Genomic DNA, 72089 nt, shown 5'->3' on the forward strand with positions numbered 1-72089 from the left:
TTTATGCCATTTTATCCATGTTTTTCATTGTTTCTTACCTGATGATAAGTGAGTGCACAGTGCTAGAAGCAGTACTAGAAAAGTCTTCATTGTCACACAGATTCTAGAAGAGAGAGGTGTTTTAGTAATGCATATTTTATCATTATTATTATTATTATTATTATTATTATTACTATTATTATTATTATTATTATTATTATTATTATTATTTTTAATAACTTATTCATTTATAAGGCACCACAGATTCCGTAGCATCAGATACAGAAGCAGGCGGAAGAGCGGAAAAGGTTTTGCAGGAGAGGAAAATGAGCCTAGCCACAGCATTCTGTATGGATTGAAGGCCAGAAAAGTGAGAGACAGGAAGGCCAGTGAGAAGGACGTTACAATAGTGGAGACCAGCAATGATGAATGAATGGGCCAGGAGTTTGGTTGCTACCTGAGAGAGGAAGGGATGGATTTTTGTAATGTTACGGAGGAAGTGGCAGGATTTGGTGAGGGACTAGATATGAAGGGGAAAGCTGAGGGCTGAGTCAAGGGTGACTCCAAGGCAGCAGGCTTGCGTGACAGTAGAAAGAGTTATGTTGTCAACCAATAGGGAGATATTGGAAGGGATAGTAATATTTTCAGAAGGAAAGATGATGAGCTCAGATTTGGAGATGTTGAGTTTCAGGGAGTGCTGTGACATCTAGGTAGTTACAACAGAGAGTCAGCTAGATACCTGGCTTAGGAAGGCGAGAGAGAGGGCAGGGGAGGAAATATAGATTTGCCTGTCAGCATAGAGCATCTATTGGAGGTTAACTATTGAATAAGTTCACTGAGAGAGGTGGTATAGAGGGAGAAGAGTAGAGGGCCATGGGCAGAGTCTTGGGGAACTCCAATAGAAAGAGGAAGAGTCTGAAGCAGACACGCTAAAAGAGCGGCCAGAGAGGTTAGAGGCAAACCAGGAGAGAGCTGTTTTGCAAAAACCTAGGGAGTGAAGGGTTGTTGAGCAGAAGAGGATGATCGATCATATCAAAATCAGCAGAGAGGTCGAGGAGTAAAAGAAGGGAGAAGTGACTTTTGAATTTAGCTGAGAATAATTTGTTACTTTATTGAATGAAGTTTCAATTGAGTGAAGGCGACGGAAGCCAAACTGGAGAGGGTCAAGAAGAGAGTGGGAAGAGAGTAAGTGAGTCAGATGATTGAAGACAAGTCATTTGAGAATTTTAGAAGCAAAGGGAAGCAGAGATAGGAGCGATAGTTGGAGAGAGAGGATGGGTCAAGCTTTTTTAAGAATAGGAGAGATAAGTGCATGCTCGGAGGCAGAAGGGAAGATACCAGTGGAGAGAGATGTGAGCAAGGTGATTACAGGCTTTGGGAGAAAGGTAGTGGAGGAGCTAAGAGGGGACAGGGTCGAGAGGACAGGTTGTAGAAATAGAGGAGATAAGAGAGAGGATCTCAGGCACAATTACAGGAAGGTAAGAATCAAGGGTGGCAGAGTGAGTGATAGAGAGGACAGGTGGGGGGAGGCAAGTCTGATGAGAACATATATCATTGTGGATAGATTCAATTTTGGCTAAGAGGGTAAAGTCAAGAGCGGTGCTGGACGAGGGGTGGAGGAGGTGGTGAGGACACAGTACAGAATCAATGGTAGCAAAGAGGCGTCAGGGTTTGTTGGAAAGGGAGGAGATAAAGGATGTTAAATAAGGTTGTTTGACAAAAGAATGGGCAGTATAGTAGGAGGAAGGGATGAATTTAAAGTGGATGAAGTCAGCAACTGAGCAGGATTTCCTCCATTTGCATTCAGAGGAGCGTGAGCATTAATGGAGGAGAGGAGTAAGAGGAGAGTGCCAGGGTTGGGGGTTTAGATTGGCAGAGCCGAAAGTGGATGACTGGGGCCGCAGTATCAAGGGCAACAGTGAGTATGGAGTTATAAAGAGAGACAGCAGCATTGGGGCAGAAATAGGAAAGAAAAAGGAGCTTGTAAGAGTTTGAGGGAGGGCGTAAGATGCTGTGGATGGGGCGCAGCATGAAACCGACTTTGGGTGGGAGATGGGGGGCAAGGGGTAAAAAGAGGGTAAAGGACAGGAGATTGTGGTCAGAGAGGGGGAAAACAGAATTGGAAAAGCTGGAGATGTCACAGAGATGGGAGAACACTAGCTCCAGTGTGTGACCATCACGGTGGGTGGCGGAAGTTGTCCGTAGGAGGAAGTGAGAGTTAGGAATTTAGAAGCAGTGGTAGTATTAGGAGAGTTAGTAGAGATGTTAAAATCCCCAATAATAATAATGGGACGATAAATGACAACAACACAAAGGTGGATGGAGTGAACTTCAAAGGGGGAGAAACAGAGGGAGGGTACATGGGGGAATAACACAAATGGTATAACCAGAAGAGAGTATGAACACCTACACCGCCCCTATGGCAGTCCCCAGGACAGGGAGTGTGGGCAAAGTAGTTACCTCCACGGAAGAGAGCAGTGGGGAAAGCAGTATCAGAGGGGGAGATCCATGTTTCTGTAAGGGCCAGAAGACCAAAGGAAGGGAGTGGAAAAGGTAATGAATAGGAGTGAGCTTGTTGCAGACAGATCTTGCATTTCAGAGAACGCAAGACAAAGAAAGGTAAGTAAGGTTGTAGGAACAATGGGAATAAGGTTGGGGGGATTGGATGTTCAGGGGGACAAGGTGAAATGTGTTGGATGGGGCAGCGACAGCGGATAGAGGTGATAGGCTTGGGCCTGTAGTATGGAGTAATGATATGGAGAGCCATAAATTATCATTTAAGGATTACAGTGTATTTCCATGTTTAAATATATTTATTACAAGTTTCTCTAACTGTGAGAACAATCTGTTCCACTTCTAGAAACCCAGTTGTTGAGCTTATTTTGCAGATATACTTCATTTGCACTATATTAGATGATTATGTACTTCCGTTTTCAGTATTCAGCATATGAATTTCAGAGGTCTGTGAGTGTGGACACCCACAATTATGCTAAGAGTAGGACCTGTAAGTTTAATCCATTACAGCAGGATGCTATACATTCCATTTGAAATGCAGTTACTGTATACAGAAATAAGCACTAATGTGGCTAAAAGAGTACAATAACCTATATTCAAACAACAAATGACATCACACAGAAGTTATATATAATTTTATATTGGGCTAAAATTTACTGTAAGTTTAGTGGACCTCTCACAAATAAGCTCTTCAGATCCTTGTAGGTCTTATATAGAAATTTGTTTTTCTCTGGTAATGGATACAGTTTTTCCAATCCACTGAATATATTGTGAGCTGAAAGTGCTCAGCGAAAAAATGGTTTGCAGTAACAATTAAAATATGAATTAGACGTATTGGCAATTACACCAAAAAACACATACTCTTACAATCGCCCCTAAAATATATCCAGTTATCTGTCTAATATCTGTATTCATCACATTTCTCATATTGTCCAGAATATGTATAGTTCATAATATGCTGTCTTACATAATTTAAATTACCAAATCAATACCGTTCTTTATTTTAGTGATCAGCCAGTAGCATCAAAGACTGCTATAAGAAATACCACACTGCTCTTGAGCGTAAAATAAGCTTCTTAGATACATTATACATATGTCAATTGTCAGGTATAATTACCGTGATGTGCAGATCAGGTGATGCTCTCAGCTGTGTAGAGACTCTATGAAGGAGACTGCTTATATAAGTTTGCTATTGTACATCTAGTTTAGCCATAGGTTATAAGGTGATGAGGTGTGGTACATATGACGTGTGCCATTCCCTTATGTAAGGTATTTGGCCTCAAGGTGACATGAAAGGTGTTATTAAGACGTCAAAAATGTTTTGTGCGTCCAGAATTAATAATTCCAGTGTTTGCTGTTATATATCTCTATGTACTCGTTTACAATGAATGCCTTGGTTTGGCACTGTTTAGCTCTCTGCTCTTAGGTGATGCCTCCACAAACCAAGCTACAAATATGCCTATATGTATTGAGAGGGGGGAAAAAGAGACACACTGCAAAGATGTATACATCATATGAAAAGTCCAACTTACCACTTTAGAACCAGACCTTTCATTAAATTAAACTTTTTTTTCCTGTTATGATATAAATTAATCAAGAAACTGATGGACATCCAAACCTTATTATATGTACCACTTTTGTGTGTTTGAAGCTTTTTCATATTGGGCAAAGTCCGCTTTGCACTTGGGAGGAGAGATTAACATCTCCAGCAGCACAGGATAGCTTTACCCTTTCCTCACACTGGGTGGGCTTCATAATGACCTGTAGACCAAATAAAAAAGTATTCTATCAATAGGAAAGAGTGTAAGATGAGGTCTCACTCTGTGCTACCCTCTGTCCATGTAAATAGTGTTTATATTGTCTTAGTGATGAGCGGTTCAGATACTGAGAAATCTGACAGATTTGAATTTTGGGATGTCGAGTCAAGCCTAGTTATAACTCAGTTTCTCGCACCAAATTCGCATCTAATATTGAGGCAAAACTTTATTTGCAGTAATATGTCGGATCTTGCAAGTTTTAGATCGATATCTTCTATTTATAACCCTCCCCACTGTAGTCAGCTATTATGTTAGAAGAGATACCATGTAGGTAGGACGTTTACTGCAATTCTGTGCTCAGAAATTCACTTGTAGAGGGTTGAACAGGGTGAAAGAGGTAATTTATAGCTGTGACTTTACTTCACAAATCTTTAGTTTATTTACAGATTAGACTACTGGAATTATGTGATGATCAATTGGGTGTGAGAGAGTGAAGAGTAGGCAAGCAGTGGCTTCTGATTATAATAGTATACTAGACTATCATAAACTATAGTAAACTAATTAGGAGCTGACAAAATATATTTCAAAATCAAAGTGTTTCAATATGAAGGCAGAAGTGCAAGGGTCAGTATCAGTAACAACTGTACTATTTAGTGGAGAAAAAGCAGGGTGCTAAATGACTGTGAACAGCACACCTCCAAAAATATTTCCTGCTTTTAAAATCTATGTGTTTCAATCTGAAGGCAGTAATATAGTAGTGTAAGGGTCAGTATGAGTGACATCTAAACTATTCAGTGCAGAAAAAAACAGGATACTCTTGGACTGTGAGCTGCACACCCCAGTATCTATCTATCTATCTATCTATCTATCTATCTATCTATCTATCTATCTATCTATCTATCTATTTTGTGTTTGAAACCCCAAGTGTTTCAATCTGAAAGCAATTGTGTGAGGGGCAGTATTAGTGAGATATGAACTATATAGTGGACAAAAAACAGGATGCTATTTGACTGTCAGTAGCACCCCGCTCCCCAATTTGTTTTTTAATATGTATATAATTCCCCAAAAGAAATATATGTCCTTACACACATATATATATATATATATATATATATATAGATATGTATATATATATGTATATATATATATATATATATATATATATATATATTTGCTTTGAAAATCCCAAGTGTTTCCTGCACTAAGTGCTAGCAGGGATGCTCAGGCACGATTTTCAAAAAACCGAGTCCCCCCCGAACATCCCAAATTCGAGTACCGAGTACTTTCCCGGATACTTAGAACTGATATCGAGGCAAATGTCATTGTCACATTGTTGGATCTCGCTGTTTTTAGATTCCATAAGTACCTCCCTCCGATGGAGATCTGGCGCCATTGCTCAGACAGACACAGGAGGGGTAGCAGCATTCTTGTCAGTCTCCAATGCCGTTGCTCAGGGCCATTGCTCTCACAGAAACAGGAAGGGTAGCAGTGTTCTTGTCACTCTCCAGTCTCCAGTGCCATTGCTCACACAGAAACAGAAGAGGTAGAAGTGTTCTTGTCACTCTCAGGTCTCCAGTGTCATTGTTCACACAGAAATAGGAGGGGTAGCAGTGTTCTTGTCATTCTCCAGTCTACCAGTGCTATTGTTCACACAGAAACAGTATTATTAGGTCGCCATTTCACATGGTGGACAGTGTGCTTAGGTAGACTATTCAAATATGGAGAGTGTTATTATAGGGCTAGGTCTGTTTGTGTCATTGCACTGTTGCTTACTAACCAGCCAGCTCGCTGCTGTCTTTGGTCTAAACTGGATGAAAATAATATTGTGACCTGTGTAGTGGTCAAAATTTACTGGAAATCACTGGAAATTAATGTTAATAATAACGTAGGAACAAAAAAGAGCTAAATTATGTGATTTTAGAAATTTTATTTGCAATTTTTGAAAAAAAATACAGATCCAAAGCCAAAGCCAAAACGTGAGGCGGCTTTGGCAAAACCAAAACCAAAATCATGAAATTAATACAGATTAAAAAAACAGAACCAAAACCAATACATGGGAATCAGTGAACATCCCTAGTTGCTAGCTCTATTATGCTGAAAAGATGAGGATGATGATGCAATAGTTGGTTTAATAAAATATAACATTGAAAGTACAAAAGCACTCAATACATATTACCAGTGATATAGACTGCTTATGTTTTAAAAATATCTGTATAGGTTGATATGTCCCACCTGAATGTATTTTTAAGATTGAGATAAAAGTTTTAATAATATTCTGCGTAAACACAATGATTTTGGAAGAGCACTATTACATATTTGCACTCATTGCTTCATCTATGATCTGCTGCAGGCATGTGACACATTTTTGTTTTCTATTTATTACTTAGAAGCATGACTTCAGTGCAGCTCTGTCTGGAGGCTTTGCATATATATATATATATATATATATATATATATATATACTTGTAACAAGACAACACCCAATGCCCACACCTTTTTTAGCTGTACTTAATGTCCCATAGCTTGTAAGCTTGCAAGCAGGGCCCTCCTACCTCTACGTATGTATGTATTACCTAGTATTGTTTTATTACTGTTTGTTCCCAATTGTAAAGTGCTACGGAATCTGCTGGTGCTATATATATATATAAATGTTGATTATGATGATGAATGTGTATTATATACTGTATATACCTCAATATATCATGCAGTAAAGTAAATCATTTTGAAAAAACATTTGACCCATCCATAACTGCATGTATGCTTTTTGCTAAAATGTAATATTACAAAACTTTGTAAACTAAGGCTCGGTTTCCGCTAAAGTTACTTCTATTGATTGTTATGCTTTTTGTGTTCTTATCCTCTAACAGCTGGACCTCTGTGGGACAAGGCATACTAGCTTCTTTGTCATGCGATTGTCAGTTAAAATAGCAGAACAGAACAACTCATGCCAGCAGGGGACCAGTAGTTACAGAAAGATGCTACAAAGTCACCATCACCATCACTATTGCTGGTGTAGCCTATCCCTAAAAGGGAATTAAATAAATACCCAGATTTCATACGGATTTTTTTTTTTAAACGGTTCACAATTCTATGTGTGTAAAGACTAATTAGTGTTTTGACAGCATTGGGTATTGAGAGATTTGAAGAGAGAGGTGGGACATTTCCTGGAAAGGAATCACAACAGTAGAACCATTCACGTACCGGTGGAAGTCATTTATTCGGCTGCCAGAATGTCAACACACCTTAGAGCAACATAAGAATAGCAATTACTATTTGCCCCATGCTTAATTACCGTCACATGTAAAATGCAACTTTGAGAAATGTGCCCATCAAGAAATGATGTCAGTTCTAATGGGCAGAGTGAAATTGCCGAACCCCCTCCTGGATTATACAGGTGGTGAGTCCTTATAGTACTCTGTATTTTTACGTCGCTCTAAGGTGTGTCAGCATTCTGGCAGCCGAATAAACCTACCACAGTCTGACGTACTTCTCTCAGACATCAGCCATACCAATCGCAAACCTCCAATGACTTGCCAAAAATAGCGATCTGCTTTTATCCCAGGAGAATGAGACACCTTTTAATGTAAATAAGTAAACTACAATTATGATTTTCAATCCCTTAATGAGTGAATGGTTTTTTTTAACAACCCTCATCAGTTTTCATATAAAGCAGTTAAACTATGATTAATATATTTATTTATATTCAGTAAAATGTATTTAAGTGCTTTTCATTACAGAGATACCTGCTGTGTACTACATTAAATCAGGACGGCTTAGACTAAGACTTACTAATTTCTTTGATATGTACATTATGGAATTTATGGGATCCTATGCCATTTTCTTTATTATGTAGTGCTACTGCAGCTCTCTCACAGATGAAAATCAGGATGGTTCCATAAGTAAAGTAACATACAGAACAATCCTAAACAAGCAAGAAATGATTCATATAATCTGAAATCAAATTTATATCCAGTTGAGAGAATCTGAGCTCAGAGGCTAAAGTTTCATAAAATCATATATTGCATCATAGTGTTGATGTCCCTCCATTCATGCACTCAACCTCCTTCGAATGTTTATATTAATATTACTGTATTTATATCATAAATAACCACATGGACACAAGATTCAATTTTGCAGCAGGTCACTGTTTCATTGGAAATATATATATATATATATATATATATATATATATATATATATATATATATATACATATATATATATATATATATATATATATATAAAACAGTGACCTTCTGCCAAATTCAATCTTGTGTCCATGTGGTTATTTATGATATTAATACAGCAATATATATTTATACAGTTTGCAAAACCAAACAGTGTTCGGCCATCCGGCACTAACCACTGGTCCTAGGATGTAATCCTTTACGATTGGCCGGTGCTAAAATCTGATGTCAGAGTGACTACACCCCCTCTGGACTCAACAATGATGTGCCCATACAAAGCAGGTCAAGGGGACCAATGCTCTCCTGCCTACTGTGCCTCCTCTGTACCAGGGAAAGAAGATGTTAGTGACAACTTTATGTAGATATATTGATAAGGAGAACCCTTAGCACCAGGACATGTGAAAACGGTGTAATCCAGGAATTGTAAATGTTTGAATTATCACAAAATGCAAATAATCTCAAGATAATATATTCATAACAAAACATTACAACATCAATAATAATATTATTAACAATAATATTGAACAGTCTCAGTTCACCAATCCCTTTTTGGACATAAAGGTGAACTGAGACTTTTCAATATTATTTGTGATGTCACCTTACTTTCACCCAATATACAGACTGAACATAATTTTTTCGTTTCTTGGTCCATCAGGATTCCATGTCTGCAATGGGTTTTTTTTTGTGTAAACTTGGAATGTCCACTACTGATTAGGAACATCTGTTCTTTGAATTAACTCTTCCACTGCTGCTCAAATCCCTCGCAGCTCACTTGCAGGGATCCAATTAACATAAAAAATACTACATCAAACAGACAAAACGGTATATAAATATATTTCTTACTAATATGTTGGCTTCATCCAAAAATGACTTTGACCTTGTATTATGTGAATTATTGTTTCATGTTTTTATGTACATTTTGCCCTTGCTATTACCTACAATATTGTATATATCAGAAATAAAAAGACTGTTGCCATATTGTGTGAAAATAGCAGGACAGCAGAAGCATGACAGGATGGAAATTCGAATTAGCTAAGAAATTACCATTTGTCTAAATGTCCATTGTCATGTGATGTGGCACAGATCTGGGCTGTTTGTAATCAGAACAATGTCTGAGTGACTGTTAAAATAGTCAAAACATAAGGACAATCTAGGCACTATATATATCTATACCAGATTTTGTAAATAAACATAAATAATACTTATATTTTGTCTGTGTTGTTATAGATCTTTGAATTCTTCCACCCAGTGTTTTTGGAAATACAAATAAAAAGTGAAAACAACATTTAATGTAATACTTCTTAAAACAACAAAAATAGTATAGTGTTGTCTAAACTGTAAGCCCGAATGGGACAAGGACTGATGTGAGTGAGTTCTCCTTGCAGCGCTGCGGAACAGTGGCGCTATATAAATAAATGGTAATAATAATAATAGTGCACTCTTAATGTGACAAATAAGAGTTTCTTCAAAAGTGACTGTCTTTTTAATATATTTCTTCCACACGTGCTGCTCCTAGTGCCAAAATGCTTACTAGCAGGGTCGGTGCTAGGATCCATGGCGCCCTAGGCATTTTTAAAAAATCATTGCAGACATAGCATAGCAAACATCGCAGCCCTCCTCCCTCCTCCCCCCTCACCCCGTCTTTCCTTACCTTGTCTCACCACCGCCGCCTCTCTGCTCCGTCTCCTCCCCTCCACTCACTGACACTAGTAAGTGGAGGGGAGGAGACGGAGCAGAGAGGCGGCGGTGGTGACAAAATAGCCTCTTTCCCCCTCCCCGTGCATCTGAATGCTGTGCGGCGGCTGTGACAGGTATGGTCAGCGGTCGCCGCACAGTTTTAAAGTCATTTAGTATTCCGTGGCGCCCTCCAGGCGCCCTCCAGAGCCCGGCACCCTAGGCAAGTGCCTAACCTTGCCTAATGGGAGCGCCGGGCCTGCTTACTAGAAGCTTTCTTTGAGTCGTTACTTCTATTGAGGGCTTTGTTTTTTCTAGATCTGTAATGTTTTGTATAAATACAATCTAATATTAATATGTTCTATGAACAGCTGTTTCCTGGACAGTCAGGCACTGCCAATGTAATAATTAATGTGTGACACTAGCACCTCCAGGATGACGCTCACAATGTAATTCTGATGTAACAACGTTCTGTTTTATTGTCAGGATGGCATAAACAATACATCCAGTTTTCACTTGTCATTACCTTGCACTAATCTAACATGGTCCACCTCTATTAGTTTAACCAGCTTTTCCAGCATCTATTGTCATTCAAACAGGAGCCACAAGCCTTTTAAACCCTAAGCTCCTCCCCAGCTTTATCCTGATTGACAAGTGTTACCCCATTTTTTCCTCCCCCTGAGTCTGACACCACTCACCGCCCCTATATACAGCTGATTAGAACAGGTGCTCTGTTTTGCCTGTCGGTAAGGCATCATCACACCCTGGAGTCTACAGCCGCTAAACACACATGGCAAGTTACTCACTTTGCTATAATGAATAGGAATAAAAGGAAGTGCTTCAGTCTATTCATACTCCACTTATTATTAGAATACAGTATTTGTTATCTAGACCATAGTAGAGGAATGTACTCTTTACATGAACTGCAATATTACTGTAAATTTTTTTGATCATTTGTACTTTGCTGTATAATGTAAACTATTACTTCATTTTAAAAACGTGGATCATTTTATATAACAAAGTTAAGCGCTCAATGACTAGTGTAATGTCTTATCAATGTGATACTCAAGCTAGTATTCTGCAATACTCTAATGCTAGGTACACACTACACGGTTTTCGTCCGATAATCAGCTCAATCAGCCAACATACGACCGCTCATTCAAAAGTAGGGATGAGCGCACTCGGATTTATGAAATCCGAGCCCACCCGAACGTTGCGGATCCGAGTCGGATCCGAGACAGATCCGGGTATTGGCGCCAAATTCAAAAGTGAAACTGAGGCTCTGACTCATAATCCCGTTGTCGGATCTCGCGATACTCGGATCCTATAAATTCCCCGCTAGTCGCCGCCATCTTCACTCGGGCATTGATCAGGGTAGAGGGAGGGTGTGTTAGGTGGTCCTCTGTGCTGTTTAGTTTTGTGCTGTTTAGTTCTGTGCTGTTTAGTGCTGTGCTGTGCTGTGCTGTGCTGTGCTGTGCTGTGTTCTGCAGTATCAGTCCAGTGGTGCTGTGTGCTGTGCTCTGTCCTTCTGAGGTCAGTGGTGCTGCTGGGTCCTGTGCTGTGTCCTGTTCAGTCCAGTGGTGCTGTGTCCTGTGCTCTGTGCTTCTAAGGGCATAGTTATTTCCCCAATATTCCCCTGTGTTTAAAAAAATAAAAAAAAGTTTTTTAAAAAAATACCAAAAACTACTTTAATTTTTTTTAATTACCACAAAATTTGCACAACCAATCCTGCAGTATAAGCCCATTGGTACTGCAATATTACCAAGTTCACACATTCAGCAGTAAAAGTCCAGTGGTACTGCAATATTACAAAGTTTACACATTCTGCAGTATCAGTCCAGTGGTGCTGTGTCCTGTGCTCTGTCCTGCTGAGTTCCGTAGTGCTGCTGGGTCCTGTGCCATGTCCTGTTCAGTCCAGTGGTGCTGTGTCCTGTGCTCTGTGCTTCTAAGGGCATAGTTATTTCCCCATTATTCCCAAGTTTTTAAAAAATAAAAAAAAAGTAAAAAAAAATAAAAAATTTAAAAAAAAAAAAATATATATAATAATTATAACCAAATTTGCAAAACCAATCCAGCAGTATAAGTCCATTGGTACTGCAATATTACCAAGTTCACACATTCTGCAGTATCAGTCCAGTGGTGCTGTGTCCTGTGCTCTGTCCTGCTGAGTTCCGTAGTGCTGCTGGGTCCTGTGCCGTGTCCTGTTCAGTCCAGTGGTGCTGTGTCCTCTGCTCTGTGCTTCTAAGGGCATAGTTATTTCCCCACTATTCCCAAGTTTTTTAAAAATAAAAAAAAAGTAAAAAAAAATAAAAAATTTAAAAAAATAAATAAATATAATAATTATAACCAAATTTGCAAAACCAATCCAGCAGTATAAGTCCATTGGTACTGCAATATTACCAAGTTCACACATTCTGCAGTATCTTGTGCTACATATAATGGAGACCAAAAATTTGGAGGATAAAGTAGGGAAAGATCAAGACCCACTTCCTCCTAATGCTGAAGCTGCTGCCACTAGTCATGACATAGACGATGAAATGCCATCAACGTCGTCTTCCAAGCCCGATGCCCAATCTCGTAGTACCGGGCATGTAAAATCCAAAAAGCCCAAGTTAAGAAAAAGTAGCAAAAAGAGAAACTTTAAATCATCTGAGGAGAAACGTAAAGTTGCCAATATGCCATTTACGACACGGAGTGGCAAGGAACGGCTTAGGCCCTGGCCCGTGTTCATGACTAGTGGTTCAGCTTCACCCACGGATCTTAGCCCTCCTCCTCCTCCCCCCCCCTACAAAAAATTGAAGAGAGTTATGCTGTCAGCAACAAAACAGCAAACAACTCTGCCTTCTAAAGAGAAATTATCACAAATCCCCAAGGCGAGTCCAAGGGTGTTGGTGGTTGTCAAGCCTGACCTTCCCATCACTGTACGGGAAGAGGTGGCTCGGGAGGAGGCTATTGATGATGTAGCTGGCGCTGTGGAGGAACTTGATGATGAGGATGGTGATGTGGTTATTGTAAATGAGGCACCAGGGGGGGAAACAGCTGATGTCCATGGGATGAAAAAGCCCATCGTCATGCCTGGTCAGAAGACCAAAAAATGCACCTCTTCGGTCTGGAGTTATTTTTATCCAAATCCAGACAACCAATGTATGGCCATATGTAGCTTATGTAAAGCTCAAATAAGCAGGGGTAAGGATCTTGCCCACCTAGGAACATCCTCCCTTATACGTCACCTGAATAACCTTCATAGTTCAGTGGTTAGTTCAGGAACTGGGGCTAGGACCCTCATCGGTACAGGGACACCTAAATCCCGTGGTCCAGTTGGATACACACCAGCAACACCCTCCTCGTCAACTTCCTCCACAATCTCCATCAGATTCAGTCCTGCAGCCCAAGTCAGCAGCCAGACTGAGTCCTCCTCAATACGGGATTCATCCGAGGAATCCTGCAGCGGTACGCCTACTACTGCCACTGCTGCTGTTGCTGCTGTTAGTCGGTCATCTTCCCAGAGGGGAAGTCGTAAGACCGCTAAGTCTTTCACAAAACAATTGACCGTCCAACAGTCGTTTGCCATGACCACAAAATACGATAGTAGTCACCCTATTGCAAAGCGTATAACTGCGGCTGTAACTGCAATGTTGGTGTTAGACGTGCGCCCGGTGTCCGCCATCAGTGGAGTGGGATTTAGAGGGTTGATGGAGGTATTGTGTCCCCGGTACCAAATCCCCTCGAGATTCCACTTCACTAGGCAGGCGATACCAAAAATGTACAGAGAAGTACGATCAAGTGTCCTCAGTGCTCTTAAAAATGCGGTTGTACCCACTGTCCACTTAACCACGGACATGTGGACAAGTGGTTCTGGGCAAACGAAGGACTATATGACTGTGACAGCCCACTGGGTAGATGCATCCCCTTCCGCAGCAACAGCAACAGCTGCATCAGTAGCAGCATCTACAAAATGGCTGCTCATGCAAAGGCAGGCAACATTGTGCATTACAGGCTTTAATAAGAGGCACAACGCTGACAACATATTAGAGAAAATGAGGGAAATTATCTCCCAGTGGCTTACCCCACTTAGACTCTCATGGGGATTTGTGGTGTCAGACAATGCCAGTAACATTGTGCGGGCATTAAATATGGGCAATTTCCAGCACGTCCCATGTTTTGCCCACACCATTAATTTGGTGGTGCAGCATTACCTCAAGAGTGACAGGGGTGTGCAGGAGATGCTTGCGGTGGCGCGCAAAATTGCTGGACACTTTCGGCATTCAGCCAGTGCCTACCGCAGACTAGAGGCACATCAAAAAAGCATGAACCTGCCCTGCCATCACCTCAAACAAGAGGTTGTGACGCGCTGGAACTCCACCCTCTATATGCTGCAGAGGATGGAGGAGCAGCAAAAGGCCATTCAGGCCTACACAGCCACCTACGACATAGGCAAAGGAGTGGGGATGCGCCTCAGTCAAGCGCAGTGGAGACTGATTTCCGTGTTGTGCAAGGTTCTGCAGCCATTTGAACTTGCCACACGAGAAGTCAGTTCCGACACTGCCAGCTTGAGTCAGGTCATTCCCCTGATCAGGCTGTTGCAGAAGCAGCTGGAGAAAGTGAGGGAGGAGCTGGTAAGCCATTGCGATTACACCAAGCATGTAGCTCTTGTGGATGTAGCCCTTCGTACGCTTTGCCAGGATCCGAGGGTGGTCACTCTTTTAAAGTCAGAGGAATACATTCTGGCCACCGTGCTCGATCCTCGGTTTAAAGCGTATGTTGTGTCTCTGTTTCCGGCGGACACAAGTCTACAGCGGTGCAAAGACCTGCTGGTCAGGAGATTGTCCTCTGAAGAGGACCGTGACATGCCAACAGCTCCACCCTCATTTTCTTCCACATCTATGGCTGCGAGGAAAAAGCTCAGTTTTCCCAAAAGAGGCACTGGCGGGGATGCTGATAACATCTGGTCCGGACTGAAGGACCTGCCAACCATTGCAGACATGTCTACTCTCGCTGCATTGGATGCTGTCACAATAGAAAAAATTGTGGATGATTACTTTGCTGACACCATCCAAGTAGACATGTCAGACAGTCCATATTGTTACTGGCAGGAAAAAAAGGCAGTTTGGAAGCCCCTGTACAAACTGGCTCTATTTTACCTGAGTTGTCCTCCAGTGTGTACTCGGAAAGAGTTTTTAGTGCAGCGGGGAACCTGGTCAGTGAGCGGCGAAGGAGGTTGCTTCCTCACAACGTTGAAAAAATGATGTTTATAAAAATGAATAATCAACTCCTCAATGAAGTATAGCACTGCCCTCCAGATACTACAGAGGGACCTGTGGTTGTGGAGTCCAGCGGGGACGAATTGATAATGTGTGATGAGGAGGAAGTACACACTGTAGGGGGAGAGGAATCAGAGGTTGAGGATGAGGACGACATCTTGCCTCAGTAGAGCCTGTTTAGTCTGTACAGGGAGAGATGAATAGCTTTTTTGGTGTGGGGGCCCAAACAAACCAATCATTTCAGCCAAAGTTGTTTGGTAGGCCCTGTCGCTGAAATGATTGGTTTGTTAAAGTGTGCATGTCCTATTTAAACAACATAAGGGTGGGTGTGAGGGCCCAAGGACAATTCCATCTTGGACCTTTTTTTTTTGCATTATATGACCAATCAACAGTCGTTTGCCATGTTCAAAAAGTAAAACCAAATGTAAAAAAATACAAGAAATTAAACCAAAAGTAAAATGCCGTGTCATAATTTAAAACAAGAGGTATTGACGTGCTCTAAAACTACTGTATTGTTGTTTATATTTTATAAACACTACACTTGACAGCTTGAGTCTTTCAATAAAAAAGTAACTGTCCATTGCACGAATATTTGCAACAGGGACAATTTTAGGGTTAAGAAAGTCAACTAATAACACTTCGACGCTGTCTGTCTTTATAAACACTACACTTGGAAGTTGGAGGAGGTATTGTGGCCCCGGCACCAAATTTACTACCGGGGCCACTCCACTGTGCAGTCCATATTTAGGTGTATCAGATATTAAACAACGGTGACAGTTGATGCCCAATTTTTTAATTATATTGTGGCCTCGGTACCAAATTGTGTACCGGGGCCACCCCACTACGCAGTCCAGATACTTGTTTGGTGGAATTCAGACCAGTTGAGGGTTTTATTATTATATTGTGTGGACCACTCTATCTATACCACACTACAACTCTATACCACTCTATTTCCTACTTTAATTCTATTTCATACTTTAATTCTATTTCCTACTTTAATTCTATTACTAATTAATTACCATAAAGAGGAACAAAATAAACCAATTTTACCAAAAGTATAATATGACTTAGACTTACAAACACTACACTTTAAAGATCGTGCCTTTAAATGAAAAAGTCAGTCTTCATTGCACGACTATGTGCAACAGGGACATTTTTTTGGGTTTACAAAGTCAAACAATAACACTTCGACCCTGTCTGTCTGGGGTCTCTCAATGACGAATTGTCTGTACCATGTTTGGAGGAGGTATTGTGGCCCCGGTATCAAATTGGGTACCGGGGCCACCCCACTATGCAGTCCAGATACTTGTTTGGTGGAATTCAGACACGTGGAGGGTTTTTTAATTATATTGTGGCCTCGGTACCAAATTGTGTACCGGGGCCACCACACTACGCAGTCAAGATAGATAGATGCGTATTGCGTATCATAGATAAAGTACATTTAGTGGTGTGGGGCAAATTGAAAAATATTCAAAATGCACTGACATTATCAAAAACAAGAGGTTGTCACACGCTAAAACTCCAACATGTATATGATGGAGAGGATGGAGGAGCAGCCGTATGTGTAGTGTAATGCAGATCTGTTGAAGGTTTTTTATATATTTTATTGTGGTGCCCAGTGCCCACTCCTCTACGCAGTCCAGGTACAATTATTGGTGCGAATCATAAAAGTTCAGGGTTTTTAAGATATTGTGGTGACCCACTCCTCTACGCAGTCCAGGTACAATTATTGGTGCGAATCATAAACGTTCAGGGTTTTTAATATATTGTGGTGACCCACTTCTCTACGCAGTCCAGGTACAATTATTGGTGCGAATCATAAAAGTTCAGGGTTTTTAAGATATTGTGGTGAACCACTCCTCTACGCAGTCCAGGTACAATTATTGGTGCGAATCATAAAAGTTCAGGGTTTTTAAGATATTGTGGTGACCCACTCCTCTACGCAGTCCAGGTACAATTATTGGTGCGAATCATAAAAGTTCAGGGTTTTTAAGATATTGTGGTGACCCACTCCTCTACGCAGTCCAGGTACAATTATTGGTGCGAATCATAAAAGTTCAGGGTTTTTAAGATATTGTGGTGACCCACTCCTCTACGCAGTCCAGGTACAATTATTGGTGCGAATCATAAAAGTTCAGGGTTTTTAAGATATTGTGGTGACCCACTCCTCTACGCAGTCCAGGTACAATTATTGGTGCGAATCATACAAGTTCAGGGTTTTTAATATATTGTGGTGACCCACTCCTCTACGCAGTCCAGGTACATTTATTGGTGCGATTCATAAAAGTTTAGTGTTTTTAATATATATTGTGGTGACCCACTCCTCTACGCAGTCCAGGTACATTTATTGGTGCGAATCATACAAGTTGATGGTTTTCTTATTATATATATTGTGGTGACCCACTCCTCTACGCAGTCCAGGTACATTTATTGGTGCGAATCATAAAAGTTCAGGGTTTTTAAGATATTGTGGTGACCCACTCCTCTACGCAGTCCAGGTACAATTATTGGTGCGAATCATAAAAGTTCAGGGTTTTTAAGATATTGTGGTGACCCACTCCTCTACGCAGTCCAGGTACAATTATTGGTGCGAATCATAAAAGTTCAGGGTTTTTAAGATATTGTGGTGACCCACTCCTCTACGCAGTCCAGGTACAATTATTGGTGCGAATCATAAAAGTTCAGGGTTTTTAAGATATTGTGGTGACCCACTCCTCTACGCAGTCCAGGTACAATTATTGGTGCGAATCATACAAGTTCAGGGTTTTTAAGATATTGTGGTGACCCACTCCTCTACGCAGTCCAGGTACAATTATTGGTGCGAATCATAAAAGTTCAGGGTTTTTAAGATATTGTGGTGACCCACTCCTCTACGCAGTCCAGGTACAATTATTGGTGCGAATCATAAAAGTTCAGGGTTTTTAAGATATTGTGGTGACCCACTCCTCTACGCAGTCCAGGTACAATTATTGGTGCGAATCATAAAAGTTCAGGGTTTTTAAGATATTGTGGTGACCCACTCCTCTACGCAGTCCAGGTACAATTATTGGTGCGAATCATAAAAGTTCAGGGTTTTTAAGATATTGTGGTGACCCACTCCTCTACGCAGTCCAGGTACAATTATTGGTGCGAATCATAAAAGTTCAGGGTTTTTAAGATATTGTGGTGACCCACTCCTCTACGCAGTCCAGGTACAATTATTGGTGCGAATCATACAAGTTCAGGGTTTTTAATATATTGTGGTGACCCACTCCTCTACGCAGTCCAGGTACATTTATTGGTGCGATTCATAAAAGTTTAGTGTTTTTAATATATATTGTGGTGACCCACTCCTCTACGCAGTCCAGGTACATTTATTGGTGCGAATCATACAAGTTGATGGTTTTCTTATTATATATATTGTGGTGACCCACTCCTCTACGCAGTCCAGGTACATTTATTGGTGCGAATCATAAAAGTTCAGGGTTTTTAAGATATTGTGGTGACCCACTCCTCTACGCAGTCCAGGTACAATTATTGGTGCGAATCATAAAAGTTCAGGGTTTTTAAGATATTGTGGTGACCCACTCCTCTACGCAGTCCAGGTACAATTATTGGTGCGAATCATAAAAGTTCAGGGTTTTTAAGATATTGTGGTGACCCACTCCTCTACGCAGTCCAGGTACAATTATTGGTGCGAATCATACAAGTTCAGGGTTTTTAATATATTGTGGTGACCCACTCCTCTACGCAGTCCAGGTACATTTATTGGTGCGATTCATAAAAGTTCAGTGTTTTTAATATATATTGTGGTGACCCACTCCTCTACGCAGTCCAGGTACATTTATTGGTGCGAATCATACAAGTTGATGGTTTTCTTATTATATATATTGTGGTGACCCACTCCTCTACGCAGTCCAGGTACATTTATTGGTGCGAATCATAAAAGTTCAGGGTTTTTAAGATATTGTGGTGACCCACTCCTCTACGCAGTCCAGGTACAATTATTGGTGCGAATCATAAAAGTTCAGGGTTTTTAATATATTGTGGTGACCCACTCCTCTACGCAGTCCAGGTACAATTATTGGTGCGAATCATAAAAGTTCAGGGTTTTTAAGATATTGTGGTGACCCACTCCTCTACGCAGTCCAGGTACAATTATTGGTGCGAATCATAAAAGTTCAGGGTTTTTAATATATATTGTGGTGACCCACTCCTCTACGCAGTCCAGGTACAATTATTGGTGCGAATCATAAAAGTTCAGGGTTTATAATATATTGTGGTGACCCACTCCTCTACGCAGTCCAGAAAGATACCTTGTTGCAACGTTTTGGACTAATAACTATATTGTGAGGTGTTCAGAATACACTGTAAATTAGTGGAAATGCTTGTTATTGAATGTTATTGAGGTTAATAATAGCCTAGGAGTGAAAATAAGCCCAAGAACTTGATTTTTAAACTTTTTATGTTTTTTTCAAAAAAAATCCGAATCCAATACCTTAAATCCGAACCGAGACCTTTCGTCAAGTGTTTTGCGAGACAAATCCGAACCTCAAAAATAACGAAAATCCGGATACAAAACACAAAACACGAGACCTCAAAAGTCGCCGGTGCACATCCCTACGTTCAATACTCTCAAATACCTTCATAATAGTAGATTGAGTCCTGCTATCCAGAGCTTCAACATTTTTGCCCCATTTGACATAAAAAGTCTTAACAGCTTACTCCAAGTCAGAAAAAGCCAAGCGCTATCAAAATATAAATGATCCAGCAACTATTTAATTTCAGTAATAGTCCATGGAATAGATGATATCTTTAGTAAACAGAGAGGAATTACAGTTATAAGGATTAACCAATAACATAATTGTGGGGAATAAGGCCTAATCATAACTGCAGTGTAAATATGTTATATCAAATGAATCCATTGATAAATTGAGCTACTAAGGTGTAAAATGTGAAGTCAGAGGGCATTTGAGCTGCTTCAAATGTCCCTGGGGTGAACTGCATCCTGACATAGGAGAGTTTTTTGACACCTAACGAGACTTTGGACAGACGGGAGGGAGCCATTCGCAGCTTGTGATCTTACACAAGGAAACCACGTGATGACTTGCTGTATCTTAGACAAAGGCAACACATGAAGGCTCTCTATGCCAGTATATATAAATAAGAGCTTCAAAGAAAATGCCTTCATATTTTATATTTTGGGAAATCTGTGTGGCACTCCACACTGAGGGGCATAAACCACACCAGGGTTGTGAATTACAGATACTAGCGATACCAGAGAACAGTTATAGTCACATGTCTTTGGGAAAGGTGTGTCATATGGTTACAATTCAATCATGTTTGGTATTTAAATGTGCGAGAGATTATGACTGGTTTATTGATGGGGGAGTTATGCTTCTGGGATATATCTGATAAAAGTTAAGACATGTCAAAATTTAGGAATAGTTTTGAACAAACCCTAGGTGACACGTAAGGGTCAATTCCACCCCCACATTAGCATCCACACTGCCCCTGTGAAAACCGTCCCAGTTGATATTGCTTAAAAACCTGCGTTGTGAAGGGAGAAAATGTCAGTCTTTTGGGAAATCAATCATCATTGATAAACTCAATTTTCTTTGGCACATAATATACCACTTATCTGTAAGTTATACTCTGAATTTAATCCCTTTATTTTAAACTGTTTTGCTTGTGTATGTATGTCAATTGTTTATTAATTGTCTTTATAACCTGTAAGCATTGTACTTTTTGAATATTAAATCTAAAAATGTAATAGTGATATCCTTATTGCTCTAAACAAATTCACTGCCTGTCTAGAAGAGATAGATTGCTTGACCATGTTAAATCTTTAAATGCTGAGCGGTGAATTGTGAATACATCTGTATTCCAAGCTGAGTGGGTGCCTGCATTTACATTTGTGTTATAGAGCCTTGAGGGGTTAAGTGTTAACCCTTTGATTGCTGGTGTGTGCCTTGCAAACTGTGTGTAACAAGGAGTGCTCATTGTGTTCCAGTGTGAGGCGGTATATTAGGGTCCTATTGCCCTTATTCAATAGGTGGTGTCAAACCAAAGTGGGTGTGGTTGTGTGAGCAATGTCCGGGGGCGATTCAGCAAATCTGTAACCTCTGCGATAGGTTAGAGAAAAATTGAGTGTGGGAATTGTGTGTAACCCCATACAGTAAACACTTTCAAGTCACAAGTGCGCAAAGTGCAGGTTGTGACTGGTAAATGCAATTAGGAGAGGTTTTCTGACAAAATAGAGGTGATATATTGTTTGACTGTGTGAATATGTGATAAGATATTAAATCAGGGAGTAACTAGAGGGGGCTATTTGTGACAATATCCATTTACCCAATGTGGCTTTTCTAGTCAATGTGACAATAACCATAAATATAGGATAAACCTGAAGAGCTGCCATCTCTTCCTTCCAACAAACAAGGCATGCAAAAAGTAGTGCTGCATATTGTGGTCTTAAGTATAAATGAAAAGTATAATTAAGAAAATATATTAGTTTAATTCCAAAACTTAATTATTTCCGGGCCCAACCATAAATTATGTATCAAAGACGCTTCCTGTATTTTACAGTTAGGGAAAAGTATTGATTCTGATATCATTGAATATTTTCTCGGTGCTTGGGAAATATAAGCCCTATTTATAATTATCAAATGATTTTTCTGTAACTTTACCAAACTCAATGCCTTCATAACAAACTCAGCAGGAGCTACCCCTATGAGTCCATACAGGCAGTCCTGTTTGCATTTTCAGTCTGTTTTCCAAAAATAAGCAAATTGTAATGAATCAGGCTCATAATATCTATATTTCTCTCTTCCTTTTTCTCTCCACCTCTAGTAGTATAAAAATAGAGATGTGAGCTGACCTACAGGCTTTGATTTTTGATGTGGTTTTGGTTCTAATAATCATTCATGTTTTGGTTATGTGGCAGGTTTTGCCAAAAAATCGTGAAAGGTTAAGGTTATGGTTTTGGATCTGGATTTAATTAAAAATTTTGAAAAATAGGTAAAATAATGTAGTTTTGAGCTGTTTTGCTCCAGTACTACTATATATAGCATTAACATTAAATTCCAGTCTATTTTCTAATGATCCCTTCACAGCTGTCCCAACTTTCCCCAATTTTGGCCAAAGTCTGCAGCAAACTGTCTTAATGAAGGGTTTTGTAAGTTTGCCATCATTGAATTTGCTTTCTCTGATTCAATTCAAAGAAAAATTAAACTGCATATTGTTGATATCTCCCTTTCATTGCACCTAATCCTTTACAATGTTAGAGCTTCCTAGTAACTGTCATAAATTTTTAGAACTAGCGGGAGAGGTCTACACCTATCATCATCATCATCATTTATTTATATAGCACCACTAATTCCGCAGCGCTGTACAGAGAACTCATTCACATTAGTCCCTGCCCCATTGGAGCTTACAGTCTAAATTCCCTAATATAGACACACACTCACACACAGACACAGATAGACAGACAAACAGAGACTAGGGTCAATTTTGAAAGCAGCCAATTAACCTACCAGTATGTTTTTGGAGTGTGGGAGGAAACCGGAGCACCCGGAGGAAACCCACGCAAACACAGGGAGAACATACAAACTCCACACAGATAAGGCCATGGTCGGGAATCAAACTCATGACCCCAGTGCTGTAAAGCAGAAGTGCTAGCCACTAGGCCACCGTGCTGCTATACACCTATAGCAGCCACCTTTTCAGTAGAGTTGGACGCACTCATATGTACTCAAATGCCCCCAGGACTTAACTCAATGTAGTAAAAGCTTGTGAGCGGGAAAAGGTAGCACGGAGATAGGAGGCAGAGAGTCAGGTGACTCAGAACACAGATAACCAGGGTCAGGCCAGTGGTCAGCAGCGAGCAGGGAGCATCAAACAGGCTAATAGGTTGGGGCTGGCAGCAAACAAGGATAATCCAGATGAATGAGCCAAGAGGTCAAGGGCAAACAGCAATCTAGAAAATAAGTCAAAATCACAACAGGAATTAATTAGAAATATTCAGAGGTTTCACAGCACAGAGAGCAGGTTAGCTATTGCAGGGCAAAAGCACTATAACCGACACGGAGACTAAGCCCTCCCTGCCTTTTAAACTGATAGGGACCAATCAGAAATGAGAAAAAGAACACGACCCCTTGTTTACTAAGGAAGCAGCAATAATTTAATTACAGCCAAGCACCCCGGCTGCCTCTTACTAGCTGGGATGCAGAGGCAGTGTGAGAGGTGACCTGTTGTCCTGGCAATGGCCAGGACATGAAGATCCGAAGGTGACAACCCGTTTGCCAGGGAAATGGCCGGGATGCAGCCGCAATCTGGATACAGTCGAGCTGTCTGGATACACTGGATGCAATTGAGCCTGTGTGGCGGCTCATGACATACAATTGGTGGGTGCAAAATCTGGGATCAGAGTGTCTATAACCCTTCTTAGGGACCACCTCTGCTGCAAGTCTCAGGTATTCCCATTTATCCAGGGGTTGGACGAAGCTTCCAAAGGGGGAATGATTCTTCAGCCCTCCCTCCCTAGAAATATATGCAAGTCCTCTGTTTGATTCAGAAGGGCTGCATTATGGCACAGAGCATATAAGTAAAATAAGGTATGAATGCTCTGCTCTTGGGATACCTATAAATGCTCTGCCCATCTAGATGTGTATTGTGTATGTAGTCTTTGAATTTTTGTAGCATGGGTGCAGGCCACATTCAACTATCATCATCAATATTTATTTATATAGCAGCAAGGTAAGGTAAGCCCTGCTCTTGGCTACCGATGAATGCTCTGGCAATGTATTGTGTGCATAGTCTTTGTAGTTTTTTAGTTTGGGTGCTGGCCAACTTCGTCTATCGACATCATCATTTATTTATATAGTGACAACAAATTACGTAGCTCTTTACAATTTAAAATGTTCTACATGTGGTCGCTTAATGTTGAAAATGCCCAGAAATACCCCTCACATGCAAACACACTTTTTTAAAATATAGATGTCACTGACTGACCCTTTAAAAATTGACAAGTATTGAAAAATCGAAAAAGATTAGAATATATATATATATATATATATATATATATATACAGTATTTTTTGTGGTGTGCAGCTGCATTGACCTTCACACGCAAACACCCTTTTTTAAATATTGATGTCACTGACTGACCCTTGGTGATCTGGAGCCTGAGAAAAAGAAAGAGACCCGAAAGTCCCAATCTTGGTCACAAACCATAGCATTAGTGACTCCTGTTAGTGTCCAGCAGCACAGAGTAGCTTATGTGATGAGAAATACATTTTTACAAAACACTGTCTAACAGGTACTACTCATATGTATTTGCTATATTAGCACTCAGAATGGGACAGACAAGGATCAGGTGAGATAGAGATAGCAATTCAGGACTGTATTGATGGGAGGCTGGTAACGGAGCACAGAATTTATTTATTGAATGGGTAGTGATTTCATTACAGGTGCCGGGCACATATCTGCGGCTATAAAGCTCTGGCATTGCGGGTGTGCAAGTCTTTCTGAGTAAGTTCTCTGTACAGTGCTGCTAAATTAGTGGTGCTATATAAAATAGCTGATGAGGATGATGAAGGACGGCATATTCCCTCATATAGTCCAAAGATCCATACTACAGGATCTTACGGCTTTTAATGCTGTGGTTATTACAAAGGTTTGCCCATCACTGGTTCTCACAATTCTCGATGAAACTGATTTTCCTGTGTCCATCTCGGATTATAAGGTCCTTTCAGAAAAGGACAAGAATAAAAAAAGGAGAAAATAAGAGCCTGAATTTGGAGTCTTGTGGAGCATCTTTAATCCTCTTCTTAAAGGGTGTGGCTATGCCAGGACTCTGTGTTGTATTGTCACTGCAGTGCCTCTTTTTTTACCAGAGATGCTGTTCTGGTGTACCTTTGGACTATTTGCACCTGACCTGCAGGAGTTAACCTCCTTCCCTAGATTAATCACCTGCACCTGCCTCACTGACGTTATATGCCAACCCCAAACCTTGAACCTTGCTAGTATTTGATTGTTGTATTCCATATCCTGTGCTTGGACATTCTGAATACCAGTGTTTGTTCCTGCATATCCTTGGCTCTACCAGCTGCCACCACTCCAAATTTACAGTTTGCCTGCATTCTTCCAGCATCTAGTTCTCAGCATTTGGCCGGTTCTAGAAATCCTCTGCATTGTAAGTGTCTTTCTTTTCCTGCATTTACCGGCTATTCAATGTACTTTTCAGAGACTGTTTGTATCTATCCAGTCAAATCCGGATTGTGTTTTCTTTATATCCTGCAATACCTGGACTGTGTTTTGGCTATATCCCTCTATTCCTGGATTAAATTTTTTTGGCGCCATGCTCCCTCTTCAGCCTCAAGGCTAATACATTTTTGCAACTGAGTGTTTGTGCTACAATGAAACAGATATATCCTTCAGCTACTCCTGACTCCTTTGCTAGTTTTGCAAGCACCCAGTTATTCATAAGAGTGAACATCTAAAAATTAAATATCCACATTTACAAACTCAGTCACATAAGTGTTTAACTTTTCAAGAGTATTTATTCCTACAAATAAATACAAAGACAGATGATTCTTCAGCATCACAATTCTCGAGTGGCAGGTCATTCCAGAAAATCCAAGACTTTTAGTCTTGCTGATAGACATTATTGATGGCCTCAAACGCGCAACCATATTTTTCATTGTGTGGAGGATTGTCCAGTTAGTGCTTGAATCAAATCTTCATGTCAACAGCCAATGGACCTCTTACAACTGCTACCTATACCTTGGAGAGAAATATCTATGGAATTTATTGTAGAACTTTATCTCTCACAGGAGTATTATACAATCTATGTAGTGTTTGACCATTTTATGACCATTTTATGAAGGTGGCACACTTAATCTCTTGGAAAATAAATGCCTTCATCATCATAAACTGCACAATTATTCTTGGCACATATGTTTCATCTACATGTGTGCTCAAGGTCTATTATACCAAAGAGAGAATTTCAGTTAATGGCACACTTTAGAAGATCATTCTGTAAGGCCTTGCACAGTTAACTAGACTTTTTTTCAACATACCATCCTCAGTCTAATGAACAGACAATCAATGTTTAGATTAATACGTCAGAATCAGGATGATTGGACAGATTTGATTCCTATGGCTGAATATGCTTTTAATAATATTAATATTAATACAATACTATTCATTAATCTACTACATACAGTCCATTTTTTAAAAAATCTGAAATTCATCCTCAACCTGTCACTGGTGCAAGTCTTTCTTAAGAAAATTACACAATATTTGGAGAAACTTAATACTCAATTATTTGGGTCTTGTTATTTAATCTTTTTTACTAGAAAGTTATTTAGCATAGATAACCTTATTTAATAGTAAAAAAATATATATAATCATGAGAAAAAAATGTTATTAGCTTCAATGTTAAATTTATCGCATAAAAAAATAACAATTAAATGTAATTTTTGTGTATGCACTTTGTAATTATGCTTTTTTTTGTATATTTTTGCTTTTGGTGTGCTGCGGAATTCTGGGAAAGGCTTAGGTGTACTGAGGGTGAGAAAAGGTTGAGGTGCTCTGCTCTACTGTACATAAAATGCATTTTTACAGTTGTTTTAGATTGCAATCACATGGTCTAGCATGCATACGCCATCGTCATCACTAGTAATTGGCACTTACACACAAACTGTAATCGGTGCAAGTGATACGACATAAAAAAAAGGTACCTTTGAGATGCCCAAAGCTTGAATCGTACATTGCTGCATGCGCTCGAGTTTTGCACACCCTTTCAGTGCTATATCTATACCATGTTGCATGCATCTGTTAAACATTTCCAGAATATGGACATATCTCACACAAGACACTGCAAAAAGTTTAATTAATGCACTCATCATCTCCCATATTAACTATTGAAATATCATCCTTACTGGTCTTCCCCAAATCAAACTTTCACCCACACAATTTATTTTGCATGCAGCAGCTAGACTATTTTCCTTACAAATCATTCTTTCACTGCTAATCCACTTTGTCAATCTCTACATTGGTTGTCTGTTTTTCGCTGAATTCAATATAGCATACTTCTACCAACATACAAGGCCATCAACATAACTGCATCAACATACATCTCCTCACTTGCCTCAAAATATCTCAACACCTCTATTCTGCACAGGATCTGTGTCTCTCATCCACACACATTACCTGCTCCCATTTCCAGTTACAGGACTTTATTTGGGGCTGGACCCACTTATGAAATTTCCCTCCCTAGCACAATAAGACTTTCCACTAGTCTTCATACCTTGAAGCGTCCTCTGAAAACCCACCTCTTCAGGCAAGCTTATAAAATTCCTCAACCACTCACCTTACCTTCGATGGGTACTGTTACCACTGTTTACACAGTTCACACAAGACAACAACCCTTTGACCACCATTGCTGTGTTCTCATATAGACCACTAATCATCATCATCATCATCATTTATTTATATAGCGCCAGCAAATTCTGTAGCGCTTTACAATTGGGAACAAACATTAATAAAACAATACTGGGTAATACATACAGACAGAGAGGTAAGAGAACCCTGCTTGCAAGCTTACAATCTATGGACTTTTACCTTTGCATTCTGTCTTGACCAATATACAATATGTAGCACTTAACCTCATGTATCAAATGCCAATTGTCCCATAGATTGTAAAGTTGCAATGAAGACCTCTCTGTCTGTCTGTATTACACAGTAATGTTTTATTACTGTGTGTGTTCTCAGATGTAAAAAGCTACAGAATTTGCCGGCGCTCTATCAATAAACGTTTATGAAGATGATGGAAGTTTAGTAGGTGTAGATAATTGGATACAGCAGATACAAACATGGAGTCCACTTAGTAGTACATTGCTGCATAGCAGCAGGTGGAACTGGACACAGCTAGTGCAGGAATGGAGCCACCAGCAATTCTGTGCGAGACTGAGGGTGTTCAACAGGACACAGCCAATGCAGGAAAGGAGCACAGCAATAGTTTAGTGCCGGATAACAGCAAAAGAAACCAGACATAGCTAATCAGGAACAGGACACAGCAATAGTTCAGTAAGTATATCCTTTAGCATAGGTAGTACACAGAGATACAATGCTGGCACAGTGGTGTATGGTACCAAAATATCCAAGTGCATAAAGACTACAGATGAAGAAATAAATTGGAGACAATCAATGTATGATCACATGGGCAGGTAGTTAGCAGCAGCAGTGAGTACAGAGTAGAATAAAGATACAGGTAACAGGATTGCTGAACATTGGTCTGAGAGACTCAATCATTTGGCAATGGATCCTTGCATTAACTGACTGACTGTATCTTATAAGCACAGGTATTCCCTCCAGCACCTGTACAGCATCAATGTTTATCAAGACATCATCAGAATAACCCTTGCCATGTTTATTTAAGCCCAAACCAGCTGCCAATCTGGAAAAAGTCTGTGAATCATAGTTCGTAGCAAGTCTCTTTTATTGCAAATATTACTTTAGGTATCCGGGCTTCAGATGACACCAAGACAGACATTAATAACTTATCAAAAATTATTGGAATATGATGTAGCGTAGATTAGGCCAAGCTAGAATATCATGTACATTAGTGTTTTACAACCCGTGAAACATGTACCTCCAAGGGTGGCTCATACAGATTAGAGGTATCTCAGTCTAGTAAATTAATATCATAATAAGAGTTTACTATATTAGTAAGAAATACAATGTATAGATAGCTAATTAAATGGGTATATATATTTGAGGATATTTTAGATAAAAGGACACAAATTTGAGGTACTTGTTAAGCATTTGCTCTTATAAGGGGGCACAAGATAAAAAAGGTTAAGAAATCATGGTGTGAAATGTACTTTTAAAAAGTGATGCTTTCAATTTAAAATTCATTTTTTCTATTAATATAAGCTGCTTGCCCTCATCTGTGTATTTTGGGGTTCCAAAAAGAATCCTTCCCAGTTAGCAGAGAACGGTACCCAATCATGTTTGTGATCAGCTCCTTTTGACTGCAGCTAAGGGCTCAGTATTACAAATGATCTGATTATCTTTTATGGATTTCAGTTGAAGAGGCATGGGTGTACCACCAATGTCACTAGTTGTGGTGCGAGCCAACTCTCGACTCCAAGTAATGATGGTTCCTGGTGGCGATCCCCCTATTTACTACATGAACGGCAGGTTATACAGAGCATGTTTAGTTTAAACATGTGTCTGCATTGACATCCTCAGAAGAGCTAAATATGAGCCTGGTACATCACATTCCTCTTCCTGCCATAAAAGGTAACTGTACATGTTACTTTATTTAACAAGGACAGCATAGTGAGATCTAAGGCAAACAGTGTGGTAAATATGTTATGTGACAACCTCTATAGCACCATTTTCAAAAAAGAAATATGCTTCCTCTGCTCTGTCTACTATTGGACAACCCATTTAACAAAAATATGTGAATTGCATTGGAAAATTTCCAAACATTTTTAATAAGCATTGTTTTATTTGGAGTAGTTATATTATAATAAATGAGTTGGTCTTCTATACATTTGGAGCTTTGGATATCTTACAGTAAAATCTGCTCAAAAGAATAGTAATACAGCCAAATGGTCTAATCTCTACAAGGCCACTTATGTGACACAATTAACAAAATATGAAGAAAAAAGCAAAGCAAGTAATTTAGGAGGCAGGATGAGTGATTAGATCACAATTTATGCCTGATATCTCTGTGCTGCTCTATTGGTCTATAGGTCATGATAATCAGATGTGTACATAATATGCAGTTGTCTAGCTTTCAGATTTTAAAGAGTAATTCTGACTTGCTTACAAGTAGGGATGAATGTTATTTTTTTTATATTTATGCAATAAAGCGAAAACTTTGCTATCATTTATAGACTGTACAGAAGAAACCATGCGCCCAGTGGTCATTGATTGGAAATACTTGAATCTTAGTTTGGATTTACCTAACAATATCTTTATTTACCAAGCAGGGTAGCTCCTTGCCATGGAATTACCATTTATTTATATGGCAATAAATAATCCAAAACCATATTTGTTTCTAATGCTCACTAACTTTCAGTAAAATATCAACTAGGCGATTAAATGAAACTTGAGGAGACCTTCTTGCGGGATTTACAATTGAACTTTATTTGTGAATACAAATGGAATACAACTTGAAAGATCATGTGCATGAAAGTAGTACATGTATATATATATATATATCCACATGTTAAGCTTTACACAGTGCTTTTACAGGAGAAAATAGTGCATAGTATAGTGTGGACTGGGAAAGTTCAAAGCATCAATCAAACACTACAGAGGAGGTCCCTGCCCCATAGCTTACAGTGTGAACATTTCCATGAGCCATAAATACACAGAGCAGGCAGTAAGTACTAGAGCTTTGACTACACACCCACATGCTGTGAGAATAATGTTTTTTCTCAATTCAGTCTGCCTTGGCTGAAGTTGAGGACTTCCATATTACCACTGTCGGGAAATGGTAATACATTTATATTAACTTCACAAAAAGCAGAGACAAGATGAGTGAAAACAATGTCCACGACATAGAGAAACCTACAATAAAATACAAACATTGGTTTTTATTCTGTCGTATTCCATTAATAAATATACATATGCATTTCCCAGACATAGAAAAAATTGTCATCTGTCACGCTGTTAGGTAAAATGTAGTGGTTATTTAGTGCAGGCAATTTACGTGAATAATTTGTAAAATCTATTGTGCAAATAATATCCTGAAAAAGATTTATGTGTATTTTAGTGCAGCAGTGCTGGTACTGGTCTGTTTGAAACTGATACATTTAAAATGTCTCATTGTGGTATTGCATCTGCCACATGTGCAAAAAGTTCCAGCAGATAGTGTAGATTGTAGAAGAGTGTATAAAAATGCTTTATGGGGTCTATACATGAAAGGTTGATGAGTCTTATTACCGATGAAAACTCTGACTATAGAACTCGATATTGCATTGCCCTAGATGGTAAAGGGCTTACCGTCAGACTATGTAACAATTTTCAGAACAAAATCAATTAAAACAATTTTTAAAATAAATCATATATATGCAGTAGTATAAAAATAACATTATTCTAATTATTACAATTAATGAATTCTTAGAAATGTAGTAAAATTATATTATATTTTCCATTATATAATGATGTTTATGTGTGTTTACGTGTGACACAATTATCACATAGATAATGTTCCAGGATACAGGGGGCCTGATTCATTATGGAAAGGAAAGCAAAAAAAAATAGTTAATTTGCACCTTGTAAATACCATTTTGAATTGGAGGGGGAGGTAAAGTTAAAATGTGGGGACAGATTTATAATTGGGGTAGGAAATGTCCTAGATCAACTTTAAATGTCAGTGTAAAAATAAAGCTATCAAGTATTTGTGTCATACATGAAAAAACAGCCAGTATTTTCCTTGTGCGCAGAATTATAAACTAATTTGCACCACTTGCATTGCATTGGTTTTGCCAAGGTTCAAAGTTACTAATTTTTTTGCTTTACTTTCCTTAATGAATCAGTCCCTGGATGTCCCCATATCAGGATCTTTGAATTTTTTTTATCACCATTCTGTTATTTGGGTTTAAAAGTTATTTGGGATTATTGTCGATTCTTGTACATTGCGTACGTATTTAATTTCCTAGAAATGATTAGATGTTATATTCAATTGTTAGCGGTTTCCACTGCGGAAAAAGTATTACCGTTATTACGGTAATACTAGCCGGATTTCAGCTCGCAGCTCCCTGAGCTGAAATCCAGCATGAAAAGTACCGTAATAACGGTATTTATGCTCACTATTACCATAATGACAATAATAGTGCGAGGGGCGCGTTACTTTTGGCTGTAATGCCAACAACTGAATATGCCCCTATGAGTGATATTGACATAGTTTGCACATGTGAAATATGTGTAAATATCCAGGTTTCATTAAATAAAATATTAGCCAAATTCGTGCAGGAAAATCCACAATTACAAGTACTTACGGTCAATGGCTCCAGAAAACGAAGTATCTGCTGTAAAAAAGTAAGCAAATGTAAGGTCAGTGATGTACTAAGCATAGATTGAATGCTACATTTGTAACCAGGTGAAGTCAGAGAAATAACAATAAAAATTGTTACAATCAGCATGAGCAGAACCGCTTGAACTGGAATGATTATCACTTTTGTATTTATTAACAGTTACTAATACAGTGCCTGAATATTACAAAGTGCTTTACAGAGAATATTATTCATTCACACCAGTGCCTACCCTGGTAGAGCTTACCACCTATATTCCCTACGACAGACACAAGGATTAATTTTGTCAGAAGTCAATTAACCTACCACTATATAATGAATTTTGGGAGGAAACCAGAGCGCACAGGGGAAACCCACTCAAACCTCACATAGATAGTTCCCTTGCTGGAATCAAACCCATAACCCCAGTGTGTGTCAAGATGAGGGTTTCAGGATATTGAAAGTGGGGGTTTAGCCTGCTGGACACCCTTTCTCATCCAAAATTCTACATTGCTTGGATTGCATTGTGTTAACCACATATGTATGTGCTTTATGTCCATTGTACATTTGTTAAATGTTGGCAGGTTGGATTAAAACACTGCTACTATTATATAAACATGGCTTTTATTTGTGTACTGGTAGTTATGTAATATACCTCCTGGCCATTGTGTCTATATGTCCCATTGAGTTGCATTCTGCATTAGCAGACATGCTGGAGCCACACACAGGGTGCCTGCAAGTGAGCTGAGGACTGGGCACAGCACCTGTTAAGTGGAAAATCAATCCCAGGTTGGGGCCAAGGGAATGCCCATCTGAAGATACTCCATCATGGAAAAGAGTGAAAAAGAAAGTAAAGTTAAAAAGAAGGGAGATGAGGTTCCCTGTTCAGGACTATTAGACTGAATGAGAATTGGACTATGTTGGCATCAAAGCAACCACAGACTATGCTATGGAGTGAAGAGCGTGACTTTGCTTCAGTCACTTTGATGTGCAATTTTAGCTGCTAAAACAAATGAGAGGTATAAAAGTGGGTAATATATATATATATATATATATATATAATAAAAAGGTGTGTCTCTCACCCACTATTTACCTAGGTGAACTATTTGATGCACGTAAGGTACAGGGAAGACCAGTGGCGACACACAGTGCTGATATATGGGCAGACCAGTAGACTGGCAGGGTGGCAGGGTGAACAAAGTTAAACATTACTCTGGAAGTCTCACAAACTGCAGTTCAATAGCAATGCTAACCCCTGTGCCACAGTGATGCTTATTTTATGATATAGGGAACTCCCTCATCTAGTAGACCAGTTGATAATAATAAGTTAAAATGTAGCTGCAGGTGTAGATGGATTCACCTGACTGGATAAGGAAAGTCACCTGTGGCCCACTGTGTGTAAATAAGAATCTGTTTAATTAAAAATATTTTAAAGTTCAATTGTTTGTAAAGACAGATCCATAACTTTATGAGCTGAAATATAAACAACGATGTATTTATATATATATATATATATATATATATATATATATATATATATATATATATATATATATATATATACACCCAACACATACACATACACAACATGCAAATCTATTACTTTATTTGATTGTACACTGTTTGTAGTGCTATATAAAAATAGTGTGTTTTAAAACTTACTGTCACTATTGACATATGAATGCTATATAGTTATGATAGGAAGTTGATTTGTTACAGTGGTCACTTACCAGCAAATAGTTCCACACCGATTCTTGCAACATTCCCATATGTGAAACTATCATCTGATCTGACGCTACAGGACTGTACCATGGAGAAAAGACAAACATTTAAATGTTAGCTTTTTATAGAAAGAGCCTTTTAAAATATCACCATTTGTGTTACTGTGAAATCACAATATAACAAAGAGTAAATAATGAGGCAGCAGACACAACCCCACAAACCCCTTTCATAACTTGTATTGAAGGACAGCATAAAACTATGTCTACAATTTAGTTCACTGAGCAAGGTACACATTTTTGTTTGATGTTTAACAGCTACTTAGGTCCTATATACAGTGACCATTCATTTCTGAGCTGACTATGCAGCACCGAATGAAACCTCTTAGTCCTGGCCAGTGATGGAACAACGGCAGTTGCAGGAGATGCAGCTGCTATGTGTGGAGAGGAGGCCATAGCAGCCAAACTCTGTTCAACAGCAGTAATTCCCTTAGCCTTCACTCACTATCATATCAGCGTAAGCAGAGTTTATCAGAATCAAGGCTGCACTGCACAGACACAGACTGTGCAGTGCAGAAAGAGTGGGGACCATGAGACGATGGACTGCATCACCAAGCTGCCCTTCCAAATTTTGCTATTGAGCCCCAGATATCCAATTGCTTGCAAGGAGTCTATGCTTGTAATTTTTATTTAAAGTTTAACTTCTGCATAAGTTAAATGTCACCTGTGATAACAATTAAGTAGTAAATGAAAGCCAAAATTGGCAATTTATTCAATTCCATGACTCATTTCTTCTCATTGGAAGGTCATGGTTATTAGGGTAATACATGGATAACGTAGTAAAGTGAATGGCTCTACGGTGGACCGACCAACAAATTTGCATTTCTTAGGATGCTGCCTAAACATTAATATTTATATAGAGTCATGTAGTGCAATGCCCAATGCTGCTGTGCAGGTCACAAAATACTACTCAATAGATAACTATGAAAACATCAATATCAGTATTCACTATAATGCATACTTGCCAACTCTCCCGGAATGTCCGGGAGACTCCCGCATGTTGGGGGAGTCTCCCGGACTCCCGGAGGAGTATGGCAAAATCCCGCATTTACAGAAATAGGGCCACAATACCGCGATTCTCCGGGAATCGCGGCATTTGGCCCCGCCCCTGACTGTAAAATGACGCGTTTGCGTCATTGCGTCACGGGGGGCGGGTCCAAAATGACGCGATTTTGGAGCCCCGCCCCCCGCACGCCCACCTCCTCCACTGAATCTCCCGGAAAGCAATGGGAGAAAGTCGGCAAGTATGCTATAATGTTGCACCATGCTGCATTTTTTCATCAGCATACAAAGCCAGTTCTTTGAGACATTACTTATCGCTATTTATTTAACACTATTTTGAGGACCACACTGTCATCACCTACTGGTGATTGCAGTATAGGGCGAAAGCAAAATGGGTGATCATAGAACCACCTTTAAAGATGCACCTTTAGAAAATATTTTCTAGTCACCAGCCTGGCAGGCAAATACAAGAGTGGGATCAAAGTCTAAACAGTGAGTAACACGTAGCTCTCATTCACTCACACATATTTTTGAAGAATTTGCCTTTGGCTGTCATAGGAGTGATTGATCCCTAATACAAATTCTAGTGCATGTTAACACTGAACTGTAGCTAAAACTCTAACGCAAATGCGGCCAATTTAAGTTCTTGGTTTCTCATAGCTATGCTTGGTTTCAGACATATCATTTGCACAAGATACAAGGCAGGTTTAAGTACCGACTGATAGCTATAAAGCTGCACATAGCTAGTATAGAACATGTGTATGCAAGTAAGATGGACTATAAAAATGCATTGTATATAAAGTACATATTAATTACATATTGATTTGTGTATTTAGTAAAGAAAAAGAAAAATGTGCTATCCATATTAAAGATTTTAGTGTTAAGAGTTGTTCATTTATTTTATAATTTTTCTGATGTGACCTTAAATATCGTATACTGCAGTCTGTTCTGTCTACATTCAGAAAGTAACGTTTAGGCAGAGCGTACTAACACCCAGACGAAAACCAAAACACAACAGAAGATATGCTTCAAATTGATTATGGTCGCAGCTACGCTCAAGTTCTGTGCTCTATTACTTGCGTGCAAGCTGCATTCGGACTTGATTTAGGCCCATTGTGTCCATTATATTCTTCTAACCAGATTTTCACCCCTACAATCTATTTTTAATTCAGTGACTCGACTGATGTTCCTTGCAAAACTTTATTGTACTGCTGCTTCGCTCTCTCAGTCTCTATATTGTTTTTTTAATATATTACTTATTAAATGCATCATTAGCAATACAAATAATGGTTACAGTGGCATGATAGAAATATCAAGACATGAATTAACAATAATAATCAATCCAGTTTGTAGACAATATCTAAAGATATAAACAGAAATGGTTGATGAAGGTATATATAGATAGATAGATAGAGAGAGAGAGAGATAGAAACAAATGGAAAATCGGTCCTGTTTCGGATGAGATTCGCCAGATGAAAAATGCCTCCAGTAAAATCAGAACAATCAACATTAAACACATGACAAAGAAAACAATCACAATGCAACAACCTTTATCACATGGTGATAGAGGATGTTGCACATATTCCTGGTTTTATGAAAATTTTATGCAAACAGCCTCTCTCAGGGGCCTATTTACATCATGGAAACCCTATGCCATTTTGCCTATTGGTATTATCTTTCAATGTTATCTGTACTTTTGCTAGCAACATTTTCTTTAAGCATACATCAGAACAATCTACATATGCTATAAGGACATACTTTACTTTATCATGTGTAATAATATATACAGTAAAGTTAAATTCATTTTAAATTATAATAAAATTGTTATAGAAAAGGGGACACGCAATAGTGGAAACCTTTTATTATATAGATCTGCTCCTTCTCCAATTCCTCTCTGCTGTCACAGGGGCAAGTGATGTGGAGGAGGCAAGTGATGGGGGAGTCGCTGCTAAGCTCCCTCTGATGTATAAGGGGAGTGGGCTGGAGGTAAAAACACAGCTACTTGTTCCCTGTTACATACAGGGGGAAAAGGGAGCATGATAGATGCATTAGACCTCAACCTAAGCAATTACAGTAAATAGCATTGTGCCGATAGATTCACAATCATATAAGAAGGAACTATGTTCTTAATAAAGCAGATAAAATACCACTTGCATGACATAAATATATATATATCAACATTTCATGCCTCTTTTTAAAATACATCTAACCAGATATATAGATATATAAGGAAATTAATGCAGACAGTTCAAAGATCCGAATCATGAAACTTCTGAAAATGTCTAAGAGCACTATGATCTTATTCTTTATATTCTGGAAGCAGGGCCGGTGGAACGTGGTAAGCAGGACAGGGGGACGCCATGCCTGAGAGGCGCTCCATCTGCCTTCCCCGCTTGTCCACTGACCAGGTCCAATAAATAAATTACTTACTGCTACACCCGCATAGGCACCCTCCTCCCTGCTCACTGACTGTCGGTGTGACATCATCACGTGCCGACCATGTCAGTGAGGAACGGTGCAGAGAGGAGCCAGCTTGCTGAAGAAAAAACAGAAGAAGAAGAGAGGACAGAAGAAAAGAAAGTCAAATAAAGGTTAGTAAAGAACGGAGGGGGAGCACTGTGATGAAAGCGTCAATGTGAATGTGATAAAGGTGGCACAGTGTAATAAAGGGTAATGGAGGGCACAAAGTGATGATGAAGAGGCACAAAGTGTGATGGAGGGCACATAGTGATGATGAAGGGGCACAAAGTGGGATGGAGGGTAGAGAGTGATAATGTAGTGGACACAGTGTGATGAAGGGGGGGCACAGTGTGATGATGAAGCAGTAACAGTGTGATGAAGGAGGGGGCACAGACTGATGAATGGGCAACAGTGTGATAAAGGAGGGCACAGTGTGATGTAGGAGGGCACAGTGTGATTAAGGAGGAGGGCATAGTGTGATGATGGGGAAATAGTTTGATGAACGAGGGCACAGTGTAATGATGGGGAAATAGTTTGATGAAGGAGGGCACAGTGTGATGTAGGAGGGCACAGTGTGATGAAGGGAGGGGCACAGTGTGATGATGAAGCAGTAACAGTGTGATGAATTGGCAAAAGTGTGATAAGGAGGGCACAGTGTGATGAAGGAGTAGGGCACATTGTGATGATGGGGAAATAGTTTGATGAGGGAGGGCACAGTGTGATGAAGGAAGGGGCATTTTTTCCCCTTCAATTCTTCTCACCAAACTAATTGGCCTAAAATAAAATTTTATTACAAAGAATACCTATTCTTCATTTATATAATTCATAGAGCAATAAATGTTTACTGTTTAATGTATTTATTTGTATTACTCTCTTTTTTAAAGTTTATTATATGATTTGTATTAAAAGAAGAAAAGCATTATTGAATGAACTAATGTTATATATATTAAAGAAGAAGTTTGTTTGTTTCTTTGTTTGTTGGCGAATATCTTCCACAGCTCACAAGGTAAAGCTGCCAAATCTTACATAGTTATTTAGTAAAAGTAAGCTATTAGACCACATAGCAACAGCGTGACAATGCGACAAAGCGACAAATATTAGAAACATTATTTTTTGATTGCAAACAATTATTTGACTGCTGGAAGGAAACCCTGCGACAAGAAAACATAACAACAACACAACAAAGCAACTTGCTATTATATAAAAATTGCTACACATTACAATTCAGACCCACATAACGCAGAGTGACCCTGCTTGTAATCTATAAAAGAGGAGGGCACAAATGTATGTTTTGCAGGGGGATGCCAGACATGCTAGCCCCAGCCCTCTCTGTAAGTGTTCTTTGAAAACAAATTGACAGAAATCTTTTAGTATTGGCAATATTTTTGAAGCCAGGTCCACATTGGAGTAGATACATTGCAAATGATGTATCTCAATGATCAAACTTACTATTTTTCTTATTTTAGTGTTATTAGAATTGAAAAATGTATGGTTCTCCATATGGCAGTATCTACACATTTTGCAGTGGTTGCCAGGATAGCTGCCTTGTGCTTTATGTAACAAATTACTTCACAGTGGAGCCCTATTTAATTCTAGAAAACTAGGGGAACATTTTATTTTGTGGTTTAGCTCTTTTAAAGATAGTGTTAGGCCTAGCAGAGATTACATTTCTTAGTATGGGATCTATTTTAAGATTGTGTTAGTGTTTATTTTAAATATACTTATCTGTGCTACTAACTGTATAATGAAAGGACATGACTATTTGTTACTGGCATTCACTGTGGGGTTTTAATAGATTAAAATGGAATTGTGATCTATCCCTGTGGGTTATGCTAACCATAGCAGACGTAATGGAGGGCAGCATCCTCTCCAACTGGGACAGGAAGTGTGGACCTTAACTGTAACATCAGAGCCAAGCACCCTACTCTCTGCATAGCACTGAAAGGGAGGAGCAAAAGCCAGCAGCTTCCCATTTAAGAAGCTGATGGCTATTTCTTCTTTATGTCTGGATCCCTGTGTGAGAGTACTGTGGGGGCTGTGGGTTTTCCGCGGGTGTATTAAAAACACTAGATGAGTGACATTATGTCACACTTCAGTGATTTAGGTGCTCTTAACCATTGGTGTCCTAGGCAAACACCTAGATTTACCTAATAGTAGAGCCAGCTCTGGATATTCTCAAAAACTCTTTTTTATAAACTTTGCATTGGAGGTTTCTATACTTGTATCTTAATCTTGTAAAATGTTGCGAATGTATGTTTTTCTTCTGTCTAAACGACAGCTGTAATATTAAAGATAAGTATAAATATTAAGTATTTTAGATAATTTCTAAATTAAAAGTGGTAGCATCACAATTTAATTGTCATTGTTTCAATATTGGCTGACATTTTGTTTTCTGATTATTTTCCCATTCACTTTAACCAGGAATATTGCTATATTTTCAACTCTTTATTTGAACCGATTTTCATAGTATGAGTACATTATTTGTAGTATAAAACATGTTAGCCTGAACATAATACATTTAAGGAAAAGCCATCAGGTAAAGTCTTACCGAAACACATGTGGCATTGCAAATTGTTACATCTGCATAAATGTTGACAGAGTCATAGCCAGTAATCTGGAAGACTTTCATTGAGAATCGTGCTTCTGCACTGTCTCCATTGTGAATTACAGTGATTAGATCAACACCATAACTGGGGTCTGGACACCTAAAAATAGTCAGATGAAAATGAATAATTTGACTCGTCTGAAGTACTACAGCTCTATTTAATTTTATTTTTACCAATAATTGTCAGAAAAGTTCATACATATTTACTTTGTTTAGTTCTATCATAGTTGGTTTTATTTAAAAAGATGTTAGTGTAGTTAATACTACTGAACTATTGCACCCTTTCTATAATGCAGTTTGCCCTAGGTTAAGTTTTCAATGTAATTAAGGAGTACTGGGCTGCAAACACAGTGGGTTAATGTACTTTAAATATCAGGGAGCTCATTTTACACAATTTACGACCTGAAAGTATGCAATAAAAGACAAAAAAACATAAGGCACCTAATAGTAGTTCTATCAAAAAAGAGCAGATATGTCTGTATATATAGTTGGGCGTATCACAAGATAGTTGTACTTACACAAGGCATACATCAAGTGTGTATACTTATGCTCAACAATAAAATAGACATTAACAGTGTTGGTAGCAATCGCAAAGTCCCACTCCTTATTTTTATACAATAAAATAATGTAATAAAGTGTCATATACACAAGAAATAATAGTGTTTTGACAGTTACTAATAAATTAATGAATGCCACATTTTCAATATAAACATGAATGAAATACAAACACCTCCACATCTGTTGTTTACCCTCTTTAAAATTAAATAGGAATATTCTTTGCTGCAATAGTCCAAATTAAAATGTCAATTAAATAATGCGAATAGACAGCTATGACTCAATATACATAACGCCAATAATTTAAGTACTACATGTTGGAGAGGTCAATATGCAGCTAGCTAGTGCCTTAATCAAATGCTAAAATCAGTGAAATCAGTGGAAATCAATTCTGAATCGCGTCACAAAGACAAACTTCCTGCCCACTTCATTAATGAAGTGGCAGGATTAGGGAGGTTTCCCTGCTCTCCCTGGAGTACAGGAGAACTCCAAAAATTTCATGAGTCTATAGGACATTCCGGGAAAGATGCCAACTATGTTTTGGGGGTCAAAATGTTTAAATGATCGGGAATGGGTAGAGGTGTTCTTACGTTTGTAGGGTGCTGCGATGCTTTTTAGCCAAACATATTGACCTGAAACTAATACCACCTTGGCGGAGCAGAACACACTACTTTTACAATAATTTCAAAGAGGATTAATAGAAATACATAGCAAACAATGTGTTTAAATATACACAAATGTGTTAAAAAAGGAAAATAAATATTTGTCACTTAAAATTAAGTTAATCCTGATGTCCCCTTACTTTTAAGAGTTTTATGAAAAATAAACTGGTGTAAATCAGCAGTAAATTGGGAGGGTAAACAACAAACTTTAATTAATTATGGATTTGTGAGGGATAGGTTATGTCAAACTAATCTAATTAGTTTCTACGAGGAAGTTAGTGGGAACTTAGACCAGCGCAACACAGTAGATGTGGTCTACTTAGATTTTGCAAAGGCCTTTGATACAGTGCCACACAAGAGGTTGGTTTACAAAATAAGGGAACTGGGTCTTGGAATCAACATTTGTACTTGGATCGAAAACTGGCTAAAGAATAGGGAACAGAAAGTTGTGATAAATGGAACATTTTCTAATTGGTCAAAAGTCTTAAGTGTAGTACCTCAAGGTTCTGTGCTGGGGCCACTCCTTTTTAATATATTTATTAATGACCTTGGTGATGGTTTAGAGAGTAAAGTTTCTATTTTTGCAGATGGCATTTAACTCTGTAAGGTAATAAAATCAGAGCAAGATGTAGCTTCTTTACAGAGGGACCTAAATAAACTGCAGGATTGGGCGGCCAAATGGAATATGAGGTTTAACATAGATAAATGTAAGGTTATGCATTTAGGAATCAGAAACAAGAACACAATCTATAAATTAAATGGAATTAATTTAGGAGAATCTATAATGGAAAAGGATTTGGGAGTGCTCGTAGACAGTAGACTCAGCAATAGTGCTCAATGTCAAGCAGCAGCTGCAAGGGCAAACAATGTATTGTCATGCATAAAAAGGGGCATAGATGCAATGGAAGACAGTGTAATTTTGCCATTGTATAAATCGTTGGTAAGACCTCATCTTGAATATGCAGTACAGTTCTGGGCAACACTCTATAAAAAAGATAATTTGCAACAAGAAAGGGTTCAGAGAAGGATGACAAAATTGATAAAGGGTTTGAAGTCATTAAGTTATGAGGAAAGGTTAGCCAGTTTAGGCATGTTTAGTTTAGAAAAGAGGCATCTAAGGGGAGATATGATTACTTTGTACAAATACATTAAGGGTCAAAACAGAGAACTTTCATGGGAACTTTTTACCCCAAGGACTATACACAGGACATGCCTTCACCCCCTAAGGTTAGAGGAGAAGAAATTTCACAACCAGGAAAGGAAGGGGTTCTTTACAGTAAGGGCGGTCAAGATATGGAATTCATTGCCAGGGAAGGTTGTGATGGCAGATTCAATAGATATGTTTAAGAAAGGGTTAGACAAATTTTTAGCGGAAAGGTGTATCCAGGGATACAACCGTTAATTAAAATGAAGGATAGTAGTGGATATAGGGTAAAAATAGGACTGCAATATTAAGTCTGGGGGGATTTTCACAATTGAAACAGATTGGCGGTTGCTTACTCTGGATCAATTTCAAATATAAGTGCAGGATCGCAGGAGATCCAAAATAGGTTGAACTTGATGGACTGATGTCTTTTTTCAACCTCATCAACTATGTTACTATGTTATTATGACTCAAGCTAAATGTGATAAAATTAAGGCTTTCTCTCATGCAAGACGTGTATTTGAGTCCAGCATTCAAGATGTATTCTGACTCAATAACCAGGCTATAAGTGTAAGGCTCCTGAGACAGTTCCTCTGTGTATGTCTGTATTGAACCAGTACTTACACCAAGAACAGGCACGTATGAGGAATTCAGATGTAGGTTTATTTCTTGCTGATATTCTTGCAATTATGCACAAATAGCAGATGAAAAGATGATAATTTGCCAGAACTCAACCGGAAACAACTGAAGACTAAAATGGCAGATACACAATGCACTAGAGACAAAAAGGAGGAAGGGCTAATGACATCAGAACCTAGCTACAGGGAATCAGGAGGGACAAATTTAACAAGATGCAAGGCTCTGCAATATTAACATGACAGTAACTTAACAGCATATGAAACACATATACCATGGGACATGACAAGCTGCAATGACTGCACATTAAGATGCTCACTTAGATATACATCTGTTTTTTATTGGGGGGTGCAATATGCATTTTTAAACTGCATATATACATCAATAATGCATGCATACATTCATAATTCTTTTTTAGCGTATTGTTGACTTTCATCCCCTTCCACCTGGAAAGATGGAATGATGAGTAAGAGGCAGGCAAGAGCAGGCTGAGTGCAGAAATAGCTCACATAAATACATCTACATTAGATGTGGGCACATACGCAATGCTATGTTCTTTTTATTTTTACTTTGTTTTAACACTATATTCTTGATGGCTGATGGTGAAATATTGAAGATTTTCACATTACACATATCTAAATGTTTCCTACTCATGTCTAATATCAATTTTATACAAGGTACAAGAAATGGCTGTCTATACACATTACTTATTTTTGCTTACTTGATCTTCCTACCGGGTCTACTGCAGACAAGAAAACTGCCATTTGATTTCTCAAGGTAAAAACAACAGATGTATATATTCAATTTAATATAAGTTATTCTGCATTTATAATTGTGTCTGCATTTAATTACATGTTATATGTGAATGTGACTTTCATTTTTATATATATATCTATATATATATATATATATATATATATACATATATATATATATATATTCATTATATATATACTCAATACTCACTTGTGTATATTGAGATTTGTCACTTTTTGTATTTCAATCTTCTCATAAGTGCTTCCAACTATAAACAAACTAAACAGTGCACATCTGGATCTTCCTCAGTTGGGGTGTGCTCTTGTGTAGGAGCATACTGTGCCACAATGTAAATGACCCCAAGTTAAGCCATAACACTAACACAGAAAATTAATCTGATACATGCAAATTAATTTTTAAAGAAAATTTAATAATTCCATATTGTACTTTAGTTCTTGTGCCATGGTCTTAAACAAACTGTAGAATACTTACAGTATACTATCTCCAGAATTAAAATCATAATTTAACAAAACATATATGCTGGTCATTCTTTTCTATGAAGAAATTGCACAAAAGAAAACAGAAAGGTAACATTTATCAGCATACCCATCTGATCCAGTAGTCAGAGTATAATTCTCTCCAACACCGGCTGCTGTTCCCCCTGGGCCGGCATATATCTTTATCACTTTAATCGAAAATGTATTTGCTTCCAAGTTTGGTATGCTCACTGAAATGTACACAGTGCCTTCCACATACAGTACTGTATCAGCTGTAACTGAAGTGGTAAACGTAGAATCCGTATACGCTGCCATAGTAGCTGTCATGACACCAACTGCCCCCGGTACACTTAACTCTGTGGTCCTGAAATATACACATAAATAAAAACAAACATAACAACATGAATTATTTTCTAACCATCCTTTGTTGTAAGCGTATTTATTTTGAGAATGTTTTTGGGAATAAATGCCCAGTATTTTCCATTATTCATTAACAATAATAACATTAAGATACATTTACATATCTACATAGAATGTGCTGTATCATCATCATTTAAAATGTCCATTTATATAAAGACTGAACATCCAGATTTCCCAAAGGAAAATGCATTAAGTGCACATTCCTAATGTATGTTGTGGAACCACTGTATACATTTGTAACCTGCACCCGTCACATAGGTATCTAGCTTTTATAGATATTATTATTTTTTCATTGTGCAAAGACACATCTGGAAACTGTTTTGCTTTCATAACATCACTCCCATAATTGCAAAGTAAAATTGGTAATAAAATGTAAATCAGGAATCTGTTCAGAATATGATGAAGTATTTATTTGTGAAATTGTTTAATGCTGATAATATGTCTCAGAAATTGGTCTATTGTTATATACATGCCTAGCTTTTGAAAGTCATAGTAAGATGGGTATACGGATGTCACTTACGAAAGTATTGGTTTCAAGGTCACATTAAGTTGAACTGGGAAGATCAATGGATAGGCACAGCTCAATTCCGCAGTAGCATTATTTCTGGTTATGATTTTGCTTTTATTAGGATAAATGTGCAGGATATTGGAAAAAATGACATGAGTCGAATTTATCTGTCAAAAAAAGTCAATAATAGTTTATCCGATTATTGCATTAACATGGTGAACAGACAGTTAATAGAACAGTAAACATTCACTTCTTATTGTTATCTTGTCTTCATAGGGATATGTGATTAGACTAGCTGAGTAGGCAATTTAAGAATTTTAAAACTTTTTGTGTGCCTACTATTTTGGTGCACTTTTTAAATATTAACAAATGTTCATTTAGTGAGAAATCAGTTTGTTAATTTTGCACTCACAGTTATGTTATTGCCGCACTTCCCGATGCTCATTGGATCACGAAAAGTCACTTTAACTTCCCCATCCACCAAATAATCAGCACCAACACAATCAGCACCAGTGTTATCAATTAGTGCCAGATTGGAGGAACTAAATTGGCTCTTTTCCAGCTGGCACTTCGAAATGTAGATGGTCATCATTCCACTACTGCACACAACAGTCGGATTTGGAGGTTGCACTAAGTTATAGGAAGAGACAAAGCCAAATTAACACAGTGCCATTTTGAAACATACAATATATTTATAAACCACCACATAACATACATGTGTATTGGTTCCTGCTACAAAGGATTAAATTAACTTCTTCATTTTGTTACTAGATCTTTTAGTGTTTCTTTCACTGGTATTTTATTTCTATTAAAGTCATGATCTACCTGAAGACCTGACATCATACAAATGTGCTCTGGCCTCTGTAGAGTGTAGCTCAAAATTAACATTTTGGGGATGATAGCTATAGAGATTCATAGGTATGACTTAATTTAAATACCAAATGTCCATTATATTACACTGCACATATTGCTGCATCTAGCACCAATTTCATAATTCTCAGCTCTGTCTAACATATTTCTTGTGCAGAAAAGAACACTTTGAAACCAAAGCCCCACAGCACAGCTGGGGATCACTTGAGTGCATGTTCTGCCTGGAGGTTCCGTTAGTACCAAGCAGTACAGTCAGCATTTCTGGTGGAGATGATGTGACATGAAGCACAGAATTTTCTGACAGAATACTAATGGCAGGGGAACAGTGGAAGAAGTAACAGAGCTCCTGGACATCCTGTGTAATATACTGGTCAGGTTGAGTGTCCAACTTGCATTTATGAAAAAGTGGCCAACTGTACTTAATAAGACAGGAACCTTGGTAATTAATAATGCAAATAACTGTTGAGTTGAGAGTATGTTTATATATATATATATATATATACTGTACCTGTTGCATTGTAGTTATTTGGGTCACAAATACAATTAGTAGTAGAACAAATTGTCTCAGTTGCAGAATGCACTAGAGAAAAGACAGAGAGGCAAATGGCATGTAACACATAATATATTTCTTCGTAAAACAGTTATAACATGTCAATACATTTACAGACATTTAGTAAAATATTATTCCATGTTGTGCCTATCAGAAAAAAAGTTTTTTCTTTCTGAACAAGGAAATAAACATGTATTTTGAAACCCAGACACACTTGGTCCTCTCTGTGTTCCTTTAAAATATGTTTTAGTATTTAATAAATGATGTGTCAGTAAGAAAATCTCTACAGTAAATTTTATAAGGTTGTCAGCAAAGAACTAATTTGAAAGATTGTTCATTTTGTCTCATGATTCATCTCCTCAATTGTTTCAAACTGCACACAATACTTATTTCTTTTGATATTCCATAATGTTTTATTGTTTTGTTTAGTACATGTAGTGTCCAATAATGCTCAATACAATGAGTTAAGTGAGTTAGGAATGTGATATCTTTCACTGACTAATATATATAAAGACACCTAAAAGCAGTATTATTAAGTGAGCTCTACTATGTCCCACAGAAATTTCTTTATACACAGATAGAACACAATATTTTCACTTTCATTGTCCTGTACACAACATAAAAAGAGAATAAATACTTTGACTGACCCTTGGGAAAAAAGGGCCCATCTTGGCCTTGTGGGAGAAGTGGGTCAGAAGACCCTTGCCCCTTAAGTGGTCATTTGGCTTTTGTATAATCAACAAATTGGCTAACATCTTCCAGAACTATTTTTCCCCTGGATAGCAGCTCTGGTTACAAGGTAAACAATTATTTTGTTGCTGATGGCTGCATAAAAAACTTTTTACATATCTGTTATATAGTGCAATGTAGTAAATTTTTCTCAGCCATAAGATTCATTTTTACAATAATAAATAAATTTGCCAAAATAATTATGTACCCTTAAGTATTCTTTAAATAGGGTGCAATTGATTCTGGGGATCAATAGATGGGCTTTCAGCAAAGGTATGGAAGATAAAGAAAAGTAAAACATTTAAACTCAAACACGTGTATTCCATATTATTTCTCAAGAAAAATATTAATAGTGTGTTGATGTATGTTGTTATAAAACATAACCACTTAACTCTAAAGCTCTCTTAGCCCAATTTGTGTCAGTGCATCAGGACTGAAAGACCAAAGCACTTGAGAACACAGAATAAGTGTCTGCAAAAATATTTTAAGAAGTCACTGCTCGACACCAAAACCAAAATGGTGCAGGCTGCCAGGTCTACCATAAAATTGATCCCCCAGAATCAGAGTCTGACTTAAAGAGGACACTGACATCACTAAAACTTTAAGGGACTTTCTCAAAGATATAAAAAGCACAGTAACAGGGAAACTAATAAAGGCAAGCTTAGAATTCAGGCATTTCATAAATGACAGAACAGATAAATTGGAGACAAAGATGAACTACTTTGCAGTCGACCATGACAGGCACTGTGTTAGAAGCAGATTACCTTTGAGAGAGGCTGGAAAATATTTGGGAGAACTGAAAAAGGAGAAACAACCTCCACAATCATGGAATTCTGCACACTGTTATCTCTGTTTTATGGCTACTTACTCTATCAGTTTCAGATATTTGGTGCTGGACATATAATCTATTGAAATGGATCGAACACAATATCACACTCTGAGCTAAAAAAATACCTACCCCACCCACATTCCTACCATTCATCTGCCTTTATAAAGAAAGGAGGAGTGGGTATTGTTGTTGCTTCACAAGTGCCATTCCAGATGTATTCCATAAAGAAAGAGGCAGATGTTTTATAATAAAAATTTGTAGTATGAGTTGAACTCCAATTACTGTAGACCCCTTGTATACCCCCAATGTATTTCATATCTCTTTATCTATCTATCTATCTATCTATCTATCTATCTATCTATCTATCTATCTATCTATCACCATCTCTCTCTCTCTTTCACCAGCATTATCCAAATTGATTTCAGATGATTAACTCCAAAACCTATTCCTTAGCTGCTTCCCTTGGTGACATTAGAGTATAATAAAAGAGAAAATAAATATGTTGTGTGTAACTTTATGCCATTTTATCCATGTTTTTCATTGTTTCTTACCTGATGATAAGTGAGTGCACAGTGCTAGAAGCAGTACTAGAAAAGTCTTCATTGTCACACAGATTCTAGAAGAGAGAGGTGTTTCAGCAATGCATATTTTATCATTATTATTATTATTATTATTATTAATAATAATTTATTCATTTATAAGGCACCACAGACTCCGTAGCGCCAGATCCAGAAGCAGGCGGCGGAGTGGAAAAGGTTTTGCAGGAGAGGAAAATGAGCCTAGCCACAGCATTCTGTATGGATTGAAGGCCAGAAAAGTGAGAGACAGATAGGCCAGTGAGAAGGAGGTTACAATAGTCGAGACCAGCAATGATAGTGAATGGACCAGGAGTTTGGTTGCTTCCTGAGAGAGGAAGGATGGATTTTTGTAATGTTATGGAGGAAGGGGCAGGATTTGGTGAAGGGGAAAGCTGAGGGCTGAGTCAAGGGTGACTACAAGGCAGCAGGCTTGCATGACAGTAGAAAGAGTTATGTTGTCAACCAATAGGAAGAAATGGAAGGAATAGTAATATTTTCAGGAGGAAAGATGATGAGCTCAGATTTGGAGATATTGAGTTTCAGGGAGTGCTGTGACATCCAGGTAGTTACAACAGAGAGTCAGCTAGATACCTGGCTTAGGAAGGCAGGAGAGAGGTCAGGGGAGGAAATATAGATTTGCCTGTCAGCATAGAGGATCTATTGGAGGTTAAATTATTGAATAAGTTCACTGAGAGAGGTGGTGTAGCGTGAGAAGAGTAGAGGGCCATGGGCAGAGCCTTGGAGGACTCCAATAGAAAGAGGGAGAGTCTAAAGCAGACACGCTAAAAGAGCAGCCAGAGAGATTAGAGGCAAACCAGGAGAGAGCTGTTTTGCAAAGACCTAGGGAGTGAAGGGTGGTTGAAGAGAAGAGGATGATTGATCATGTCAAAAGCAGCAGAGAGGTCGAGGAGTACAAGAAGTGAGAAGTAAACTTAGCTGAGAATAATTCGTTTGTTACTTTATTGAGTGAAGTTTCAATTGAGTGAAGGCCACAGAAGCCAAACTGGAGAGGGTCAAGAAGAGAGTGGGAAGAGAGAAAGTGAGTCAGACGAATGAAGACAAGTCATTTGAGAATTTTAGAAGCAAAGGGAAGCAGAGATGGGGTGATAGTTGGAGAGAGAGGATGGGTCAAGTTTTTTTAAGAATAGGAGAGATAAGAGCATGCTTGAAGGGTGAGGGGAAGATACCAGTGGAGAGAGATGTTAAAGAGGTGAGTAAGGTGATTACAGGCTTTGGGAGAAAGGTAGTGGAGGAGCTAAGAGGGGACAGGGTCGAGAGGACAGGTTGTAGAAGAAGAAGAGATAAGAGAGAGGATCTCAGGCACAATTATAGGAGGGTAAGAACCAAGGGTGGCAGAGTGAGTGATAGAAAGGACAGGTGGGGGGAGACAAGTCTGATGAGAACATATATCATTGTGGATAGAGTCAATTTTGGCTTTGAATGAGCGGTGCTGGACGAGGGGTGGAGGAGGTGGAGAGGACACAGTAGAGAATCAATGGTAGCAAAGAGGTGTCAGGGTTTGTTGGAAAGGGAGGAGATGAAGGATGTGAAATAAGTTTGTTTGGCAAGAGAAAGGGGAGAATAGTAGAAGGAAGGGATGAATTTAAAGTGGACGAAGTCAGCAATGGAGCAGGATTTCCTCCATTTGCATTCAGGGGCGTGAGCATTTATGGAGGAGAGGAGTAAGAGGAGAGTGCCAGGGTTGGGGGTTTTGATTGGCAGAGAAGAAGGGGGATACACTACAGTATCAAGGGCAACAGCAAGTGTGGAGTTATAAAGAGAAAAAGGAGCGAGTAAGAGTTTGAGGGAAGGCGTAAAGATGCTGTGGATGGGACGCAGCATGAAACCAACTTTGGGTGGGATAGGGGGGCAAGGGGTAAAGAGAGGGTAAAGGACAGGAGATTGTGGTCAGAGAGGGGGAAGACAGAATTGGATAAGTTGGAGATGTCACAGAGATGGGAGAACACTAGGTCCAGTGTGTGACCATCACGGTGGGTGGCGAAAGTTGTCCGTAGGAGGAAGTGAGAGTTAGGAATTTAGAAGCAGTGGTAGTAATAGGAGAGTCAATAGAGATGTTTAAATCCACAATAATAATAATGGGACGATAAATGACAACAACACGAAGGTGGAAGAAGAAGAAGAAGTGGATGGAGTGAACTTCAAAGGGGGAGAAAGAGAGGGAGGATTCAGGGGGGATAACACAAAAGGTGTAACCAGGAGATATTATAAACACCTACACTGCCCCTACGGCAGTACCCAGGGCAGGCAGTGTGGGCGAAGTAGTTACCTCCATGGAAGTGTGCAGTGGGTGAAGCAGTATCAGAGGGGGAGATCCATGTTTCTGTAAGGGCCAGAAGACCAAAGGAAGGGAGTGGAAGAGGTAATGAATAGGAGTGAGCTTGTTGCAGGCAGATCTTGCATTCCAGAGTACGCAAGACAAAGAAAGGTGAGTAAGAGGAAAGATGGGAATAAGGTTGGGGTGATTGGATGTTCAGGGGGACAAGGTGAAATGTGGTGGATGGGGCAGCGACAGCGGATAGAGGTGATAGGCTTTGGCCTGTAGTATGGAGTAATGATATGGAGAGCCATAAATTTATCATTTAAGGATTACAGTGTATTTCCATGTTTAAATATATTTATTCCAAGTTTCTCTAACTGTGAGAACAAGTTGTTGTTCCACTTCCACTTCTAGAAACCAGTTGTTGAGCTTATTTTACAGTTCTACTTTTTGCACTATATTAGATGATTATGTACTTCCTTTTTCAGTATTCAGCAATGTCATATGAATTGCAGAGGTCTGCGAGTGTGGACACCCACAATTATGCTAAGAGTAGGACCTGTAAGTTTAATCCATTAAAGAAGGATCCTATACATTCCATTTGGAATGCATTTACTGTATACAGAAATAAGCACTAATGTGAGTACAATAACCTATATTCAAACAACAAATGACATCACACAGAAGTTATATATCATTTTATATTGGGTTAAACCTCTCACAAATAAGTTCTTCAGATCCTTGTAGGTCTTATATAGAAATTTGTTTTTCTCTAGTAATGGATACAGTTTTTCCAATCCACTGAATATATTGTGAGCTGAAAGTGCTCAATGTAAAAATGGTTTGGAGTAACAATTAAAATATCAATTAGATTACAATTACACCAAAAACCACATACTCTTACAATCGCCCCTAAAATATATCCAGTTATCTGTCTAATATCTGTATTCATCACATTTCTCATATTGTCCAGAATATGTATAGTTCATAATATGCTGTCTTAAATAATTTAAATTACCAAATCAATACCGTTCTTTATTTAAGTGATCAGCCAGTAACATTAAAGATTGCTATAAAAAATACCACACTGCTCTTGAGCGTAAAATAAGCTTCTTAGATACATTATGCATATGTCAATTGTCAGGTATAATTACCGTGATGTGCAGATCAGGTGATGCTCTCAGCTGTGTAGAGACTCTATGAAGGAGACTGCTTATATAAGTTTGCTATTGTACATCTAGTTTAGCCATAGGTTATAAGGTGATGAGGTGTGGTACATATGACATGTGCCATTCCCTTATGTAAGGTATTTGGCCTCAAGGTGACATGTAAAGTGGAATTAAGATGTCAAAAAAGTTTTGTTCGTCCAGAATAAATAATTCCAGTGTTTGCTGTTATAGATCTCTATGTACTGTTTTACAATGGATGCCTTGGTTTGGCACTGTTGTGCTTAGATGATCGTCCTAGCAGCACACAATAAGGTGTATACCAACTCTCTGCTCTTAGGTGATGCCACCACAAGCCAAGCTACAAATATGCCTATATGTATTGAGAGGGGGGAAAAAGAGACACACTGCAAAGATGTATACATCATATGAAAAGTCCAACTTACCACTTTAGAACCAGACCTTTCATTAAATGAAACTTTTTTTCCTGTTATGATATAAATTAATCAAGAAACTGATGGACATCCAAACTTTATTATAAGTAGCACTTTTGTGTGTTTGAAGCTTTTTTATATTGGGCAAAGTCCGCTTTGCACTTGGGAGGAGAGATTAACATCTCCAGCAGCACAGGATAGCTTTACCCATTCCTCACACTGGGTGGGCTTCATAATGACCTGTAGACCAAATAAAAAAGTATTCTATCAATAGGAAGGAGTGTAAGATAAGGTGTCACTCTGTGCTACCCTCTGTCCATGTAAATAGTGTTTATATTGTCTTTAGTGATGAGCGGTTCAGATACTGAGAAATCTGGCAGATTTGAATTTTGGGATGTCGAGTCAAGCCTAGTTATAACTCAGTTTCTCGCGCCAAATTCACATCTAATATTGAGGCAAAACTTTATTTGCAGTAATATGTCAGATCTTGCAAGTTTTGGATCGATATTAGCTGCCATTTTAGAAGAGGTACCATGTAGGTAGGACGTTTACTGCAATTCTTTGCTCAGAAATTCACTTGTAGAGGGTTGAACATGGTGAAAGAGGCAATTTATAGCTGTGATTTTACTTCACAAATCTTTAGTTTATTTACAGATCAGACTGCTGGAATTATGTGTTGATAAATTGGGTGTGAGAGAGTGAAGAGTAGGCAAGCAGTGGCTTCTGATTGTAATAGTATACTAAACTATAGTAAACTATAGTAAACTAATTAGGAGCTGACAAAATATATTTTAAAATCAAAGTGTTTCAATCTGAAGGCAGTAGTGCAAAGGTCAGTATCAGTGACAACTGAATTATTTAGTGGAGAAAAAGCAGGGTGCTATATGACTTTAAACAGCAAACCTCCAAAAATATATCCTGCTTTTAAAATCTATGTGTTTCAATCTGAAGGCAGTAGTGTAGTAGTGTAAGAGTCAGTATCAGTGACATCTGAACTATTCAGTGCAGAAAAAAAACAGGATGCTCACTCCAGTATCTATCTATCTATCTATCTATCTATCTATCTATCTATCTATCTATCTATCTATCTATCTATCTATCTATTTTGTGTTTGAAACCCCAAGTGTTTCAATCTGAAACCAATTGTGTAAGGGGCAGTATTAGTGACATATGAACTATATAGTGGGCAAAAAACAGGGTGCTATTTGACTGTCAGTAGCACCTCGCTCCCTAATTTTTTTTAATATGTATATAATACCCCAAAAGAAATATATGTACTTACACATATATATATATATATATATATATATATATATACATATAATTTGCTTTGAAAATCCCAAGTGTTTCTAGGTGCTAGCAGGGATGCTCAGGCGCAGTTTTCCAAAACCGAGTCCCCCCCGAACATCCCAAATTTGAGTACGAGTACTTTCCCGGATCCTTAGAACTGAAATTGAGGCAAACGTCATTGTCGCATTGTCGGATCTCACCGGTTTTGGATTCCATAAGTACCTCCCTCCAATGGAGATCTGCCACCATTGCTCAGACAGACAGAGGAGGGGTAGCAGCATTCTTGACAATCTTCAATGCCGTTGCTCAGGGCTATTGCTCACACAGAAACAAGAGGGGTGGCAGTGTTCTTGTCACTCTCCACTGCCATTGCTCAACACCATTGCTCACACAGAAACAGGAGGGGTGGCAGTGTTCTTGTTGCTCACCAGTGCCATTGCTTAGAGTCATTGCTCACACAGAAACAGAAGGGATAGCAGGGTTCTTGTCACTCTCAGGTCTCCAGTGCCATTGTTCACACAGAAACAGGTGTAGCAGTGTTCTTGTCACTCTCCAGTCTCCAGTGCCATTGCTCAAACAGAAACAGTATTATTAGGTCGCCATTTCACTTAGGTAGATTATTCAGATATGGACAGTGTTATTATAGGGTTAGGGATATGGTTAAGGACAGGTCTAGGGACAGGTCTAAGGACAGGGATAGGGTCAGAGATAGGGACAGGGTTATGGACAGTGATAGGGATAGGGACAGGGTTAGGGACATGTCTACCGATAGGGACATGGTAAGCGTTAGGGATAATACTGTCTACATTTGAATTGTCAACCTAATAAATGCTGGCTACATTTCAATTGTTGTCCTAATAATACTGTTGATATCATTATATTGTCGACTTTATAACCTTGTCTGCTGCCCATAGATCATATTATGACAATCCAACATAAAAGTGGGTGGGATGTTCAAAGGACAATTTAATCTTACACCACTTTTCTTTTCTGCCACTGAAGTGTGGCAATGTTTCCTAGATGTGATGTGAACTGCCATGTGTTTGTGTCATTGCACTGTTGCTTACTAACCAGCCAGCTCGCTGCTGTCTTCGGTCTAAACTGGATGAAAATAATATTGTGACCTGTGCAGTGGTCAAAATTTACTGGAAATAACTGGAAATTAATGTTATTGAGGTTAATAATAACGTAGGAACAAAAAAGAGCTAAATTATGTGATTTTAGAAATTTTATTTGCAATTTTTGAAAAAAAATACAGATCCAAAGCCAAAGCCAAAACATGTGAGGCGGCTTTGGCAAAACCAAAACCAAAATCGCGAAATTAATACAGATAAAAAAACAGAACCAAAACCAATACATGGGAATCAGTGAACATCCCTAGTTGCTAGCTCTATTATGCTGAAAAGATGAGGATGATGATGCAATAGTTGGTTTAATAAAATATAACATTGAAAGTACAAAAGCACTCAATACATATTACCAGTGATATAGACTGCTTATGTTTTAAAAATATCTGTATAGGTTGAAATTTTCCACCTGAATGTATTTTTAAGATTGAGATAAACGATTTAATAATATTCTGCGTAAATACAATGATTTTGGATGAGCACTATTACATATTTGCACTCATTGCTTCATCTATGATCTGCTGCAGGCATGTGACACATTTTTGCTTTTTATTTATTACTTAGAAACATGACTTCATTCCATCTCTGTCTGGAGGCTTTGCATAAATATATACTTGGAACAAGACAACACCCACACATTTTTTAGCTGTACTTAATGTCCCATAGCTTGTAAGCTTGCAAACAGGGCCCTCTTACCTCTACATATGTATGTATTACCTAGTATTGTTTTATTACTGTTTATTCCCAATTGTAAAGCGCTACGGAATCTGCAGGTGCTATATATATAAATGTGTATTATATATAGAGATGGGCGGGCTCGGTTTCCCGAGATCCGAACCCACCCGAACTTTGCCTATCCGAGTACCGAGCCGAGCAGGCTCGGTACTCTCCCGCCCCTTCGGAATCGAAATTGAGGCAAAACGTCATTGTGATGTCAACGGATTTTGGGGCTCGGTTCTTGCGATATTTGAAATGCATAAATACCCGCCTCCACAGCAATCCATCGCCATTTGACAGAGGGAGAGAGCAGGGTTAGGTCACAGGCTGTATTAGAGCAGGGACAGAGCAATAATTGTATACCTTATTCTTTCAATTATTATTGCAATTCTGATACCAATTCTATTAACAATTGTTAGAGTAGGAAGAGAGGAGGATAGAGGAGGCATTTTTTTCAATATTTTGCACTACAAGTGCTTTGGGGTGTCCCATATTCCCCAGTGGGAAACACTAATTTTTATGGCTGCAAAAAGTCATATTTAGCAGCAGTATCTATACAATATTTTGCACTACAAGTGTTTTGGGGTGTCCCATATTCCCCACTGTGAAACACACATTTTTTTGGCTGCAAAAAGTCATATTTAACAGCAGTATCTATACAATATTTTGCTTCTCAAGTGCTTTGGGGTGTCCCATATTCCCCAGTGTGAAACACTAATTTTTCTGGCTGCCAAAAGTCATATTTAACAGCGGTATCTATACAATATTTTGCTTCTCAAGTGCTTTGGGGTGTCCCATATTCCCCAGTGTGAAACACAAATTTTTCTGGCTGCTAAAAGTCATATTTAGCAGCAGTATCTATACAATATTTTGCTCTACAAGTGCTTTGGGGTGTCCCATATTCCCCAGTATGAAACAATAATTTTTTTGGCTGCAAAAAGTCATATTTAGCAGCAGTATCTATACAATATTTTGCTCTACAAGTGCTTTGGTGTGTCCCATATTCCCCAGTGTGAAACACTAATTTTTTTGGCTGTAAAAGGTCATGTCTAGCAGCAGTATCTATTGAATATTTTGCACTACAAGTGGTTTGGGCTCATTAAAATGGATTTAAAGCAGTCCACATATGAGCAGAATCAGCAAGCAGGTGCTGGCACCAGTGCTGATAATAGTCTTCCTTTTACATCATCTGGTAAATCCTATGCAAAAGTACGTAGTCTTTTTAAATCAGGAAAAAAACACACCCAAAAAAAAAAAAGTATACTTATAAGTATAAGTATAACTATAAGTGTAGGGTGCAATCTACCCCCAAATAGGAAAGGGACTTTGGGCACTTCTATATCATGTATAGTCTTGAAAGGCTGCTGTTTTGACAATTTCTCAATAAGGGTAGGGTGTCACACACAGACTGACCCCAAACTGGCTTTGTCCATTTCAATTTATATTGTACAGTCTATAACGGTTGAATTTTTTACTATTTTCTACAAGTGGAGGGGGGCCTATAGAGACAGAAACCAAACTGCCTTTGTTCTTTTCAATTTATATTGTATGTTCTATAATGGCTGAATTTTTTACTATTTTACACAAGTGGAGGGGGGCCTATAGAGGCAGAAACCAAACTGCCTTTGTCCATTTCTTTATATATTTAACTATAAGTGTAGGGTCTAATATACACCCAAAGGCGATGGCTGCATTGCCAATAGGCATAGATGGAGAGGAAGACAATCTGGTTTGTGTGTAGAATTAATGACGGCCTACCGGGAATGAAACAGTTTTTTTCAGAATTTATTAGCTTTACAATTACATTACTTATCCAAGAAACAGGTGGAGCACTAAATTGGGTTATTTTAGGCCAAACAAAATTGATTTTTAAACAAATTTGCAAAACAAAACTAAACAAAACCAAAACCAAAACACGCAAGGGTGGTTTTGCCAAAACCAAAACCAAAACCCAAAGGTAATCCAGATCCAAAACCAAAACCAAAACACGGGGGTCAGTGACCATCTCTAATTATATACTGTATATACCTCAATATATCATGCAATAAAGTAAATCATTTTGAAAAAACATTTGAACCATCCATAACTGCATGTATGCTTTTTGCTAAAATGTAATGTTACAATACTTTGCAAACTAAGGCTCAGTTTTCGCTAAAGTTACTTCTATTGATTGTTATGCTTTTTATGTTCTTATCCTCTAACAGCTGGACCTCTGTGGGACGAGGCATACAAGCTTCTTTGTCATGCAATTGTCAGTTAAAATAGCAGAACAGAACAACCCATGCCAGCAGGGGACCAGTAGTTACAGAAAGATGGGAGGAAGATGTTACAAAGTCACCATCACCATCACTATTGCTGGTGTAGCCTATCCCTAAAAGAGAATTAAGTAAATACCCAGATTTCATACAGATTTACTTTTTTAAACGGTTCACAATTCTATGTGTGTAAAGACTAATTAGTGTTTTCACAGTATTGGGTATTGAGAGATTTGAAGAGAGAGGTGGGACATTTCCTGGAAAGGAATCACAAGAGTAGAACCTTTCACGTACCGGTGGAAGTCATTTATTCGGCTGCCAGAATGTCAACACACCTTAGAACAACGTAAGAATATTGATTACTATTTGCCCCATGCTTAATTACCGTCACATGTAAAATGCAACTTTGAGAAATGTGCCCATCAAGAAATGATGTCAGTTCTAATGTGCAGAGTGAAATTGCCAGTTTTAAAGTGGCAATGGCCGAACCTGCCGCCTGGATTATACAGGTGGTGGGTCCTTATAGTAATCAGTATTTTTATGTTGCTCTAAGCTGTGTCAGCATTCTTACAGCCGAATAAACCTACCACAGCCTGACGTATTACCTTCTCTCAGACATCAGCCATACCAATCGCAAATCTCCAATGACTTGCCAAAAACAGCGATCTGCTTTTATCCCAGGAGAATGAGACAACTTTTACCGTAAATAAGTAAACTACAATTGTGATTTCCAATCCCTTAATGACTGAATGTGTTTTTTTAGCAACCCTCATCAGTTTTCATATAAAACAGTTAAACTTTGATTAATATATTTATTTATATTCAGTAAAATGTATTTAAGTGCTTTTCATTACAGAGATACCTGATGTGTACTACTCCACGGAGAAGAAGTGTGCAGGAAAATGTAAATAAAGGTACTACATTAAATCAGGACGGCTTAGACTTAAGACTTACTAAATTCTTTGATATGTACATTATGGAATTTATGGGATCCTATGCCATTTTCTTTATTATGTAGTGCTACTGCAGCTCTCTCACAGATGCAAATCAGGATGGTACCATGGGTAAGGTAACATACAGAACAATCCTAAATAAGCAAGAAATGAGCCCTATAATCTCAAATCAAATTTATAATCAGTTGAAAGAATCTGAGCTATGAGGCTAAAGTTTCATAAAGTGTAGTGTTGATGTCAATCCCTTCATGCACTCAACCACCTTCGAATGTTAATATTAATATTGCTGTATTAATATGATAAATAACCACATAGACACAAGAATAAATTTGACAGAAGGTCACTGTTTCATTTCATATATATGTATATATATATATATATATATATATATATATCCATAGTTGTTCAACAAATGAACAGACCAGCACCAGCAATAAGAAAAATACAAAATTTAATAGAAAAACATAGAAAGATACATCACAATAGTGGCCTGATGAAAGTAACCTAGCTGAAACAAAATGTTGTATTTTTCTTCTTACTGGTGCTGGTCTGTTTATTTGTTGAACAACTTTGAGTTCTGTTTTTTTAATTATGAACTATGCACAACTTTTCATGCTTTGATTTATTTACTGTGAATTAAGTGCATCCTTATGTATGTTTGTGTGTGTGTGTGTGTGTGTTAGAGATGGGCGGGTCCGGTTCTCCGAGAACCGAACCCACCCGAACTTTGAGTATCCGAGTACCGAGCTGAGCAGCTCGGTACTCTCCCGCCCGTTCCGAATCCAAATCGAGGCCGAACGTCATCGTGACGTCATCGGATCTCGGGGCTTGGTTCTCGCGATACTTCAACTTTATAAATACACGCCTCCACAGCAATCCATCGCCATTTGACAGAGGGAGAGAGCAGGGTGTAGTCATAGGCTGATTAGAGCAGGGACAGAGAATACAATATTGTTCTTGCAATTGCTCTAACCAAAATCGCTAGTGCAGAGAGGAGGATAGAGGTTTATTATTTTTTCTTAATATTTGGCACTCCCCAGCGCTTCTGGGGTGTCCCCCATAATTGCGCATAAATATTTCTGGCTGTCAAAAGTCATATCTGTCAGCAGTATCTACCAAATAATTTTTAGCACTCCTCAGTGCTTTTGGGGTGTCCCCCATAATTGTGCATAAATATTTCTGGCTGTCAAAAGTCATATCTGTCAGCAGTATCTACCAAATAATTTTTAGCGCTCCTCAGTGCTTTTGGGGTGTCCTCCCTAATTGTGCATTAGTAATTCTGGCTGTCAAAAGTCATAACTGTCAGCAGTATCTACTAAATAATTTTTAGCACTCCTCAGTGCTTTTGGGGTGTCCTCCCTAATTGTGCATTAATATTTCTGGCTGTCAAAAGTCATATCTGTCAGCAGTATCTACTAAATAATCTTTAGCACTCCTCAGTGCTTTTGGGGTGTCCTCCCTAATTGTGCATTAATATTTCTGGCTGTCAAAAGTCATATCTGTCAGCAGTATCTACTAAATAATTTTTAGCACTCCTCAGTGCTTTTGGGGTGTCCTCCCTAATTGTGCATTAATATTTCTGGCTGTCAAAAGTCATATCTGTCAGCAGTATCTACTAAATAATTTTTAGCACTCCTCAGTGCTTTTGGGGTGTCCTCCCTAATTGTGCATTAATATTTCTGGCTGTCAAAAGTCATATCTGTCAGCAGTATCTACCAAATAGTTTTTAGCACTCCTCAGTGCTTTTGTGGTGTCCTCCCTAATTGTGCATTAATATTTCTGGCTGTCAAAAGTCATATCTGTCAGCAGTATCTACTAAATAATTTTTAGCACTCCTCAGTGCTTTTGGGGTGTCCTCCCTAATTGTGCATTAATATTTCTGGCTGTCAAAAGTCATATCTGTCAGCAGTATCTACTAAATAATTTTTAGCACTCCTCAGTGCTTTTGGGGTGTCCTCCCTAATTGTGCATTAATATTTCTGGCTGTCAAAAGTCATATCTGTCAGCAGTATCTACTAAATAATTTTTAGCACTCCTCAGTGCTTTTGGGGTGTCCTCCCTAATTGTGCATTAATATTTCTGGCTGTCAAAAGTCATATCTGTCAGCAGTATCTACTAAATAATTTTTAGCACTCCTCAGTGCTTTTGGGGTGTCCTCCCTAATTGTGCATTAATATTTCTGGCTGTCAAAAGTCATATCTGTCAGCAGTATCTACTAAATAATTTTTAGCACTCCTCAGTGCTTTTGGGGTGTCCTCCCTAATTGTGCATTAATATTTCTGGCTGTCAAAAGTCATATCTGTCAGCAGTATCTACTAAATAATTTTTAGCACTCCTCAGTGCTTTTGGGGTGTCCTCCCTAATTGTGCATTAATATTTCTGGCTGTCAAAAGTCATATCTGTCAGCAGTATCTACCAAATAATTTTTAGCACTCCCCAGTGGTTTGCGCTCAGAATGGATTCAAAGCAGTCCACATATGATTTGAATGAGCAACCAGGTTCTGTCACCAGTCCTGATGTTAGTGTTCCCAGTACGTCATCTGGCCAAGGCGATGTCAAACAACAGAGTGTTTCCAAATTAGTGCAAAAAACAAAAACCAAAAATTTTTTTACTGTATTGAAGCGAAAAAGAAGTGTAACTGAGCAAAAGTTAAGTGACGATAAAAAAAAAATTGCAAGCATGCCATTCTACACACACAGTGGCAAAGAGAGAATGAGGCCTTCACCTTTGGGTATTAGTGGCAGATCACAAAAAGTTACCCAGCCTACAATTGGTGCACAACTACTGTTACGCGTCAAAGCCGAGCTGCAAGATAACAGTGAGGCATTACAGGAGAATATTTGCTCTGATTCAAAAATTACAACAATCCCTGTGGAGAGTCCATCCAACAGTGGGATGTCTAATCGTGAGCATTCTGCTGATGTGTGCCTTAATAGCCCGAGTGTAGCTGGTGATACCCAAATTGAGGATGCCACTTTGGAATTAGAAGAGGATGAGGGGGAGATTTGTGTAGGCGACGAGGGCGCTAATGATAATGTTGATGATTATGATGCAGACAGATACCAAATTGCCTTTCTCAATTTCTATTTATATTCTAGATTATATAACGGCTGAATAGTTTTCTATTTTACTTCTAGTGGAGAGAGGATCTGATGCAGACAGATACCTTTGTCCATTTCAATTTATATTGTACAGTATATAACGGCTGAATTTATTAGCATTTTATACAAGTGGAGGGGGGCCTAGAGAGACAGAAACCAAACTGGCTTTCTCCATGTCAATTCATATTGTACAGTCTATAATGGCTGAATTTTTTGTTTTTTTAAAAAAGTGGAGGGGGGCCTATAGAGACAGAAACCAAACTGTCTTTTTCCATTTCTTTACATATTTAACTATAAGTGTAGGGTGTAATATACATTCAAAGACGATGGCTGCATTGCCAATATGCATAGATGGAGAGGAAGACAATCTGTTTTGTGTGTAGAATAAATGAAGACCTACCAACGAAGAATTAAACAGTTTCTTTGGATTATTTATTACCTCAACAATTAGATTACTTATCTCTAAAACAGTTGGAGCACTAAATTGGCTTATTTTAGGCACAAAAACATGTATTTTCCAACAAAAAAGCAAAACAAAACCAAACAAAACCAAAACCAAAACCAAAACACGCAATGGCGGTTTTGCAAAACCAAAACCAAAACCAAAACACGACGGTAATCCAGATCCAAAACCGAATCCAAAACCAAAACACGGGGGTCAATGACCATCTCTAGTGTGTGTGTACTTGCAGTCATATGCTTGTGGGGACATTGACCTGTTTACACACCAACACTGTGGGGACCTGAGTCGTAGTGGGGACAAAAATTGAGGTCCCCACAAAGCTTATCAACGCTAATCAATGCAGGGGACCTTGCTGATATGCTCAGCATAAAATTCTGGTATGTCCCTATGAGTCACATTTGTCGGAACAAAAGTGTGCGAGTGTCTGATGTGGAGGGGAGAAAGTGTGTGTGTGTGTATATATATATATATATATATATATATATATATGTATACCAATTGTCAAGGCAAGTTCCAGTGGGTATAGATCCAATGCATTTTCCAGATATGTTCACCGAGATATTTCAATAGAGAGAGATATCAATATTTGTGTTAATTTCCATAGTGAGGTTAAGCAAAGAATAAATATCCTCTATGGTTCTTGATCAGTGACAATGTAGACTTACAGACAAACTGACGTCCCCACTATTTTGAGCAGTATTAATGTGGTGCATTAGTTGTATAATATAGATACTTGCTGTGTCCTGAGTCCTGATGGTAGCCGGGGACCCAGCGAATCTTTAACCTGGAGATGTGCAGCTGCAGGCAGAGTGTGACGTTCCGGAAGTAGGAAGACACTTGCGTTCCACTGTGGACAGCATACGTCACTTCCGGTATTCATGTATAGCCATTGAATATTCCGAGGGTGTGTCCCAATGCATTTTGTCCAGAATAGGACTTTCTCAAGAGAAACCTATACACGAATACCGTTCCCTGTGATCAGCCAATGACCGTCGCCTCTCCTCCACTCTGATCACCTCATCCCACTCCAGAATCCAAGATTACTACTGGGCTGCCTTCCTCCACTGGAACAACCTCCCACGCTCTATCCAATTGTCCCCTAATATGAACACCTTCAAATGGGCACTTTTAACTCTGTTCTTCAAAGCCTAACAGCCATCCACCTAATCATCATCTCTCCATGCTTGATCTCCTCACCTTTCTCTTCCCCTGCCCGTTAATCACTCCTTTTGCACTAGATCTCCTTCACTGACTCCCCATTGTGCCTGCTGTCTGTTTGCCCTCCCTTTGGGATGCAAGTTATGTCCATGACAGTCATAGATTCTCAAACACCCTAGGTTCCACCCAGATTTGAACCTTGTTATATAACTTGGACTTGTTTCTAATTATCTGTATGAAATTGATATACACTGTACTATTCAATCCAAACAGTAGTGTAGCCATCCACTACCCCCTCCCTTTTGTTGACATACAACGAGAGGGGAGCAGCAGCTCTTAGAGATTGTGTTTGAGTGTGACAAGAGAAGTTATCGCTATATGAATTTTCAAAGGTTGGGGCTGGATATTTGTCAGCTGCCCATAGTGAGTGAGGATAGGTTTCAAGGATCTCTGGGAAATATCCACGATGGCACTGTTTGGCTTTGGTTTGAAGTCTTATTGTTGCCAGAGTGAAGCGTCCACAGGGTGGAGCCAGAGGGGTTTCTAGACACAGCAGTTTGGAGAAACAGTGTGAGCTGACTGCAGACTTGGACTAGGGGGTTAGCTACAATCCAGCTGCATAGGACCAGACTTTCATGGATTAATGTATGTGACTATGATACTGTGTGTGATCACCCAAAGTGAGGAGACTCAAATCTAGTCATCACTTGGCTGTGGTAAAACATCAGGTAGAGGTGATTGCTATATTCATCCTTCCTAGAAACATTCCCGACATACAATGGTTCCTAATAAATATAAAACATACACTCTTTCATTGCCTACAAATATTAATAGCGACAAACAATTAAAGTTGACTTAATATAAATACATACCTCTAACATTCCGTCACAGTTAAACCATCTACCCAATAGATGTGGGCAATCACTTTATTGCGCCCCAAATCGTAATCTCTACCCCCACTTTAAATTTCTTTATTAAATGCATATGTGTCCGATGGCAGGAGTTGCGTAATTACCACAACACATCTGATGAATATCTTTCGCCAGTGAAAATCCCCAAAGGAAAACCCAAATCTCATGGTAAGCCTTTAAATAATTAAATTAAAATTGCTAAACATACTTTCCATATGTTAATATTAAAAACTAGTTAAAAAATTCTGCCTCATTTCTCTTAGACACTATTTCTTTTTGTTTTATAAGTATTTATATTTATAATTTATAATCTTAATGGTACAGAAATAGAAAATAAAATGCTTTATTATAAAATGCTACTTGCTTGGATGGGTCAAACAGGGGTATAGTGCAAGATACCACAATGTTAAAATACAATGTGTTTAAAAACTTTATTATTATACACAAGTCTATGTGACCTTTTTCTACATAGCAAAAAAAGGACATGTATGCTAAGAAAAGGAGGCTGAAAATGTGAATTACCTCAGGCCTATGAGCATTTCAACAATCAGAAAGATCTATAAAATAAATAGAAAGTATTTAATGACGATTTACTTTGGCTATTTTTATACTAAATTGTGTGTTTTGATTTTGTAGGATATAGGGAAGAAAATATGCAGCAAAGAATCAAGTTTATTTTAAATTTCATTTTTGGATTAATGAATACACATGGAGAAGAATATTACATTAATATTGACCACAACCAGGGTGAGTATATGTATTAGACTGATGAAAATGTAATAATATTTTTTGGTAAAGTAACACTGTATGTAACTTTTATAACATATTCATTATTAGGACAGAAATTAGATTGGATGAAGATTAGGAGTTTTTCTTATAGAATCCAATGTACAATAAAATAGAATAAAATAGTTATTATAATCTCTATTCCATACAGACAATTGATACAAAGACAACACAGGGTTCATCACTACTATCCATGAATATAACTGGCATATCATGGAGTGATGGCATAGTGCCTTCCATTTAAAAAAATTAAGGTGTTTATATATTGAAATCTATGGTGATGAAATGTCATGAAATGTTTATGTAGCTATTTAAAAATATGTATAAATAAGTTGTTGTCTTTTTTTTTGCAAAAACACCTTCAATTACTATGGAAGTTTTGAATATTTATAATATTTTGATCATAGTTACATATAGTAACCATATCCTTTTTATGTATTCTCGACACAGTGAAAAAGATGAATGGGCAAGCAGAGATTTCACTTCACGATCAATGGATTCGATGTTTACATATATGATACATATATGATGCATTTTCCATTGGGCACGATGGGCAGGTGCCCGGGGGTCCCACAAGCAAGGGGGCCCCCTAGGCAGGGCTCTTAATTAGAATAAATAATCCTGCAAAAGAAAAAACCTGCAAAAAAAAACCTTCAAGGGTCACTGAGCAAGTACATCTATCTATCTCTATCTCTATATATCTATATCTATATCTCTATACATATATATGTGTATATATATATATATATATATATATATATATGTAGGGGCCCTGGTGCACTGCTTTGCCCGGGGGCCCATAATGTTGTTAAGATGGCCCTGATATGATGTGTACATTTAGTGAATTAAAACAAACATTTAAAATCATAAAAATCTTTGAAATTAGTAAAATGATAGACTTAATATGATATGTGGCTATGCAATACCTGCATTAAACATCTATAGATTTTATATCTTACTTTGGTTACGCGTAACACAATTAAACACTTATATAACGGATATAACAGTAGAGAACATAAAGGTAAAATTGAACATATTGTAAAAAATGGTGGACTAAACTCAGCAAAAAATGACATACTTTAAATGTTTAATACAATGATATTCAAAGGCGTTGAAACAATTACAAAAATTTTCATTATTATCACAATAACCAATAACAATTATACATCAAACACTGCAGAGTACCAAAAATATTGGTTATTAACATCACTTCCTCACAGACCATAGATTAAAGTATAACACAATAAAACTCATACACACTCAACTAGACAGCATAGGTATAATTAAAATTATATCCATAACAAGTGCAGGAACGATTTGGAAGTATGGCATTAAATGGTAGAAAGAAATAAGGGTAGAGAATGCACAACATACACTAATGAAAAATATGGTTGGGAACATTATAATTTATTATCAGATAGAGGTTAATGTATAACAAATAGGCCATGAAGACCGTATAATTTTTTATACATCTGACTTTTATACATCTGACTAAGATTCTGGTTCTGATACCTGGTTACTTCTGACTTTGATTCTGGTTCTGATTCATGGCTCTGTCTGACCATTCATGTTCCTGTTACCTCTCTGGCTCCCAAATGCTTAGTGCTCCATTTATGGCTGAGGTGGTGGTATTCTGAGATAGCTGCAACAACTGTACCATTATCATTTATACAACCCGTTCTGTTTGCTGACGTTTGGTGGTACATCTCTCTGGTGCTTAGCTATTCCACATTCATTCTGGCCTATATACTGACCATCAGCTGTGCAGCTCCACTCAATCCAATTGGAGTGGTAAGAATTTGCATTAACTTTTGTACTGCTTCAAGTGCTATTGTGGCCTACTTTTCTGAGGGACTCTGGGTCTATCTCAGAATACTATATACTGCTGATAAGTACACTGTGACATTCTGTACCACATCTGCTGATTTAGGCTAATCTTGTAACAGAGCGTCCTTCATAGACACTAATGCTACAGAAGAAGGCAGCGTTCTTTGGATGGACAGTAGTAGAATTAATACAGTTAGACATTGATAAAACTAAATAGACAAAAGTGGCCTGCACCTAAATGTATTTATTTACTATTTACTTATCGGTGTGTAGTGTATTCACAGGGAGCCAAGAGCAGAGTTTTCAAACACCTTGTTTTATTATAAGTGCTTTTTTATGGTACGAGTAGAAAGGTAGAACTGACTGAATACTAGTTGTATGTTCCGTAAAACTGCCACTGTGAATCAAACAAGAGGACTGTCACTCGTATATATTTGCAAGTATATAAATATGTAATGCATAAAATATGTCATGTATTGGTCATTTGTGTATGGGATGCTCAGATCAGTGGGATTCTCTGGTAAATTTGGAGGTATTTCAGATCTGTACTGCTCCCCGTCTGCCACAATTTCAAGGAATGGTCTGACCTTGGCCCCCTTCTGGATTTCTAATGGCACGCGACAGGGTTGCCCCCTCTCACCACTCATATTTGCTCTCATAATAGAACCCTTGGCCACCAGGATATGGGGTAAGCAGGAGATATCTGGCACACAAGGAGGCTCCACGGAGCATGAATTAGCACTATATGCTGATGATGTTCTATTGACCGACGCTATCCCACTGCGATGATGATGATTGTCCTTAACATGATAGTGGTTACCTATGGCGATTACTCTCTGGTGGTAAGTTTTGCCAGCTTTCACTGGAGACATCTTCCCCTTGTTTTTGTACTGGGTGCCAAGTGTCAAATTTGGCAGTGGTACTTGTACCACAGCGATACCTGTTCTGTTCAGGGTGGTATAAACAGATAATGAAACTGAAAATAATGATTTCTTACGGACAATAATTTTTTTTTCAGTCTGAACTGCATGTAATTGCATTTCCCTGAAGTGTAGATGTGAGTGTAGGTTCATATTAAACATGAGTTTTTTGAACTTGGGTTGTGGTCTTAAATGATTTGCTCAAAATATGAACCAATACCTCATATATATATATATATATATATATATATATATATATATGGTGCTATATATATATATATATATATATATATATATTCAGATTTATATTGAAAAGGGCAAATGTTGACAACAACTATTCACAAGATCAAAGCACACTCTGAGCTATTTTCATTCTTGAGATACGTTTGATATTTTCATAAGTTGGCAGTGCTCCTTTACACGCTACAGCCTCTCCAGCCCTTAGGTCAATCTTTAAATGTCAGTACAAACATAGCTATTCAGGAATGTGAAGTGTTTAGATGTGTAAGACAAATTTGTGTAGACTGTGTAAAGTATGATTACCCTTATGTTAGTCACTGCACACCCATTATTAGTGTTTTGTTAATTAATCATAACATATTAGTATTTTATATTTATCTTATCCCTTTGTTAATTCACATGATGTGAATACATGTCCTAATCCAAAATATAGAAGTATACATGTCATAAATGGCACCTGCAACTATAGATGAAAGTATAAGGTTCTGCTCATTTTAAGTTGGGCAAATACTGTATCGCAAATGAGCAATGGTCACTGCATACAATTAGTGATGGTTTTTATTATGTATGACAAACTGTGTGTGTTGTGGGTAGAAAGCAGGTTTAGTGTAATTTAAAATAGAAAGTAATGGCAAGGTTGCCAAAGTATCACTTTTTAACTTCAATAGTATTTTTATTAATTTTTCAGAAATTATGGGGTACAGAAAGAAGAAAGGGATGGGGGGGTAAGGAAAGGACACAAAAATAAAAAGGGGAAGGATTGAAGGGGTACATAGTGGGGAGGAACACCTTAAACAATTCTGCTGTTAAACCACATTGAACATATGAGGGGAGGAACCCAATAGGATCCCTTCCAATTCGTGAAAGTTACACTAGTCGAATGGTCACCCAAAGTATCACTTTTAATAAGAGTCATAAATTATCTACACAGGTTTTGCAACTAAATAATAGGACCAGGAAAGATGATTAAGTCTGCATCTGACCATCCCATCTAATCCCTATTACTTAGTCAAAAAAAGTTTGTGAAACTTCTATGTCCTTTAGTAAAGGATGTTCACCAGCACCTTGAGAGATTGTCTGGACTTCCTTTAACTGTAGAATAATGCAGATGGCAGTATGGTGACACCTATGTTTTTCTGAGTTAGGTACCAATGTGTAAGAAGTATAAGAAACAATGCTGGATATACATTTATATAATTACTCCCAGTGGTGAAGTGGGCTGGTATAAGGTGGTATGCCATACAGCCACTTCTCCTACTGCATTGATTGTAAAACTTTCAAATGCCATCCACTTACATTTGCCATACTGCCACTTCTCTTCCACTTCCACTTAGACCTCTGATTATTCCACAATGGACAGTCATCAATCATCCTATAACTGTATATAAGACACAATATGACATTTGTGGTTGTTTTCTGGACCTAATGCAACACAATGTTCACACACACCTCTATTGATAAGTATATACTTGCTTGATATTGAGAAGTAAGTTAGTACCAGAACCCACCCTGAATACCACCAATCCAAAATAAGCAGCCGCCCACCATTTTTTATGGTCAACTTTCAAGTGGTGTTCCCAGCTTATTTAGGACATAATTATAACATGATAAGACATTGCAATTTATAAAACAATACTTTGCTTTGAAATGTTTAAGTATATCTTGTACATACGGTGAAAGCTGGTCCAGAAAAGGCTTACAAAATCCACATATTCACCACCACTCTTTCTGTGAGTGAAACTTGAGCAGTAATTATGAGGCAATCAGGTGGATCCTGGATTTATTTGTGTATTTTAGACATTTTCATCTTTGCGCTTACCTTTGCTGACAGAAATAAATAAAAAATGTTGACATCACTGTTCCAATACTAATACAGTGGGAGGATACATTAACATAACAACATTTTTTGTTGAACCAACTAGCTCACAACCAGTTAAAATAAAAGGATTGCATTGCTTATCATAAATAAGGCCTGGCCTTGCCAAAAATGCACACATGTAGCACTACAAGATCCACTGGACGCAGGTGTAGGACCACATGTGTGCAGTATAATGGTGACCCGATCATGAAAAAATAAGAGTTGCAGTCATCATGTATACTTATTGCACCCATTAGCAATCAAATATTATTTCTTCCTTAATATAATTATATATTCATATTGCCCCACAATATAATAATGCAATAATATTGCCTTCTTAATATAATTTGTCCCCATAATAAATAAGGACTGCCCCTAGAATTTATACTATAATGGAGTCTCCTCTTATGCTTTAAAAAGCTCAAACTCTATGCTGTTTGAGCAATCTTGCCTCTCACAATCACCTATTTTTTCTTGCAGTTTTTCCAGCAGTTTGGCAAACCGCTGGTTAGTATATCTGATGGTTTGTATTTTTATCATGTAATAAATCAGGATGGCAATTCATAATGTGGTGCTTTGTTAAACTGTGGTTTTGAGGCATTTTTCTATCAGTACGGCCTTTAGCATAGACTGGCAATTTCATTAAACCGCCCTTCAGTATATCTAGCCCGTGGTCTCAATGGTAAGGTAATATATACGCTACTTGCTTGTATTGCAAAAAAGCTAAGATTCTTCCACCAAATGTTTAAAGTTCTTACAAAGATATTGTATTTCTGGAGATTTGTAACCTTCTGGCTTTAACCTGCTTTCACTAGTGTAGTAATTATAGGCCTTTCCAATATTAGCCACTAAGGGATATAACTTTCCCCCTACTGCTGTGGGGAGAAAGGGCAGTAAACTACAGTCATGGCCAAAAGTTTTGAGAATGACATATATATTATGTTTCACAAAGTCTGCTGCCTCAGTTTTTATGACGGCAATTTGCATTAACTAAAGAATGTCATGAAGAGTGTTCAGATGAATTGCAATTAATTTCAAAGTCCCTCTTTGCAATGACAATGAACTTTAACCCCCAAAAATCATTCCACTGCATTTCAGCCCTGCCATAAAAGGACCAGCTAACATAAGGTCAGTGATTCTCTCATTAACACAGGTGAGAGTATTGATTATGTTGTATAATTGGATGAACGGAAGTATATTGGTTAATATTGTTTTATTGTGCGACAAAGAGGACAAAGTTGCAATTAGGACAAGGCTGGAGATCACTCTGTCATGCTGATTGAGTTAGAATAACAGACTGGAAGCTTTAAAAGGAGAGTGGCACTTGAAATCATTGTTCTTCCTTTGTTAACCATGGTTATATGCAAGGAAACACTTGCAGTCATTATTGCTTTGTACAAAAAGGGGTTCACAGGCAAGGATATTGCTGCTAGTAAGATAGCACCTAAATCAACCATTTATCGAATCATCAAGAAGTTCAAGGAGAGAGGTTCAATAGTTGTGACGAAGGCTTCAGGGCTCCCAATAACGTGGAAGCTCTGCACCACCAGTGCAGAGCTTGCAGAGCTTGCACAGGAATGACAGAGGCAGGTGTGTGGGCATCTGCACGCAATGAGGTGAAGACTTTTGGAGGATGGCCTGG

General features: G+C 38.3%; 2 protein-coding genes across 2 annotated transcripts in view; both read right to left on the reverse strand.

Annotated features, from left to right (window-relative positions):
* The window catches only part of LOC142139892 (uromodulin-like), an 18076-nt gene extending 17986 nt beyond the window's left edge, over nucleotides 1-90 (reverse strand). The window contains exon 1 of the mRNA XM_075197752.1: nucleotides 39-90. Within this exon, the coding sequence (XP_075053853.1) occupies nucleotides 39-90 (52 nt within the window). The remainder of the gene's footprint in view (nucleotides 1-38) is intronic.
* Nucleotides 91-30814: 30724 nt separating this feature from the next.
* Nucleotides 30815-46874, reverse strand: LOC142140305 (uromodulin-like). Its single transcript, XM_075198110.1, has 8 exons — nucleotides 46785-46874; nucleotides 45819-46036; nucleotides 45419-45573; nucleotides 44588-44842; nucleotides 40172-40328; nucleotides 34114-34186; nucleotides 32372-32401; nucleotides 30815-30938 (listed from the first exon to the last, which is right to left on the reverse strand). Exons 2-8 carry the CDS (start codon nucleotides 45996-45998, stop codon nucleotides 30874-30876), a joined length of 915 nt encoding a protein of 304 aa, XP_075054211.1. The 5' UTR covers nucleotides 45999-46036; nucleotides 46785-46874; the 3' UTR covers nucleotides 30815-30873.
* Between the last annotated feature and the right edge of the window lie 25215 nt (nucleotides 46875-72089).

The sequence above is a fragment of the Mixophyes fleayi genome, chromosome 2 (genome assembly GCF_038048845.1).
Source record: "Mixophyes fleayi isolate aMixFle1 chromosome 2, aMixFle1.hap1, whole genome shotgun sequence".
Lineage (NCBI taxonomy): Eukaryota > Metazoa > Chordata > Amphibia > Anura > Limnodynastidae > Mixophyes > Mixophyes fleayi.

What these genes read in the sequence shown, in the direction of transcription:
- LOC142140305 (XM_075198110.1), bottom strand. Translation starts at nt 45,998, where the DNA reads ATGATGACCATCTACATTTCGAAGTGCCAGCTGGAAAAGAGCCAATTT. An exon ending in CTGACTACTGGATCAGATGG is followed by an intron (nt 40,329 to 44,587) that starts GTATGCTGATAA and finishes GACTATTTTTAG; the next exon opens with GTGTCCAGACCCCAGTTATG. An exon ending in GCAATGCCACATGTGTTTCG is followed by an intron (nt 34,187 to 40,171) that starts GTAAGACTTTAC and finishes TCCATGGTACAG; the next exon opens with TCCTGTAGCGTCAGATCAGA.